The sequence below is a fragment of the Chenopodium quinoa genome, unplaced genomic scaffold, assembly GCF_001683475.1.
Source record: "Chenopodium quinoa cultivar QQ74 unplaced genomic scaffold, ASM168347v1, whole genome shotgun sequence".
Classification (NCBI taxonomy): Eukaryota; Viridiplantae; Streptophyta; class Magnoliopsida; order Caryophyllales; family Amaranthaceae; genus Chenopodium; species Chenopodium quinoa.
The window spans coordinates 5283369-5355457 of NW_018745448.1; the positions used below are offsets into that span (position 1 = coordinate 5283369).

The 72089-nt window shown below is 36.0% G+C and overlaps 2 protein-coding genes across 3 annotated transcripts; one reads left to right on the forward strand and one right to left on the reverse strand.

The window, feature by feature from the left end:
* The first annotated feature begins 16563 nt into the window (after positions 1–16563).
* Positions 16564–25607, forward strand: LOC110713862. The gene is made up of 7 exons (XM_021892301.1): positions 16564–16997; positions 17792–17941; positions 18157–18369; positions 18726–18847; positions 19080–19243; positions 24856–25010; positions 25130–25607. The coding sequence occupies exons 1-7, from the start codon at positions 16737–16739 to the stop codon at positions 25226–25228; spliced, it is 1164 nt and encodes a 387-aa protein (XP_021747993.1). The 5' UTR covers positions 16564–16736; the 3' UTR covers positions 25229–25607.
* A 540-nt stretch (positions 25608–26147) lies between these two features.
* On the reverse strand, positions 26148–37063 carry LOC110713819 (probable serine/threonine-protein kinase PIX7). Of its 2 annotated transcripts, XM_021892260.1 has the most exons (7): positions 36880–37063; positions 36393–36793; positions 33716–34053; positions 33471–33606; positions 28530–28666; positions 28323–28446; positions 26148–27281 (listed from the first exon to the last, which is right to left on the reverse strand). In XM_021892260.1, the coding sequence occupies exons 2-7, from the start codon at positions 36583–36585 to the stop codon at positions 26761–26763; spliced, it is 1449 nt and encodes a 482-aa protein (XP_021747952.1). In that variant the 5' UTR covers positions 36586–36793; positions 36880–37063; the 3' UTR covers positions 26148–26760. The 2 variants fall into 2 exon arrangements, with proteins under 2 accessions (XP_021747952.1, XP_021747951.1); XM_021892259.1 differs by having other exon boundaries at positions 36393–37063.
* Positions 37064–72089: the final 35026 nt, after the last annotated feature.

Here is a 72089-nt window from a genome sequence, read left to right on the forward strand (position 1 = left end):
GAAGCATCGTACTTTTAATCATACTTAATATTAAAGTTACCCTAGACATGATACTAGGAATCAAAATAACAATCTAAGCATGATTTCTACATCATAATATCAATTAATCAATAAAGTACTTACTTGGATGCCTCGTACCTCTTTCTAATAACAAAATACACGCGTTAGTAACTTCAAGGAAAATAATAATCAAAGAAATTAAATTAAATAATTGAAAGAGAGATTTGGGACCAAACCCTCATAAATTAAAACCTTTCACGTCTAGGGCGAAGGCAACTTCGAATATGGCTAGGTGTATCTAGATCTTGCGAATGCGGAATTTTGTATTTGAAAAAAGCAAGAAAGAAAGAATACTAAAGAAAGAATGTTATTGAAAATTGATGAATGAAAACTTGTGAATGAAGAGAGTTGATGAATGAAGAGAATTAATGAATGGTAATTGATGAATGATTTGTGAATGAGGAGAGTTGATGATAGATGATGCTTCTTGATGAATCTTGATGAATGAAAACGGAGTTTTTGATACGATATTTATAGAGAAAATCAGCCAAAAAAGATAATTTAACAAAACAGAGTCTGACGATCGCAAAACAGTATTGGCGCCAACCCTGGCTAACTGGCGCCAGGCACCAGTGGCTAGCGCTAGACGCCAATGGCTAGCGTCTGGCGCCAATCCTGGTTCCAAGCGCCAAGGCCTAGGGTTGGACGCCAAATTGGATTTCAACGCGTTTTCGAAAATCTGATAAATTTACCGTACTGGAAGATAAAATAATATAATTTCTTCGAAAATGCTATTTGATCTTAATTAAAACTCTGAAAAGTCCTAATTGAAATTAAGAATGAAAAGAACCTTCTAGAATGTTCTAGAAGACTAAAACCATTCCTAATTGCATTAGGAATGATAAATTATATTAGGCCCTCCCCTAGATCATTGGGCCGTACTTAAAGCTCAAACCAAGACCAGTTTAGTAAATTGGCCATAATTTTCTCAATATTCATCGGAATTGGGTTTATAATATATCGTTGGAAAGGTCTTTGCAAGCCCCATCCAACTACACCACTATTGGACCCATATCATGGACCAACCAAACTGGATTGGCTGTTTTCTTAAAATAAAGTTTTCAAAATCAGGGAGAAGAGAAAAGAAATAAAACTTTCCGCAACACTAGACCTTTCCACACTTCGTTTCATTCGATTATGATTCGATGTGAAAGGCACTCATCACCGGGTTTGGTTTTGGGGAGACACAAATGGGTGTCTACAGAAGCCCCCACTTTGACTGAGTTTGAAGAAACGCAAGTTTCGAAAACAAAAGTCAAAGTATCGATAGGGACGGAGAATGATTCAGAACGTTCTCCGATCCTAAATCAATCTTGTAACGCCGATACCTGCAAACTACCGTTAGTTAAACAGATAAAAGAGTTAAGAAACGCGTATTTTGCACCGTCGAGCACACGTCTCTGAAAGTAACCGAATGTTTTGATGACCTCCTGCAAGCTAGAGAATGCCATCCCGCTTGAAAACCGCTACGCCTGTAACTGCTTCCAATATAGAAGATTTCTTCGCTTGAAACGATCCTCCTCCGCATTGATAACATTCCACGTCCAAGGAATACTATCGAAGATTGCTTCTCTTGAAACAATCCTCAGTTGTTTGTGACAACTCTCCACAATCTAGGGAACGCCACCTTGCTGTTTCGATGTTCACTCGTCTCTGAACAAAGAGCTTCTTCTTGATATGTTCACGCGCCTCTGAACAAAGAGCGTCTTTTTTATATGATCTTCTGAATGAGGTGTCCACGCGTCTATGAACAAAAGAGCTTGAAAATAGGAAATGTCCACGCGTCTCTGAACAAAAGATCTTGAAAATAGGAAATGTCCACGCGTCTCTGAACAAAAGAGCTTGAAAATAGGAAATGTCCACGCGTCTCTGAACAAAAGAGCTTGAAAATAGGAAATGTCATGCGTCTCTGAACAAAAGAGTTTGAATGAAATGTCCACGCGTCTCTGAACAAAAGAGCTTTGGTTGATATGCCCACGCGTCTCTGGAGCAATAGAGTTTGAATGAAATGTCCACGCGTCTCTGAACGAAGAGCTTTGATGATATGCCCACGCGTCTCTGGAGCAAAAGAGCTTCTGATGGAAATGTTCACGCGTCTCTGAACAATAGAGCTTCGGTACTTGAATGTTTGTTGCGATAATGTTCTGAAGAAAAATTTCCGAAGACCAACGTTTGTCGATCTCTAAAGCTCGCCTGAACTTTGCTTTCGCTAAAACTAGTATGTCGGTGTTTCCGTAATGAGCCATATCTTAGGCGCTTTAAGCTAAGCGAGACGATCTTTCATCAGGTCGACCCCTTATTGTGATTGTAATCAAACTGACTACTTAATCATGTCAAATTGCTTATAGGGGCTAACTGGCGTACCAAGGAACCCGAAATTGCTGTACGAAGTCGAAATCACCTTTCTGAGAGGTTTCAAGCTCTGTCGTTGCTGAGATATCTCTGGCGCCAAGAATTAATTCTGTCGCCGAACGCTGTGATAGGGTCTTCCCTGTTCTGCTGCACCTGTACTTATTTTGACTATAAAACTTTGCCAATCTCTTTAATTATCTTAGGGTTAACCTAAGGTTTAGCATTGCTTGGCTGATTGACTTGTCATGACTCAAAGTATAAACTTGACTCGATATGATTGACTCGAGGTTGACTCGACTCGAAGTGAAAAGACACGTGTGACTCATGACCCGTGTGTGCTTTGTAATGTGATCGTGCGACTCAAAAATGCAAAAAAGCAAAAATTTTCCGTCATTTTTGTGGAGGGTACCGACTTTCTCCCAAAAAAGAAATACGCGAAAAAGAAAATCAAAGGTTTGAAGATGCATGTTGAATGAGCTTAGTCAAATGTCATTTGATACTATCTCTCAAGGTTCAAGGATTAATCCATCCTAGGCTATCTCAACTGTTGACTCAATGATGAAAGCATTTGGGTAACTTAGGCACGGAGGCTAAGTACTTCATGCTTCGTGAGCAATGATGATTATGATTGATGAGTGATGTTGATATGATAAGGCATGCTTCAGCGTTGTGTTAAGATTTCATGACAAAGGGTTCCTAAGGGAAGTATATTTGGTCATGTATCTGTGCAGTGTGTGAAAGTGACACTAAAAGCTAGGCCACAAGAGCTAAGTGTGTGGAAAAATATATTATTGAAAAGAGTCAAATGGTGGTGACTCTTAGGTTAGGTAAGCTAATGATGTAGGGATCAAGCCCCCAAGTCTAACTCTAAATGAAAAGGGATGAGCATAGGGAATTCCTTGATATGATCATGGTGTAAGTGTGTGAATGTGAATATGAATGCATGTTTATTATGGCCGCACCTCGATGTGAGGTTGCCTATGTATCCGTTAGGAATCAGGCCGAACGTAGCTCTAGCCAAACCTCGCACAAGTGTGTGTATACCTCAAAAAGGTCTTTTAAGGGTTGTAACGTGGTTAGGCTAAAGGCTGAAGAAGAAGGGGATAAAGGCTCAAGACCCTAGATAAGCCCCCAAGGTGTGCAACCTCGCTTTTGAATCTTTATAATTCTATGCTTGAGTTTCTACCCTTTTTTAGCTCTTTTTGCTTTAGCATTTATTTTATTTTTGTAAGTGTGGGCAATCCCGATCATGCGATCTATCACTCACTTGGCATTCATGTTTCTCAAGCACGGTACCGAGCACTCGATAAGAGACGCAATCTGAGACGTGTTCTTATCAAAGATATTTTCATATCAAAGACATTGGAACACTTTCCCTTTTGTACACTTTTATTTATTTTTTGCTATTGCTTTCTTTTGAATTTGCTCAAGCTTTCTTTAGAATTGCATAAGTTACACACCATCCCATCCCAAGGTTAGGTAGATGTAGGTTGAAAAAAGAAAGGTCTATCGTTAAACGAGGCTCAAAGTGGTTTATGAAGAAAGGATTTGTATAATTGAAGGGCGAAAGGAGATATTATGTGGCTACAAAGGGTGCCTCAAATCATTGGTATACCTTGTGCTTAGCTCGACATGGATTTTTTTTTTTTTTTTTTTGTAATGTGATGTGATGATCATATGCAAGGAAATAAATGCTCATTTTATTAAAAAGGGAAAAAGGAAAAAATCCTATTAATCTAAAAGAAAATAAAAGGTGCCTATGCTAGACTTATTGGGGAAAGGAAAAAATGAAGAAGAAATAGAAAAAGAGGTCACGAAATCTTGTCGTTGAAGCTCGCCTCCTGTCTTGTGTTGTTTCATCATCACCCTCATTTTTTGTTTGTCAATCATATGACTCAAACTCAATTCAACACACATGGATGGAAGAAGTGAAGAAAGATTGGAATAGAATACGAAAGAAGATTTAGATGGAGGGATATGAAGGATTAGGAGTAGAATGTACCCCAACTCAAATGACGGAAAAGACCGACTCATGCATGAACCTAAGACATGGCCATGGTGATGTGTACTCAAAGTGTGTGCTAAGACTAGTGAGTGTAGGTGACATGTTAAGACTCGTTTCATGACCATGTGGCTAGACTATGTGACCAAGACTCGATTAATGACTCGACAAGATGTTATTGACAGCGGGAATTAACCGAATTAAACAGAAAACTGATTAATTAGACATTAGGTGATGACTCGACAAATAATCCGAATTGTCGGCCAAGCGATAGGACTGGCGTCGCATTATGGTGATTGGCGCCAGGCAATTTAGTAAATGTCTGGCGCTACACACTATAATGTGGCGCTACAGCTCAGACTTTGGCACCAATATTGGGGCTTCGGTCTGGGACTGTTTTCGGTATTAATAGTCAACTGGGGTATGCCTAAAGTCGTACTAGGTCAATTCCGATAAAAAAAAAACTTTATTGACTCAAATTAATTAATTAATTGATTAATTAGGCAAAGTTCTTTAAGTCATTAATTTATTTAATCTCAACACAAGTCAACAAACAGTTAAGAGAAACATAGAATATATATGCACAACAAATAATGCACAATTAGTCAAGTAGGCACAATATGATGCAATGAATTCGCAACCTAACCATGGCTCTAGTTCTCTAAAGTTCGGGATAAGGTTTAGTCAAATAGGGTCCATGGTTAATTGTCCAGATGCACCGCGTAGAAGCCTAACCGTGAAGGGTTAACGCGTGTGGATAGGACACCGCGAGTTTTTAGAAAAAATTCACTTCCATGATTTGGTGAATTCAACATCTCAGATGTACCCTTTGTTTCCAGGAGCGTTCAATCGGGTAGATAGAGCATGAATTCCCAGAGGGTTATGTCCATATGTTGAACACATATGGGTTTCAGAAAAGTGAGAAAAAATTCAATCAGGAAGCAGGATCGAGCAAACAATACGAAAAACCGGTCGAAATTAGAACGCATATTTCTGGCTCGGTATTGTGGGAAATTGGCGCCAGCAAACAGAGACTGGCGCCAACTTTTAACTGTAGCGCCTGGCGCCAATACTAGCGTCTGGCGCTACGGCTAAAAGTTTGGCGCCAAGCTCTGGCCCCTGACGCTACTTCCCACATCCCTCAGCAGCATTCTGTGCTCAATAAAATCATCCAGTTTCGCGGGTGTTATTTCATTCCTAGTTGTGAAAGACATTTCTCAAATTTCCTACGTGTAAAATCCTATGTTTTTGACTCATTACGGATGGTCTTTCCAATGAGAACCTTTTTATGCATATGACAATAATGTTAATCAAAATTACTCACATGAAATACTCAGAACTTTTCGAGTCTCATCCACTCATTCTAAATCATTGCCGAAACAAATTCAGGAATTAAAATAGAAATCCTCTCCAGTGGAGTCGCCAAAAACTATAAGGAATATTTTCAAGCCTTTAAAAATCCCACTAGCTTGAACCCCACTGTGATCATACACTAAAGTACGGTGGCGTCCAAAAGGGAAGAAGATAGAGCAAAAGAGTCGCCAACAAGTTTTTTAGGAACTTGTAAACCGTTCACGAGGTAAAGGTTACACCCCTTAACGATCCAAGAGATCGTCAACTCCATAAGTTCATGAACCAAATAAGGGCTCGGGGATGATGGTACAAATCCAACCTAAAAGAGATTGAACCTGCCCTAATAATAGGCCTCTACTTTATTCTGCTCGTATTCATGTGCGCTTTCTGACTAACATGCAATCAATAGGATTAACCCTAAACCTGTTTAATCTATGTTGGTTGAATATTAATGCACAAATAAACTATTATTGGCGATCACTTGAATTATAATCACAATTAACCTAACAAGATTATTAATTATCTTATTAAGCGTGATTACAAGTACCAATTCCCTTTAAACATGCAATAAAAGGTGATCAAGCAATAACAAATAAAATAATATGCATATCAAGCAACATAATAAATAATCAACATCATTAATAATAATAACATCAATCATAATCATAATCATGTTAAAGCATAGCAAGATCCTAGGCATGATACTAACAAGATTAATAACAAACCCTAGCATGTCACTAAGCAATAAAAATAAAATCTTTAACCCTAACATGATACTAACAATCATAAATAATAGGAAGAACATAGGAATCATCGTACTTTTAATCATACTTAATATTAAAGTTACCCTAGACATGATACTAGGAATCAAAATAACAATCTAAGCATGATTTCTACATCATAATATCAATTAATCAATAAAGTACTTACTTGGATGCCTCGTACCTCTTTCTAATAACAAAATACACGCGTTAGTAACTTCAAGGAAAATAATAATCAAAGCAATTAAATTAAATAATTGAAAGAGAGATTTGGGACCAAACCCTCATAAATTAAAACCTTTCACGTCTAGGGCGAAGGCAACTTCGAATATGGCTAGGTGTATCTAGATCTTGCGAATGCGGAATTTTGTATTTGAAAAAAGCAAGAAAGAAAGAATACTAAAGAAAGAATTTTATTGAAAATTGATGAATGAAAACTTGTGAATGAAGAGAGTTGATGAATGAAGAGAATTAATGAATGGTAATTGATGAATGATTTGTGAATGAGAGAGTTGATGATTGATGATGCTTCTTGATGAATCTTGATGAATGAAAACGGAGTTTTTGATACGATATTTATAGAGAAAATCAGCCAAAAAAGATAATTTAACAAAACAGAGTCCGACGATCGCAAAACAGTATTGGCGCCAACCCTGGCTAACTGGCGCCAGGCACCAGTGGCTAGCGCCAGACGCCAATGGCTAGCGTCTGGCGCCAATCCTGGTTCCAAGCGCCAAGGCCTAGGGTTGGACGCCAAATTGGATTTCAACGCATTTTCGAAAATCTGATAAATTTACCGTACTGGAAGATAAAATAATATAATTTCTTCGAAAATGCTATTTGATCTTAATTAAAACTCTGAAAAGTCCTAATTGAAATTAAGAATGAAAAGAACCTTCTAGAATGTTCTAGAAGACTAAAACCATTCCTAATTGCATTAGGAATGATAAATTATATTAGGCCCTCCCCTAGATCATTGGGCCGTACTTAAAGCTCAAACCGAGCCCAGTTTAGTAAATTGGCCATAATTTTCACAATATTCATCGGAATTGGGCTTATAATATATCGTTGGAAAGGTCTTTGCAAGCCCCATCCAACTACACAACTATTGGACCCATATCATGGACCAACCAAACTGGATTGGCTGTTTTCTTAAAATAAAGTTTTCAAAATCAGGGAGAAGAGAAAAGAAATAAAACTTTCCGCAACACTAGACCTTTCCACACTTCGTTTCATTCGATTATGATTCGACGTGAAAGGCACTCATCACCGGGTTTGGTTTTGGAGAGACACAAATGGGTGTCTACACTTTGATTTTAATTCTGAATGTTTGCATGCATTTAACAAATTAAAGCAAGAGTTAATTTCAGCACCTATTTTGATAGCTCCAGATTGGAATTTTCCTTTTGAATTAATGTGTGATGCAAGTGATTATGCTCTTGGTGCTGTTTTAGGGCAGAGAAAAGATAAAAAGCTGCATGTAATTTATTATGCTAGTAAAATGCTTAATGATGCTCAATTAAATTACACAACTACTGAAAAAGAAATGCTTGCTGTTGTGTTGGCCATGGATAAATTTAGATCTTATCTTATAGGGTCTAAAGTAATTGTCTTCACATATCACTCTGCCTTAAAATACTTGTTAAGTAAAGAGGAACCTAAGCCTAGATTAATTCGTTGGATTCTTTTACTACAAGATTTTAATTTAGAAATTAAAGATAAAAAAGGCATTGAAAATACTGTTGCAGATCACTTATCTAGATTGGAAGTTGATAATAATTCTTATATACCTATAAATGAATCATTTCCTGATGAACAATTGATGGCAATTGCTAGTATTCCTTGGTATGCTGATTTAGTAAACTATCTGGTAAGTGGTATTATTCCTTCAAATCTAAGCTATCATCAGAAAAAGAAATTTTTGTGGGATGTTAAACATTATTTTTGGGAAGAGCCTTTGTTATATAAATTTTGTGCTGATAGTCTCATTAGACGATGTGTGCCTGAAGAAGAATTTCATAACATATTGTATCATTGTCACTCTTTAGAGTGTGGTGGTCATTTTAGTACGAATAAGACAGTAGCTAAAGTTTGGCAATCTGGTTTTTATTGGCCTACTATGTATAAAGATGCTAGAGATTATGTTAGCAAATGTGATAGATGCCAACGAGTAGGTAACATATCTAAAAGAAATGAAATGCCTATGAATATTATGCTTGAAGTTGAGTTGTTTGATGTGTGGGGAATTGATTTTATGGGCCCCTTTCCTTCTTCCCATAACAACAGATACATTTTAGTTGTTGTTGACTATGTTTCTAAATGAGTAGAAGCTATAGCTACTCACACTGATGATTCTAAAGTTGTTATGAAATTTCTTAAAAAGAATATTTTTTCTAGATTTGGTGTTCCTAGAGCGATTTTAAGTGATGGAGGCTCTCATTTTTGTAATAAGCCGCTTGATTCTCTTTTAAGAAAGTATGGGGTTAAACATAAAGTTGCATTAGCTTATCATCCTCAAACCAATGGTCAAGTAGAGCTTGCTAATAGAGAGTTAAAACAAATTCTAAAGAAAACTATGAACATTTCTAGGAAGGATTGGGTTAATAAGATTGATGATTCACTATGGGCGTATAGGACAACCTTCAAAACACCTTTAGGCATGTAACCTTATAAGCTAGTTTATGGAAAATCTTGCCATCTTCCCGTAGAAATAGAGCATAAGGCATTTTGGGCTATAAGGGAGTTAAACATGAACTTTAAGACTGCTGGGGCTAAGAGATTGCTACAATTGAGTGAATTAGAAGAGTTTAGGTTAGATGCTTATGAGAGCGCTAAAACATATAAAGAGAAAACTAAACTTTGGCATGATAAGCACATTAATCACAAGAATTTTGAAGTGGGACAGAAAGTTTTACTCTTTAACTCACGCTTGAAATTGTTTCCAGGAAAGTTGCGATCTAGATGGTCCGGTCCATTTACTGTTGTGAAAGTTTATCCATATGGTGCAATTGAAATACAAGGAAAATCTGAAGTTTTCAAGGTGAATTGTCAGCGACTTAAACCTTACTTGGTTGATGAGATGGTGCCTACAGGAGTGACTTACTCCTTAGAAGAACCCACTGAAGATTAAGCACCAAAATAGTCAAGCTCGTGACTTAAAACACGCGCTTCTTGGGAGGCAACCCAAGTTCTTTTTCTTTTCCTTTTTTCGATTTTTGTTTGTTTTTCTCATTCCTGTTTTATCTTTTCTGTCTATTTGTTCTGTTTTCTTGCAGCTTAGAAAATAAGATGGTGATCTGGACACTTCTAAATGAAGAGAAGGGAATTACTGCTTTGCTAGCTATAGCCAGCACCTGGTAGAATCTGCTGTTTCAGGGATGTGGCTGTTATGTGGTGTACCTGCTGTTGACCAGAGTAGCTGCTACAAACACCAAGCCTCAAATTCCACCAGGTTGTCTCTTTCTATGCTTAGTTTTCTTTGTTTTTGTGTCCTTGGTTGCTATAAATACACCAATTCTCTGCTTTTCAATTCTGTTTATTAACATTGAGGACAATGTTTGTCCTTAAGTGTGGGGGAGAGTTCAGAAATTGCTGCAAATGCCCTCTGTATTTTGAGTTATACTTATTTTTGTTATGTGTTGCCATGTATGAAGCATGGCTGGGATTTTGTGCAGGTTTGAATGACTTAAAAATTTTGATATATGCCTGTTTTAGGGGAAGTGCTGCCAAATTTTCTGCAGAATTTTCATGAAAAAAAAAGAGAGTTTCATTTTGATTGTTTCTAATTGACTTGTTTTGGATCAATAAAATATATATATATATATATATATATATATATATATATATATATGGTATGTAAAGATAGCATAAGTCCTTCATTGACATTGGTTGTGACATTTTTTGTGACTTTGTGGTAAGATGGATTGCTTTTCCCTTATGCGATGAATCCCGAAAGGAGGGCCACGAACCTCGTAAGACTCAATTTTCAACATATATATCCTTCTTCTTGATCGCTCAAATTGGGACTTGCATTTTAGCTTCCTGAGATCAAAGACCAAGGTGTATGAGAAATGATAAAGGCATTATTTTTTTCTTTCATGATTAGAACCTTCAGAATTTAGGCTCACTCATATTTTTTCTTTTTTACATTTTCCTGTTGCTTAGCCCTGTTGTACCGTAATATCCATCTTTTGGTTAACCTACATTACAAGCTTATGGCCTTTACCTATGCCTTGCTAAAAGGAGTGATGTTATTATTGAGTTATGTCTTAAGTTTTGTAATAGAAGGGGGAAGAAAAAAAATTTGAAAGTATGAAAAGAAAAGAAATAAAAAATGAATGAAAATGAGCCTCGAAAAAAAAAAAAGTCTGAAAAGAAGGGTTGGAAAAAAAATGAAAAAAAAAGTTGAAAAAAAGCAAAAATATCATACAATCGAAATAAGTTGAAAATGATGAATATATGATGAAAAAAGGGTTATAGTTTAAAAATTGGAGTACGGTGATGATATATTGGTAAGAGTGAATATGATCTCTACTTTTAAAGATTGGGTACTACTCTTTTAGCTTGGCATTTTTACCACCACATTCCTAAATATTCACACCCTTAACCCTAGCCTCGTTACAACCATATTAAAGTCCTTTTGATCTATATATGCTATTGGTCTACAAATTGGTGGAGGGTTAGATTTTGTGCAAGTCCTGACGAGGGTCATCAAACCGAAGAAAGGCATGAGCTAAATGGTTGAGCATCCCTAGGGTGGATTCAAATTTGGGGAAAAGAAGCGGTAAGAATGATTGGTCAATGAGGGTGCTAATTCTTGTTTCGTATCACATTTGATCCATTCTTGTTGATTGTGACAATAAACTAATGTTGAAATGAAATTGAAATTCTTGATATGATCTATTATTATTTGCTCGAGGACTAGCAAATCTCAAGTGTGGGGGAGTTGATAAGTTCATATTTTATATACTTTATTGTATCATTTTTACTCTATTTTAGAGTATAAATTATGTGTTTATATATAGATATTAATGGCTTATCATGAAATTTACTTTGTTGAGCTTAATTGATAACATTTACTTAATTATACCCCTAATATACGATTTTGACAAAGGAATTACTAAAATTTCAACTTTCATATTGTTTCAGGTTTATTACTTACAAAGACTAAACAAAACAATAGAAACAAAAGCCCACTATATACTCACGTGCAACATATAAGCAAAAGAAGTAGTAGTAGTGGGATTTAATACCCACCAGCCCCTAATGGCCCAAGAAACAGAAGCTGCACACGCACAAAGAATTGGAAGAAAAACCCTCAAAATTGAGATACTGTATTTAAGGGGAAGCGAAGGCAGTATCGAAAGACACACACGGCGAGCACGAACACACAAAGACGGAGACGAAGAGCAGCGTTCGACTTCTATAATTGGAGTTTACTCTTTTCTCTTTAAGATTATGCAATTAACAATGTTATATATTATTGATTGTGTTTTCTTAATCTCCATGTCTAGCTAATTTCCTTTGTTCTAGGTTAGGGATGTAGTCCATTATAATCTATCAATGAATTGGATTACTTTGTTTGGGTTTGATTTATATAATTGCAATTTGATAATCTTGTTTTAATTCGTACTCTTAATCTGGCCAATTGATTGTATGTTTAAGGTATTGGATTATTAGCGGAAGTGAAATTTCAATACTAGTTCGTGGGATTATCAAACGTCAAGTAGTATAATTTTAGGAATAGTTATACACTTGGGGTGGTCTTTTTGAATTCCTATTCTTAATGAGTTTATTTCAATTGTTGTGATCACGGAAGTAGACATAATGTTGATTTAAATATGCGTTTTCTACCTTGGAAGAGGAGATTACATACTATTGGTAATTCAATCATTGTTATATTATATATGTTCAACCCTGCAATTAGTTTAATTTCATTATAGAGAGTAATTGGCGAAACCCGAAACCTAGAACTACTTCTTATTATTGTCTATCGTTTTATTAGTTTGCAAGCCTTAATCGTTTATAGTTTAGTACTACTTTTCTCATATTTTCGTCGTCTAAATAATATTCTAGTTTCTTAATTTGGTACTTGAGTAGACCTCCTTGTGGATACGATACCTTGCTCACCCTATATTTACTGTAATTGACCCGTACACTTGCGGTAGATTTAGACCCGACCAAGAATCGAGTAAAGGCCAATACGGACGAATGTGACTCCATGACTCACTTCGTACCATCATCCCCGATCCTCTTTTCGTGGTTCCGAGCCATATGGAGTTAGTAATCTTATGGATTATGAATGGCGTGTAACCTTCACGGGTCAATCGTTGTTGCCTTTCGTTATCTCTTAGCTTTATCGTGGTTGCCTTCTATGATCCGTGAACGTTTTACAAAGTTCCTTAAAAAAACTTGTTGGAGACTCCCTAATTTCCTTGTCCCTAATCATATATGTCAATTTCCACTTCCTATGAGTGCCAAGCATATTCAGAACATGCTTATGCAGGCGCACTTCAAACAACGCCTACAGTAATTTGCCCGAAATTCAATACTTAATTCAAGGCGTGAAAGATAGAACTGTTTAAGGGTTTGGACCAAATCAATTTTACTTTCATTTAATTTAATTTAAGTTACTAGCGTGTTTTGTTTTATAGTTGCAAACAAAAGCAATCAAAGTGAGAATCATGCTTTTTTTTATTCCTATTATAGTTGTAACAATTTTTATTGTTCTTTATACATCAATTTTTGTGTATAAATAGTTACATTGCTTCCAATATTATTGTTTGTATTTTTTATTACCTTTTTCATGTTCAAAGGGAATATGTAATTGAAAGTCATGCTTAATACAATAATTTAGACGACCAGTTTAAGTTCCTTTTTAATCTTTTGTTTAATCAAGTGATCACTAATATTTAAAATAATGTATGATTAAATATTTAACCGATTTAGCTTAATCTTGTTTGGAGAAAATTGAATCTTTTTTGTTTGCATGTCTTTGAGGTCACATAAAATTTTCGCTATAAGAATCGAGTAGAGGTCAATACGGTTGAAGTTGACTTCTATGACTCACTTCGTACCATCATCCCCGATCCTCCCTCCTTTCACGGTTCCATATAGAATTAGTAATCTTTGGATTATGAAAGAGGTGTAACTTTACGGATCAATCATTGTTGCCTTTAGTTGTCTCTAATCATGACTGCCATAAATGATCCGTGAACGTTTACAAGTCCCTTAAAAACTTGTTGGCGGCTCCCTACTTTGCTAATCCTTTGTCATGTAATGTCAAATCCCGCTTCTTATGATTGTCAAACATATTCACATATGCTACAAAATGACGCCTACGGTAATTAAATAAATTCAAGATTTAATTGAGTAATAAAATAATAGTATTAGATTGGTTAGGTAAGGGTATATGTGGTTAATACCATATATAGTAGGAATTGAATAAAAAAAAATGCAAAGTCACTGAATAAGGGTATTTATGGTTAATTATCATATATAGTAGGAATTGTATTAAAAAATGCAAAGTCCCTAAACTTTGGTCCAATAACCAGCATTACTCCCTAAAATTTGGCCATGTCAACAATAAAATATAATGAGGTCCCCAAACTTTACTGAGTCATTGCACTAGCCACCATAAATAATTACTCATTGGTGGTTACGGGACCAAAATTCAACTTTTGAAAGTTGAGAGACAAAATAATCAAACTTTTGCCACAGTTTAAGGACTGTATTTGATCTTTACTCGTAATTTCATTATAACAAATAGCATTTCAGATTATAGATAGTAATTTGTCAAGTACTGCGTTTATAATGCTAAATTTGCGAGTAAAGACCAAATGCAGTTCCTAATGAAACTATCGTATTTGTGCACTTTTGATTCCTTAATTATTAGGTGTGCGCTTTTAATCCCTCAACCACCCAAATTGGTGTTTCTAACCAAAGGACTAAGCTTAGTCAGCAATAGTTTAGGAACCTTTATTTAATATGTATCACTTTTTTTTCCTAAAAATAGTTTAGTGACTTTGTTAGAATTAATTAATAAGTTAGGGTATAGTATAGGGTGAATTAGAAACTAATAATTGCTTTATTATTTTTACTATTTATAAAGAAAGATATTATAATATCTTTTCTGATACTACTAGAAAACAGAGATTTTCAATGAAAAAAAATCGTCGATAATTCTTCGTTTTTCGTTCCATCGAAAAATGGTTGTTGGAAAAGTATTCAGTGGAAAAACGACATTTTTCACGATAAAAGTTCTTCCAGCGTATAATTATGTATGATTAGTGCTACTAAATTTATTTTATAAATTAAATTTTGATAAATTAATATGGTGATAGATTTTTTTCAATATTTTTTATTTGAGAATAACTTATAAAAATCATCTTTCTAATACGCTATAAGAATGAAACTTGTTTCCAACGGATTTATTATGTTTTAAATACTGAAAAATATGTCGAAAAACTCATTTTCGATGGAATTCTATTGAAAAATGTGTGTCGAAAAGTTAATTGTCGGAAAAATGACATTTTCTGATGGAATTCTGTCAGAAATGAGTTTCCGATGGAATTTCTGTCAGAATAATATCCATGAGATAAAATTTCTTCTGACGAAAATTTCGTTGAAAAATGCTAAAATAATGCGTGCACAAAAGTAAAGGATTGAGGTTTTAAAGTTTTGTAGTGGAAGGTTGGGAAAAAAACTGTTAAATTATTATAAAATTTGCTTGTAATTCGGTTATAGTGTTATATTAGAGGTAAATTTAATTTTCAATCACTTTATTTGCCAATTCACCCTACCCCTTTATTTAATTCCTTCACCCTATAATATCCCCTTTATATAATTAATTCTGAAAAAGTCATAAACTATATTTATGAAAAAAAAAAAAAAAAAAAAAAAATACACATATTAATAAAAGTGTTAAGTTGCAAGTGTGAGTTGTTGTCCTACATGAAAAAATTATATTAAACAACCATTAGTTTATAACCTAAGTGAGCTACTCCTTCTATTGTCATATAATTTTAAAATGGAACCTCACTTGGGCTTATGTGTGGGCTTTTCTCTCCTCCTTGTCTCTCCCCTGATTCCTAACGGTGATATCAAAGCTGATGGTTCGGCTAGGCCTCTCGCACGCGTTTTTTAGACGTTGTGTAGAGTTGTGAGGTCAAGACCTGTTTATTGGCGATCTACTTAGAGGTTCTTGTCTACACCCCAGTTTCCTCCATACAAGCTTCTCATTGGGAGTGCTATAAGGGTTTGGGTGCATGTTTTTGCTCAAGGGGAAGTATTCCGAACACACACATGAGGGGGAGATTGTTAAGTTGCAAGTGTGAGTTGTTGTTCCACATGGAAAAATTGAATAAAAAAAGTAAAGAACCACTAGTTTATAACCTAAGTGAGATACTCCTTTTATTGTCAGAGGTTATATAAACGGATGGTTGAGAGACAATAAAGTCATATCTCACAAGGGTAATATAGGCATTTCAGGCGTCAATTTAAAGTTGTCTTATTGAGTTATCAAATAATATCACTGGAGTCTCAGTGGTACTTCAAAAAGCTCCACTGGAGTTTTAGTGGAACAAAATATAAACTCAGTGGTAGTGGTTTCCAAAAATTTTTGTCCGTTTTTGCACACCACCTTTATCACTCTTCCTATCTCTCTCCTCCTTTCTCTCTCTTGTCCCACTTAATCCCATCCCTCCTACCAAACGCCCCGTCATGTTATTTTAATAGTTGTGAGACATTTTCATTTGTCTCACAACCCTTGATTTACACTTCCTCTTATTGTCATATGTTTTTAGAATGAAATCTCATTTGGGCTTATGTGTGGGCTTTTCTCTCCTCCCTGTCTCTGCCCCGATTTCTTGTATTATTCTCTCGTTCTTTCTCCAAGTGAAAGAAGCTCTACAAACGAAAACATAAAAAGTCATAAAATATGCCAAAAAAATAATTTTTAAAAATTTTGACACATGGATAACGGATACAAATACAATACAACTATACAAGTCATCTATCTAAATCTAGTCTAGAAATTACAACACGTAACGCAACTAGCCAACTATCCAATATCCAAATTCTATGAACTGTCTTGTAAAAAATTAAAAATTAAAAAATCCTTTTTTTTTCGGGAAAAAAAAAAAAAAAAAAAAAAAATCCATCAAGTGTACAACATTAGTATAACAAAATTAATTACTAAATTAATTGAGATGCATAAGTTTTTATTAACATCAAAATTTCCAAACACCATGATTTCTTCTTCTTCTATCACCAGATTCCACACTATCTCCTCCTCTGCTACTGCAGTTCGTACTTCAAAGTTTCTTCCTCAATCAGATTCCAAAAGCTCCATTTTTTTCAAACCAAATCTTCCTTCATATCAACCCATGTTGAATAACAAACGAAATTTCTCTGTAAAAAATGATTCTTCATCAAATTCACAAACTGGGTCTCATGTTTCTCCTTTTCAGGTAATTTTTTTCTAAAATTTGAATATTAACTGGATTTATTTTATTTCATTTTTTTAATTCTCTCTTCTTTTTTTTTTTTTTTTTTTTTTTTTTTTTAAAATTGATTCTAACGATTTGGGAAACATCTGTCATTTTGATGTGGGGTTTTCTTGTATTTATATGATAATATTCGAGGAACTGTTGGACATGATTTTTAAGCTTTTACAGATTGAAGTAACCTAAGAAGATGATTTTTTATTTTTATTTTTTTATAATTTTTTTAAGGAGTTGAATGGAAAAGATTATAGGATATAATTTTAAATGGTATTTGTAAAGATTGATTTCAAGGTTGTCATAGGAGGTCCATCAAATTAATCTCCTTGATTCACATGCAAAAAATCAAGATGATGGTATGTTCTTTAAAAATCTGTAATACTTGTACAAAAATATGTTATTAAAATACTTCTTATGTATAATCAAGTATATAATCATGATGATCGGATATTCAATCATTTCGACTGGATTGATTAAATATACAAATGCCACTTGATTTGTGACTGTTGTGATTTGTGAGTTTTGTAAATCAAAGATACCAACCAGTAATTTCTCGTTAGTGGGGGTTTTAGCTACTACTGTTAGTATTTTATAGTGTTGATGATTTTTATTAATTTTTTTTTCCCTATGATTAATGAAATATACAAACAGGATATAGATTAATAGTCGCTGAATAACACTTAAAATCATCTTAGTAGTCGTGATATTAATTTTTGCTTGGAAATATAACTTTGGTATATTGGGTGTTTGTATATGTAAAGGGATCAGAATCATTTTTCAGAAATGTGCTGCAAAGTATGGAGACTGTCTATTTGAACAGGAATCCAACGGCAAAACGGGTCTTGGAGCTTGTTCATTCAGCTGGAAATGATCGGATTTGTTATGATCATTTTGCTTTTCGTACTTTTGGGGTATGCTATTTTCACCACTTAAATTGTAGCAATAGGGAAAGGCTTGTTAATCTCAGAGATTAACCTGGGCTCCCTCTTATTCTTCATACTTGTAATTTATATGTTATAGAACTACTAAGTAACATGTAACATTGCATATTGGGTTGATAACATATGACTAGCGAAATGAGAATCCAAATTTGTGCAAGGACCTCATTTTGATACCAATATTGCAGGTGGATGGTCATGGTATCGATTCAATGGCTAAGGTCTTTCTTGATTTTGGGTACATCCAAAAGGACGAGCTGAGATTTCCTGGAAAGAAGTTGAAAGCTTATTGGTTCTCCCCTCCCACAGTTTCCTATGAGGGAGGCAGTGGTGTCAATGGACCTTTGCCTAGGGTGTTTATTTCCGAACTTCTTGTAGACCAGATGAGTTCTGAAGCTCAGGTACACTCTCCATTTGGTGTGTGTCTAGCACAATTTCAAGCTAAACTATAGCTTTGCTTGATGTGGGATAACTGTGAATTCTCACCATGGAAATTTAGCTCCGAAGTGTTATAAGCTACTAACAGGATGTGGTCAATACACTAGTTTATCTGTATTTTGGACACAATTGTTTAAGTGTGAGGCTCATATTTAAAATGAAGAACATAATCTGTATGGTACATGAAAGAATTTGTTTCTGTATAGAAGATAGAGTAGAAGTATCACAAGTATACCTCGTCCAGCAGTTATATATTTCCCTTAGCAGAAGATATCCTTGTTGAGACTTTTATTTTAACGTTTGCTATTTGCAATTACAGGAAATAATCAGAAAGTACACTGGGATTTCAGGAAGTGGAAGTAAATATGCAGCTCTTGCCAGTGCACACGGGTCATTGACCTGGGACAAACCCTTGCATTCCGAATTTCAACAATTAGCTAGGTAAAATGTCTTCTGACTTTCTGAGTCTATCTTCTTGATTGAAACTGAATTGATCTACAAGTGGATTTTATCCTAAGACCATCCCTGTGTATCGCTGCTGAGTGTCAAGTTTCCAACTGCTATATAACCCTTTTTGAACATCCATATTGTCTTCAAGTAGTATGTGTCTTGAAGCACATTCTGTGACTTGTATTCTCTCTGAAATTCATGTGCTGTAATTTTAAAATTACAGAGAAAGCGAATATGCTGCATGGACACTAGTTAATGGATATGCCTTGAATCATGTCACTATTTCCACTCACCAACTGAAGTCAAATTTGAACAACATCAATCGCCTGAATCAGTTCATTGAAGAGAATGGATTCAAGCTGAATTCTGAAGGAGGGACTTTGAAAGGTTTTTTTTTTTTTCTTCTTAATTTACCTGAAACTCCGGTACATTCACACGTTATACGATTTTTTATTAATACATCTCAAATCAGGCCCCTGCTTTACAAACCCCCTCCCCAACCCCCCCCCCCCTCTCTCTCTCTCCCCGTGTTTAATAAAGAATGAGAGTAAAAATGCATTGTTTGGTTTGGAGCTTGTGATTGCATAGTATCAGCATTCTATTTGGTTTATCATAATTTATGTTAAGATTGTTGGTCACTTGGTCGAACTCTAACTTAGTAGAGCACCGGAGAAATTTTGAAGGGTCATTTATGTTCCTTTGTGCTTACTAGATATATTATAGCCTCAAACCGCAGCATATGCTGTACTCAAAGAGGCAGTGTAAGATAAAAGGCTATTTCTATCTGAGAGGACATTCTCCGTTTGTTGAATTTTGGAACTTTGTCCTGCAAAAAGTTGATTTCAGGTACTACACACAACCCAGGGAGGTGATATTATTATACACCTATGTTCATGAATAGTGGGCACATTCAAAGGAAGACAATCTAAGTTGTGTTAAGGATAAACACACCTCTTGCGGAATAATCAATCGACCAAACAACAAACCACAAGCACACACAAGCTACTAGTTTGTTCAAAGGTCACACTTAGCCCAAGCTATATGAATTATCTCCAAGATCAACAAACCACTAGCAATATCAACACATATAATGCAGCAACTTAAGCAAAGAACGAGCATAAACAACCAAGCAAGAGACATACGATTTTTACGTGGAAAACCTCTTCGATGTGAAGAGTAAAAACCACGGGACTTTAGGAGTCCACCCAAAATGTTCTTATTATGATCAAAGGAATGTTACAAAAACACAATTCCAAGTCTAAAAGATGGGTACTCAATTGCCCAACAACAACAATCATAAGAACAAAACAATTGAGGAAGAAATTGAGAGATAAACCAGAAAACAGAGCTTCTGTCCTGAGGCCGTATCTCACGAAACAGAGCAGCAAATGACAATCCAACCGTTAAAAATGAAGCCCTAGATGTCCCGGACAAGCTGTCAAAATTTGAGCTAAATCGGACCACGGATGAGCTTCGATCGGGGCTGATTTCTGAGGCTGCGCAGTGAAAACCGTGAGCTAGGCTACTCTTGTGAACTCTCTGTATTTTTCTCACACTCTCAACTAATTTGCTTCCCTCATTTACTCCTTATGCTGGCAGCAAGTGATTAAGTCCCCAAAGACTTTGTTGTCCCAAAGGCTTCTACCGTAAGACACCCACAAAGTCAAGAAAGGAAGCTTCTCTTAGAAGACTTCACATATGGACCTTAACTACACTACTTGCCCTAAAACTAACACAACATCAAATGGGCTTTCTCCACATAGGAAGGGACCCATAGCCCAAAAACTCTCCCCCTCCCGACTATGTGGAGATGGTTGCCATTCCGGCAATCGAACAACAAGTCTCAAACTTGCCCCTTGGCAATGCCTTAGTCATCATGTCGGAGCCATTATCATCGGTGTGGATTTTCTCAAGCTCAAGGAACTTAGCATCAAGAACATCCCGTATCCAATGATACCTCACATCAATGTGTTTCGACTTTGCATGAAATGTAGAATTCTTAGCAAGATGAATAGCACTCTGACTGTCACAATACAACACATATCTCTTTTGTGTAAATCCAAGTTGAAGAACAAACCGCTTCATCCATAGCAACTCCTTACATGCCTCTGTCGCTGCAATGAACTCTGACTCAGTTGTGGACAATGCCACACACTTCTGTAATCTAGATTGCCAAGAAACTGTTCCTCCTGCAAAAGTGATCAAATAACCCGAAGTAGACTTCCTCGAGTCGATATCACCAGCCATATCCGAATCTGAGTAGCCAACAAGAACAGGCTTATCACTCCCAAAACATAGCTTCATATATGCAGTACCTCGTAGATATCTCATAATCCATTTCACAGCATTCCAATGCTCCTTTCCCGGATTAGAGAGAAAACGACTAACCAAACCAACTGCATGAACTAAATCGGGCCTAGTGCAAACCATTGCATACATCAAGCTACCCACTGCTGAAGCATATGGAATATGCATCATACTTTCCTTCTCTTCCGTAGAAGGACACTGTTGAGAACTTAACTTAAAATGCAGAGCAAGAGGAGTACTCACTGGTTTTGCTTTCTCCATGTTGAACCTCTGAAGCACCATATGATTATATGCTTCCTGTGATAACCACAACCTTCGATCCTTGCGATCACGAATGATCCTCATGCCTAAAATATTCTTTGCTGGCCCAGTTCCTTCATAGAGAAAGTCTTACTCAACTGTTGCTTCAAACTGACAATCCTATCCACATTTTGCCCTACAATAAGCATGTCATCAACATAAAGTAGCAAAATGATAAAATCATTGTTAGAAAATTTCTTCAAGAAGACACAATGATCACAAGAAGTCTTCTTGTAGCCTTGCTCCCCCATAAAGGAGTCAAACTTGCAATACCATTGCCTTGGAGCTTGTTTTAGGCCATACAAGCTCTTCTTCAATTTGCACACATACTCTTCCTTCCCCTTGACTTTGAAACCCTCAAGTTGTTCCATGTATATGTCTTCCTCAAGGTCACCATGAAGAAACGCGGTCTTCACATCCAACTGCTCAATCTCCAAATTCAAGCTAGCAGCAAGACCCGAAACAACTCTAATGGAGGACATCTTGACAACCGGTGCAAAAATCTCTTCAAAGTCTATTCCCTTCTTCTGGTTGCAACCTTTGACAACAAGTCTTGCTTTGTATCGTGGTTTCTTAGCATTCTCATCTTGTTTCTGCTTATAAACCCAACGATTCCTCAAAGCTCTCTTACCCTTCGGTAACTTCACAAGATCAAAAGTATGGTTATCATGCAATGATTTCATTTCATCTTTCATTGCATCTAACCAATGTTGCTTGTCATCACTATCCATGGCTTCCTCGTAGAACAGAGAACATAATCAGAAGAAGGATACCTCGTGGAAGGGCGTCGGTCTCGAGTAGACCATCTCACAAGATCTGGTTGGTTGCTCTTCCCCCTGGTCATCAAGCTCAATTGCATCACCATCATCATTATCAACATCATCATCTACCTCAGGAACATCATCCCCATTATCATTTTCTTGCACCTCTTCAGCTGGAGTTGGTGCAGGAGTCAAAGGAGGTAGATCCAAATCAACCAAATCATCGATACTGTGAGATGTAGATTCTTCAGCCTTTTGGATGTTTTCAATTGTCTGATCCTCGACAAACACTACATCCCTGCTTCGAATCAATTTCTTCTCTACAGGATCATAAAACCTGTACCCAAACCGGTCCAACCCATAGCCCACAAAGATGCACTGGCGAGTCTTTGAATCCAGTTTCGATCTTTCATCATTCGGAACATGCACAAATGCCTTACACCCGAAGACACGCAAATGATTATAAGAAACCTCCTTGCCTAGCCAAATCTTATCCAGAACATCACCATCTAAAGGAACACAAGGAGACAGATTAATCACATGTGTAGCTGTAAACAAAGCTTTACCCCAAAAACGTCTCGGTAACTTTGCCTCTGAAAGCATGCACCGTATCCTCTCTAACAAAGTTTTGTTCATTCTCTCTGCTACGCCATTCAGTTGTGGAGTCTTCTTTGGTGTGAACTGATGTCGTATCCCCTATGACTTGCAAGTGGTCCAATGTATTCACCACCATTGTCATTACGGAGGCACTTCAATTTTCTACCTGTTTGCCTTTCAACCAAAGCTTGAAATTGCTTAAAAGTATCAAGCACCTGATCTTTGGTTTTCAAAGCATAAACTCACGGCTTACTTGAACAATCATCAATAAAGATAACAAAGTAAAGTGCACCACTAAAACTTTTCACCTTGAAAGGACCACAAACATCAGAATGAACAAGGTCAAGCAAACCTGACTTTTTGGAAGAAGGGTGTCTCTTGAAAGAGTACCAAGCAATATAAGTCCATGAATCTCATCATCAAACTTGATTCCCATGGTTGACAACTGTTAGAGAATGCCATGAAAATCATTCAAGTGATCTGAAAGTGTCTTGCTTTCTCTGTACTTCAAGCCCATCAATTGCTTAATCAAGTGCAGTTTATTGTTACCAGATTTACTAGCATACAAGGATTCAAGCTTCTCCCAAAGGGACTTTGCATGCACATCATCATTTATGTGATTAAACACATTATCATCAACCCATTGGCTAATGAACCCACAAACTTGCTCATGTTCAAATTGCCATTGCTCATCACTTTTACCTTCTAGTTTTTCAGTACTAAACACAGGTAAATGCCAACTCTTGACATACAACAAATCTCTCATCTTTCTCTTCCAAAGATGATAGTTAGTTCCATTCAAACTAACCATTCTACTAGTGTTAATATTACCGGATTCCATCCCGAGAACTCAATAATAAAACCGTGGCTCTGATACCATATTGTTAAGGATAAACACACCTCTTGCGGAATAATCAATCGACCAAACAACAAACCACAAGCACACACAAGCTACTAGTTTGTTCAAAGGTCACACTTAGCCCAAGCTATATGAATTATCTCCAAGATCAACAAACCACTAGCAATATCAACACATATAATGCAGCAACTTAAGCAAAGAACGAGCATAAACAACCAAGCAAGAGACATACGATTTTTACGTGGAAAACCTCTTCGATGTGAAGAGTAAAAACCACGGGACTTTAGGAGTCCACCCAAAATGTTCTTATTATGATCAAAGGAATGTTACAAAAACACAATTCCAAGTCTAAAAGATGGGTACTCAATTGCCCAACAACAACAATCATAAGAACAAAACAATTGAGGAAGAAATTGAGAGATAAACCAGAAAACGGAGCTTCTGTCCTGAGGCCGTATCTCACGAACCAGAGCAGAAAATGACAATCCAACCGTTAAAAATGAATCCCTAGATGTCCCGGACAAGCTGTCAAAATTTGAGCTAAATCGGACCACGGATGAGCTTCGATCGGGGCTGATTTATGAGGCTGCGCAGTGAAAACCGTGAGCTAGGCTACTCTTGTGAACTCTCTGTATTTTTCTCACACTCTCATCTAATTTGCTTCCCTCATTTACTCCTTATGCTGGCAGCAAGTGATTAAGTCCCCAAAGACTTTGTTGTCCCAAAGGCTTCTACCGTAAGACACCCACAAAGTCAAGAAAGGAAGCTTCTCTTAGAAGACTTCACATATGGACCTTAACTACACTACTTGCCCTAAAACTAACACAACATCAAATGGGCTTTCTCCACATAGGAAGGGACCCATAGCCCAACAAGTTGAAGATGTAAACTTTTATGTAGCGAATCTACAGTATTTAAGCTAATGTTCCCTAAATATAACCCCAACTCAAATGTAACTTATGTTTTATTAAGGGGTTGATGTAACAACAGTTACAAGGTGATGAACTTTGTCACTTAAGTGATGGGAGGGGAAGGTGTCACTCTGAGTGTTAGCAGTGTCCATTTTTCGTGTTTTAGTTAAGGCTAATTGCAAAAATTCTTCTATGAATTTTTTATATTTGATCACCACTTTTTCAACAATGCAAATCTGAGAAATATCGTTGTTCCTGCACCAGTTAGTCCTGATGGTTTCCTGCTGCAAAGTTCAACAGTAGCTGATTCAGTACCTTTCGAATTCTCTGATGGTACGAAAGAATCAGTTCCATGTTCATACATAGAGTTTGCTGAAAGGCTTGTGCTTCCTCAGTACAAAAATTTACCTGATGAAGAGGTATCGATAGCCCCTCTTTTAAGTTTCAAAACATATGGAGTTTATTTACTAATATAGTGTATGTTCATAGTGATGCAGGATTGAATAGCTTTGCTTAACTTTTGAATGAATTATTGTAGGTCAAGGAGTTCCATCGACGTGATGGGTTTGAAGTTGGTAATGCTGATAAGATATTTGAGAGCACATCCATGGAGCAACTGACTCGAAAGGCTGTTTAGAAATGTGACTTTGATTACTTTGTATGTACATAGGGCCGATAGGGAGTGATATTTGAATAATGTCATGGTATAAGACATTTCTAATCCAATTACTAAAACCAAATAGGAGCTCCTCTGAACATTTTAAAACTTTCAATACTATCACGGGCGTTGAAAGCTCCAAACTCAGAATGGCAGTTGTTACAAGACAACAAATATATCAAGGGGGAGCTTTACCTTGAGTACTTTAGTGACTAATAATTATGATAAAGTATAGTTATGTACTCATGTTGAGACTTGTTAGAAATTTAGAATTGTCTTGATGTATATTTTCACATTATCAACTTTTCATAATATTTACCTATTGGTAAATAAAATAAATGTATCAATTTAAAAAGAATTCAATGGAGAGTATTAAAAATCTACATTTTAAACTATAACCAATTGAAGTAAACCATAAGTATTATCAATATGCCAAGTATTAAATACTAATCAATCAAAGTCAATGCTAATTACTGATTTTATTGATATTTAATCATTAAATAATGATTAATAGTTACTCCCTTCTTCCCTCTATGTTTGTATTTTTATGCGATATATTAAGAAAATGAAGATAGTGACAACTGTAAAGCAATTCAAATCTGCTATGTAGAGCATCAGTAGAAATGAAAAAGATGGTGTTACCAAGGATGGAGAACGAAGAGAAGAAAAAGAATATGACTGATAAGAAGTTGCTTTTTATTTATTTTATTTTTTTTGAGGCAAAGAAGTTGCTTGTCATATAAAGCCAAAGCGTTTCATTTAAATTAAAACTACACAACCTCAAAAAGTTATTTTTGCTTCTGTTGTAGTTTCAAAAAAACGGAAGAAGTTTATTTCACCGCAGTAGCTTGGAAACCATCAAAACCACAATACTCCCGAGCAGACCCTAAATTAAACGTTTAAAACTCAAAGCACATCTATATTTCAGCAATGACAATAGTAAGCAAACTGGTTTAAAACTCCGGATCAACCCACAGAACAGGATTCTGAGGCTCTGAGCCCACAACACAAGTTTGACCTAATTCATTGATTCATTGTTTCTACATCCAAGCATGATCTATACAGCAATTTTGGGGATCTTTGAAGATGGAAAAGCATATAACAAAATGGGGATAATCTGAGGCAACAATTGCAGAAACTTCATTTTTCATATTTTCAAGCTTGACTAACGTAACATTGCGAGGTTTGACATGAAATTTCTGGCCCACAAAGCTTCACCTCTTCTTACATTTAACTCCTTTACAGAGAGCCTGACTGAAAGATAATAGTTTGCACAATTCATACATTGTCTTCTGTTGCCTCTTTTTCTGTTCTTTTCTTTTTTTTTTTTTTTTGGGGGGGGGGGGGGGGTTTCCTCCCTGTTGTGTTTCATTTTTGATCAAGGAGCAGAGAACCTTGATATCAGGATCACATACTTAATTAGCTGATGACTTCATGAAAACGATCAGAAGCTGGGGAGAAAAGAATGATGGACTGCTTGCAGAGCAAGAAGAGGACCGACTGAACTGAGGTTAGGATTTCCCACTTGGTTTAGGTGATGGATGGTATTGATGATGATGATATGGTGAAGCGTGTGAGCCATGTGGGATTGAGAGGCTCCTTAGACCTGGTTGCTGCCCGTTCCTTTGGTGGGGACCTATAGGTTGACCATTACGAGCATTTGGGCTGGCCCTAACTCGGTCTGCTTGCATGGTTTGGAAATAGTAGGACGAGCTAGCCATATCTTTCAGGTTAGGTAAAGGCTTCAGGGCATCTACAACTTCACTCATTAAAGGGCGGACTTTTGGATCCCGGCTAAGGCAATGAGCAGCCAACTGCACAGCCTTTTGAGCACCTTTAATGGAAAAGTGACCTTCAAGCCGAGGATCTATCAGACGATAAAATCTTCTTCGGTCTCCAAGATGTGGCCTTGCCCATTCAACAAGGTTATGCTCCCCATTGGGTCGGTTTTTGTCCATAGATCTCCTGCCAGTAATCATTTCCAGCAGCACTACTCCAAAGCTGTAAACATCGCTTCTTGAAGTCAGATGGCCTGGGACAGGAATAATAAAAATTAGATTAGGACACAGCAGAACATGCTCAATATTGAATCCAATGCCATCAACTACTTCAAGAATAATCTTCTGTTGACTAATAAAATTCCAATTGCTGTACAATCATCCGCACATTCATGTCAAACAGCATACAGCAACTTGAATAAGAAAAAACCTCTTGATGAAAAAATGCAGCTAATAGTAGTAGAAATAACTAAGGGAAAAGGAGAGGGAGCATTAGCCATATATCTGAAAAGAAACTGGTGCATACAGTTTTCCCTCTTAGCAGACTAGGAAGGTGAGGAAACCCACCAGGGAAATAAACAATTCCTCCCCTCTCCCCAGGCAAGAGAATAAAGTAACAAATGGGAGGCCAAAAAAGAAGAGTATAAATAATACAAACCAATATCCCAAATTCTAATAAAAGCACAAGCTGATGTAAACTGAATATCCTACTACATGAGACTATTAACTTTTATCAATTATGAAAAATGATGATGTTCCACTCACAGCAGCAGAAGTGCCATGGAAAATTCATATGAAACCAGACGCACCATATTAAAAATAAAAATAAAAAAATAAAATAAAATAAAATAAAATAAAAAAAAAAACAGAAACCCTAAAAGAATTGGAAAGAAGATGGTTGACTGATGACCTAAAATTACCGGGGGGGGGGAGGATATTCAAGCTTTCGAGAGGCTTGGTTCTCTCTTAACTACCAATTTAAAAGCCAACGAAACAGATATCGATATTCAACATCCTGTCTCTCTCCCTAATCCTCTTCTTGAATTCTTTTCACCAACTAGCTATCTTTTCATTAAAGCCACTATTAACTGACTTCATGCTACTTCCTAATGTGCCCCTCCTTAGATAATGCTTAGCATTTACAGCAGATGAGAGCAAGAAGGTTTGAAAGAGATGCAAATCCAACATGAACCAGTGCAACAATAAATATTTCATAATTAGACAATACAAAAATAGCATAATGCCATAAGAATCTTCATGGATGACAAAGAAACACCCAGCATTCGAATATTTACCTGTCATCACATACTCAGGGGCTGCATAACCATATGTCCCCATCACGCGGGTAGATACATGAGTTTTACCTTCCTCAGGACCATCTTTTGCAAGTCCAAAATCCGACAGCTTTGCATTGTATTCCTGATGCAGTAAGTTGGTAGTAGTTAGAGAAACATAGAAGCTTCCATGTAATTATTGCAAAACTGTTGAGTGTGATAACGTACCGCATCTAATAAAATATTTGAGGTCTTGAAATCACGATATATCACAGGCTTTTCAGCTTCTTCATGGAGAAAGGCAAGACCCTTAGCTGCACCAAGAGCAATTTTCATCCTAATGGACCATGGGAGAGGTAAAGATCCTGAAAAAACATCACAAAGTCAGCAACAATGAAAAGGAGTGACACTGTGGAGAGAAGACAGGCTCCACAAAGAGAGGTGAGAACAAACAACATGAATTTAAAGAAACGGTTTATTATGTTACGAAGGTCAACTATAGTTACAGGAATCAGAATAATATTTTACTCTGCAAATCAAACTTGTATTCTAGGTTAATACAATTATCAGTAAAATATTTCAAAACTCGATCTAAAACATAGTTTAAACTTCTAAAGATAAGACTCAAACTGCAATGGCATCATACAAACCAAGATTAAAAATGAGGAAAACGATGCAATCTATGATAACTCCTTTTTATTACACTCCTCAAGTGTATTGAACGTATAAATAGTAACTGAAGAAGACATAAAAGGCCAATACTGTAAATGGCATTTCAACATGAGAATTATCCTCGTAATCTTGCATAAGTACCATGAGAATTATCCTTTGCATAATTAATAACATGGTCGTATCATTAATCTTTGGCATTACATCATCCATATCAACACATGATCCCATTGACTGTAAAAATATTTGCAATTTCCTTTTGTCTCTAATAATGTCTTACTCCATTCCAGCGCAAGCCATTCTTCAAATTTAAAATTGGCACCACGTTCACCAACATCACTAATTTTTTAATTTTTTTTCTTTTATTCTCTTGGTTCTAGGCATCATAACTTTGACAAAGCATATAGGAACTTCTAAATAAGTTACTTTTAACAAATCTCAGCTAAGGAACTTCAGTTTCAAATTTCAACAACATACATGATTACATGAACCACGTGTAAATTGAATCACACCAATAACTACATTTCTCAAGGAGATGAGAGGAAGCACATCCATTATCATTGTGATAGATGATCATCAATATCCTAAAACTTTTTAGAGGTAAATGACACCTAATTAGAAACCTTTATAGCCTAAGGAAATCATAGAAAAAAAAATTAAAAAAAAAAACTTATTTATTGTACTCAGATAATTTCTTGACACCGCTGAAAGACAGTGCTGTACTGCCTGTACATGCTTCAATGTATCAAGTATAGTTACAAGTATAGGAAATTTCAAAATACAATGAAGAAAACTGGAAGCCTGGAAAAAGAGAAGAACAAAGGGGGGTTCAGCCACAATATTAGCAAAAAACTGAATGAATTGCAACTGTAAGGTGCACTTGCAGCTATCAGATAGCTTTGGAATAAATTTAGCCAACTAGCAACACAAAGACCAACTCTTACTGAGGAATTGTTTATTTCCCTGGTGGGTTTCCTCACTCTGCACATTGCCGATTAGAAAGATATGTTCGAGTCAAGATTTCTCAAAGAATTGTGAGCATTTCATGTGCTTCTTCCATATTCAGGTCAATGGTATAGGTGCCTTGCGTTCATGACTACTATCAAGGAAATTATTTTTGTCAAATTGAATTCCAGATGAGTTTCTTTCCCAATATATTTTATGCTGATTAGTAAGATTAACAATAGAGGAACCTGACATCAAATAACAATAACATCAACATGAAGGGCAAGGCTTTGTGAGATCATCAAAGCAGGTAACTTGAAATCAAAACTACACGGGATGAATTGAGTTTTGGCAACAGCAGATTACACCAGTACCGCCTAGAAGTGCTAAACAGAAGCTATTACTAGTATGCCTTCATAAATAAACAGAAGCTGAACTAGGTCAACTAACCTAACATAATCTTCCCAATATAGATAGAACACCACACTGCTATCTTCACTTGCTATCTTCAATATTGGAAAACAGAAATTACTTCGTATTAAATAAGGCGATGATAACCCAAAATTCCAACTAAAACTAATACCATTCCTACGAACTTAATTAATGATATAGTTAGATCATTGTAGTTCAAGGAAAACCAGAATACATCAGCAGGTAGACTGTTCTAGTGGATGTTCCCCACTGAATGATTTCCTATATTCCAAACATATCCTTCTGTCTTATTTACATCCCATAATCATGCCCAATGATCCATAGAAGAAACCCAAAATGACCTTAAGACTTCCTGAAAGTCCCATAATGACTTTATTAATGTACAATATTGAAAATTATGACAACGAAGCTGAAAGAATCCCTGTTCCTAGATTTGAATATGATCGAGAAAATCAAAATGACTAATTAAACTATCCACAACTCTTCCTTGTGATTTTTGAAGAAGAAAGCACTCGTCTGGTTTCCCATAAGGAATAATAAGTATATTATTACAGGAATAAGACGGCATAACCAGCCTAGGACAGGTATAATCCATATCTACTATAGACCCATGATCATAATTAGTGATTCCTTCCATGGAAATTCAAGATTTCCCATAAAAAAATTAATGTATTGAGACTGAGACTGAGACTGCAAGGTTAATAATGACCCTGGCCAATGGAAAGAAAAGTGAGTTTAATTGCTTCTCATCTTGATCCCTTGTAACCATTTCAATCGTAGACAAACTGAGGACATGACAGGATAATTGGACCCCCCCCCCCTCTCCATACCCTAAAAAGAAAGATTTTAGATATCTAAAGCTTGAACCACACGAATAACAATCAATAACAGTTATTACATGCCACAGCTTAGAATGATTAAAAAAATGTTAAAAATAGAAAATAATGATGATCTCAATTGGAGTCAAAAGTGTAAGCCTGTAATGTCAACTGGAAGCCTTTTACTTGCTTTGTAAAGTCACATCCAGCATAGATCATATGATAATTCGAGCACTCAAAATACAACATCCAAACAAATCAATAGGGAAGCCTTTAACCTGTCACAAAAAAAAAACTATTACTACTTGAGTTCCTGGAAATCAATTGACCTTTCCCGACACCATAACACACTGCATGATCTATTGCATATTACCTAGTCAACCAAATAATCAACGGCTCAATTCATGTAAAGGGTCCAAGGAAGACGAGAAGTAACATGAAAAAAAGATGCATGACTTATGCACCTTGTATTACAGTTAGTCTATGAAAAACAGTAACATACTGAGAAGAGTATGCAAACTGACAACTCAAGTCTGATTGTGAGCCATCAGGTCTTTAACTAGCCAGACAAATCAAGTATGACCCTTGAAGCCTTGAGAGGCCACCCAGAGAAACAGTGATTAAGGCCTAAACTTAAGAAACAACAGCAATCCAAAATCCATCTATTATTGCAGAAACTAGTCACATTCCAGATGACTCTTCCATTGTCAACATCAACTAGAAAGAGAGAACAGAATGACAAGAATGCAGGAAATTTTATAATAGGTTGGCTCTCATTGTCAGTCCAATATAAGCAAAATTCCTTAGTTTCTTTTGTATGGAAAAAGAGATGTTGTAGAGAGCACCATAGTTAGACTTGAATGAGTTAGTGTCATCTACACGGGGCACCCATTATTGACATAATTCTTATTCCAAGCAAGCTAATTATGGTTGGGCACTCATTATTTACATAGACTATAATGTCTGTAGGCAATGGAGCAAGGAGACAGACAATTCCTCCAGCCCAAGAAGTGGTGAGCCTAACTATACTATAAGATCAACAACAAACAGAAAAATCCATAACAAGAGTATATATTAAGTTCCCCAGATCCCCACTACTATAAGGGGCTGTTTGGTCTGGGGTCTTCAAGAAAGGGTAAGGGAATGAACTAGCTTGATTCCCTTACTTGTTGTTTATTAGGTCATTTTTTTCATTCCCTCTCTCCTCTTGTTTCCCCCATTTTCCTCTACCATAATTCCCCACCCCCTTATGGTATCTTCATTCCCTTTCCTAAGCCACCCATACAACACCACACAATAGTACCCACCAGCAACAACCACCACTGCTAAAGTCACCATCATCACCATCACCATCACCATCACCACCACCCCTACCTTCATAACCACCTCTTGCACCACCACCCATAGCAAATCACCAAAACCATTTATTGAATACCACCTCATGACCACCCCTATCAAACACCCAAAACCAACCACCACTTCTTCAAAACCACGCTCCACCCGCACGACACCACCCCCACCCTCCCGTAAAAATCCACCACCATGAAAATCCAACCCCCTTCCACAGAAAAACAACCATTAAAAAGCCTATAATGCTAGAAAATTTGGAAAAAAAAAAAGGCTAAAATAAGAAATTATCTTTTATTATCTTCAATTATAAAGGTTAAATTTGACTATGAAAACACTAGATCTAGGGTTTTCATATTCAAATTTGACCATTAAAACCTTGAATTTGAGTTTCAATGGTGGTGATGAAACAATAAGAAGAGGAGAGAGAAGGGGCTGCCATGGTGGCAAGGAGAAGGGGGCTGCGACAGCGTTGGGGAGGGGCAAGAAATGGCGGCAATGGTGGGGCAATGGCTGGGAAGGGCGACATCGATATATGAACGTGTGGTATAGTGGTGATGCAATGGTGATAGAGAGAAACGTGATCACCAAATATTACCCAAACAACAATTTACATCAAAGGATTTTTCTTTCCATTCTCTGTCTTACCCCTTCTTGATTCCATTCCGTTTACCCCATGTGAACCATATGGCCCCTAAGTAATATACTCATCATCAAATACAGGATACTTAATACCAGAAAAGTACTGAAACATGTGCACTCAGAAACTTAAAAAAAATTTATTGGCAGCCAACAAGTAAAAATAAAAATGAGACAGTTCATGCCTCTAAAAATTTTAAAATTTCACTCATCCTATGTCTATGCATCTTTCAGAGTAATAATTGTCTAATTTTCATATCAATTCAAAAATATATAGATCAAGAAGAATGTGAGGAATTGCATAAAAGTAGTTACATACTTCGAAAAAGATGATTCTCCAAGCTTCCTCGGGGCATGAATTCATAGACTAGAAGCCTTTGATCATCTTCAATACAATAGCCAATTAGTTTGACCAAATTTTGATGAATAAGATCACCCAAATAATTCACTTCAGCCTGCCAAATATAAAGGCACATACAAATATAAGGGATAATACAGCTCAAGATACATGTGAAGATATAAGGCAGAAATAATATTTTACAAATATTAGTCAGCAAAACAAACCAGCCATTCTTTGTGACCCTGAAGTCCATCATGATTGAGTGTCTTTACTGCAACAGTAAGACCTGTACCAGGTTTCACTGGAGCAGTACCATTTTCTTCAATCCATCCCTTAAACACGCACCCAAAGCCACCTTCACCAAGTAGACTTTCAGGTCTGAAGTTTCTAGTTGCTAATTTTAAATCGTTAAATGCGAATTTACGAAGTCGGGAGGAAACTTTGAGTTCTTCTTCTAGCTTGGATGTTGATGTGCTGCTTTCAGCATTACTTGTTGTTGTTGATGAGACAACTGCAGTAACCGGTTGATCTCTGCTTGCATCAATTGTTGATTTGCTTTCAGCTGACACACATTCAGTACAAAATCTTTAATTTTTATTCTCATTTTCTCATGGGAAGATGAAAACTTTATTAATTAGATATTTAGATGAGGAGGGTATACAAACTGTCAGAAGACCTCAGAGGCTCAGACATCGAATACTTAGTGGTAAAATCAGTACACTGATCATGTTGTATGTCTACTAAGACTAAACCAAGGCAGAGTCCTGAAGCATAAGCCCACCATTGACATCATAATCATGAAGTATTCTATCAGAAGTTCAGAACTATGCCAAGAAAGAGGTTCAGAACTATGCCAAGAAAGAGGTCCGGAACCATGAGCCCATAATGACGCTAAAAAATACGTAAAAGAACATCCTCCTAGAAATGAGCTGCCAATCTTATATCTCAGAAAATTAGAATCACTCCATCCCAAAAACAAGATATCTAGTCACAAAATGTGCCAACTGATTAAGTGAGGAAGTTTGACATCTCTTGGTCAGTTGGTCATGCCTACTAGGAAAATCCACATAATCATAGCAGGCTCAAAGATCGAGAACAGTACTCTAGAGTCACCAAAAGTTTAGTCCAGACAATTTCAAGAAAGGATTAAAAAAAAAGTAAAAAAAAAAAAAAGGAATATACAATTAATCATTTATTATGAGGTCTCTTACTTTTTCTTTCAGTTCACTAAAATATATGGCACTCTCTATGTTCAATAAAATTATGGGAAACTTGTGTCAAGTCAGTGGACAGAGACTAAAAGTCTAATTCAACAGCCAGGAGACTACAAATTTGCTTTCTAATGTAATTAAAATTAATTCTCTTGCATTTAAAGACCATTCGCCTATAATGCTAAGATATTAAAATCTGTATTCATGCGTTTACAAAAAAATGACAGGGCACATGGAGTGGCCTTCTACAAAAAAAATAAGTGGATGTGAATAATTAGAACCCTTAAGTTATAGGATAAAAATCCTAACAAGGTTAGAAGCAATAAGGACAAAATAACAACCAGCCATGTACAAGAAAGAGATTGCCAAACAAGTTCAAAGTGCTCAGTGGCTATTAATTGCAGCATTACATCATATAACTTGCAATTCTGCTAATGATGGAGAGGGTAAAAAACTTCTTGCCAACATAACACGAACAAGAATCACATTTTTCTCTATCATGTAGAAGATGGAGGCAAGTAAAGTCCAGCAGCTGGAAGAGAGAATTTGAACGATGACCAACAATAGTACTTGCTATGTTTAAGGATCTCAGTCAACAATTTGAAATCAGCTGACTTTACAATTCAACGTACAGGGGTCAAGACAGGATGCATATGCACAGCGCCACAGCCTCACCACGAATTTTGCAGTTCAATGTTTCTTGGGTATTGGATAGCAAATTCTCTGACCATATGAACTAACAAGCCATAGAAATACTACACCAAGTTTCTTGGAAGACAAGACACTTCAGAAAATAAACCTCCAACCACTATTCTTCAACAAATTTTTTAATATAATAAAAGACATTGAAATAATAAATTTCCTTTTTCATGAAAAAATCAACTTCATAAGAGGCATACTCACAGAGTCACAGCCTTCACAAATTCACCATATAGATAAATCCTTTACTACTTAATGAATGGGTCAAGTCCCCTACTCATTGGATCTTGAAACAAATCAGAGATTTTGATCAGTTTCTTCCTACTAATCATCAATACTACGACGACCTTCGCAGAACATGCTACTTGCATTGATGGAAGTGCACTTTATAAACAAGGTACAAATGTACAATCACTTTTGAACAGATGCTACACAAGCTTTAGACACACGCCTATGATGTCAATGTGAGTTCCACAAGTTGATAGCACATAACAATTTCTAAAAAAATATTGCTCATGGGTATAATCCACTAATTTCATAGGCGGAATTCAACTTTCAAGACTCTTAAGACACTATACACAATATACATGAGATAAATAAAGAAATAAAACTAATCGATAGCTTACACCCATAACTACATTTTAAAGCTTTCATAAGCAAGGTATCAGCCCAAGCTCAACCTAGAAGCAAGCAACAATTGACTGAAAATAAACTCGAAAAAGCCCAAGGAATTAATTAATTGACTAAATTTCTAGACAAGATAGCCTTTCAAGCTAATTTCAAAATTAAACAAAGCTTAATGCTTGCCCTACCACTAAAAACACATATGAACCTTCAACAATTTAATGAACAACCTAGAAACATGATAAAAACAAAGGTATAGTGACAACTTAAATTACAAAATACTTCAAAAATAGGAACAAACAAACAACATAAAGTATCATATAAATAAAAAATATATTTACAAATTTGGCAAAAATTGGGAAGTTACCGTAGTTAGTACTTGTTCCACTGACAGAAGAATCAACTTTGGATCTTGAAGTAATGCAGCTTCCTATGAATCTGAGCTTAATCCAACAACCAGTATCTTCACCAGAATCATCTTCATCTTTCTTCTTTTTTCCTCCTTTTGATTTTTCGACATCCCAAGTTTCCACTTTAGCTACATCACTACCAAATCCCATGTCACCCTATGAATTACAAACCCTTAAATTTTCAAATTCATCAAAATCCCTAAAACCCCTTTCCACCCAAAAGACTCAAATTACAAAATACCCAATAATTTTAGCCCCAAATAATTCTTACCCTACTGATTTATAACACAAACACCGAAAATCTGATGAAATAACACAACCCGACATGAAATTTTACCAGAAAAATTGGATTGAAGAGCTGAAAAAGAAATAGAAATGATTCAGATCAGAAGATAAGCCCTTAAAATTGAAAAAAAAAAAATTGTGGGGTTTTTAGAGCTATACTCTTTCTCTCACTTGAAAGGACAACACCCAGAAAAATGGCTGTACAGCAAATCTCAGAAATTGTGAGAGTTCATAGGAAAAAGGGGTGACTAATTCAAACAAAACCCCAGAAATAAATAATTAAAAATAAAAAAAATGCGCAAAGAAAGAAAAAAACATACTCTGAATTATCAGTTGTTTCTCTCTCTAATTTCTCTCTCTACCAATCCTTTTCTCTCTCTTCTTTTTTTAATGGTATCGAAGACTACAAAAGCAAAATCAAGTTGCCCGAAGAATACGGGCAGCCAGGAGGTTAGGCTGCCCGTTAGACATCTACCCGACTACCCGTACTACTGTGTCACTGTGTTCACAACAATCACACTGAGAGGGCTTGCATTTTCGTGATTTTATACGCAATTTCACTTTTTTTTTTAATTAATGAAGTAACTAAAATATTTACTACTTAAAGATTGTGAATAATGATGGCCATAATAATATTCTTAACATATGGTGAATGTTTTGGATTTTTTATAGCCAAATCATTTGTATAATTATGATAATCATATAATATTTTACCTTTTTAAACGTCATAATTACGACTTATTTTACTAATTACGACTTATTTTACTAATCCTTTCGTACCTTATGTTTGTATCATTTGATTCAAAAAAGCTCTCACAAATAGCGGGTCGATGGTGCAAATCAAAGGAGACTAAGGGAGTATAATACTAGTATTAGTTAGGGCCTATTTTGATTGATTAAACTAAACTGAACTGAACTGAATTTATTGGAGTTGAACTAAATTAAACTAAACTAAACTGAATATTGTATGAGAGAAGAAAATTAAGATAAGAAATGAATTGAGCTTATTGGAGCTGAACTGAACTAAAAATAAGGTGAAGAGAACAGACCCTTAGTAGTATAACATATACGTAGTATATAAGTCGATGAGGGAGGCTGTGGTGTCCCCCCAAAAGTCCTTAGGGCATGTTCGTATTTACTGAACTGAGTTGAACTGAACTGATTGAAGCTGAACTAAACTGAACTGATTGGAGCTGAATTGAACTGAACTGATTCGAACTGAACTGAACTGAGTTGAAATGAATATTTTATGAGAGAGGGAAATTACGAGCTAAACTGAACTAAACTGAACTAATTGGAGCTGAACTGACTGAAATGAACTGATTGGAGCTGAACTGAACTAAACTGAACTGAAATTAAGTAAATGTGACATGCCCTTAATCCCTTCTCTTTCAAATATATAATGTAAGTCTATAACTAGGTTAGATCATGTGTCATGCACGGAACTTTTTTAATAATTATTTTTTAATTATGCCCCGTTCACTTCACTTTATTTTGCTAACCTAAAATTAATTTTATTGAATTGAAATTATATATATTTGCTGAATTATTTATACTGATTTTTAATTAAATTTCTTCTTTAAGATTACTGATTTATACTGAACTGACTATATAAGTAAATTTACTTAAATATTGTGATGAATTTATCATAAAAAAACTTATTTGTCAAATGAATATTTTTAAAATTGATTTTACTATATATAATATTATGCATGGATACATTAAATCTTTTATTTATGTTAATAAGAAATTTGTTTTATACAAAGTTTCATATACAAAGTTTCATATATATATATAATTCTTCTTTCTCCTATTTTCTTCTTCCATCTTCTATAACATTTTTCCCCCATTTTATTTCTCTCTCCTCTTTTTTCTTCAAACTTCATTAATGGTTTACTATTGGAAATTTATGTTCTATGAATTTTATGTTGAATTCAAGCTTATTTGTTGAAGATTTTGATTATATAACTTGTAAGTTGTTAAATTTTATTACTTAATTTTTTGTTTAATTGAAGAACGAAGAACAAATTGTTTTCGTGTATAATGGTGGTTTCGTGGGTGGGTAGTGGTGGTTTCGTGGATGGGTAGTGGTGGTTTCGTGGTTCTGGGTTCTAGATCTTGTTTCGTTGGTGGTTTAGGTTGGTAGTGGTTCGTTGGTGGTAGTTTTTTGTTGGTGGTGGGTAAGGGGCTACTAGATCTGGTCAGGGGTTACTAGGTGGTCCAGTCAAGGGTTACTAGGTCCGGTCAGGGGTTACTATATCGGCGGTCAGGGGTTACTAGGTCAATTAGGGGTTACTAGGTCGGTTAGGGGTTACTTGGTGTTACTAGGTCGGGGGTTACTAGGTCAGTTAGGGATTACTTGGGGTTACTAGATTAGTTAGGGATTACTTGGTTAGTCAGGGGATACTTGGTCAAGGGTTACTAAGTCAGTCAGGGGTTACTTTTGTCTTGGGGTTACTTTGTCATTTGCTGATTTGGCACCCTGCCGCACCAGAAACGCACTGTTTATTTTATACTTTGATTTTTAGTTGGCAGGTTATGCATAAAAGGCATATCAAATATTTTATTTATGTATACAATTAATTTTATATATGGAATTTTTAAGAATAAAAAAATTTAAAAATAAAGGACACATCAGGAAATGACACATGTCATTGCTGGTGTGTCTTTTAGTATATAACCAGTGTGCGGCCCGGGCGTCGCACCGGGTTACCACTTTGATTAAATTGTTTTTTTATAAAATATATTATCATCTTTTTTGACAAAATGAAATATATTATGATCGATTATGTATGTTATGCATAAATGTTAAAAATAATGTTATTAATTGATAAGGAGTATAGAATGATAATTTTTAACACTCTATTGTTTGTGAAATGTTGATTTTATTCCTCTTATTTATTATTTTTCAAACTTCTTATCTCATATTTCCTTTTTAATTAATGCATGTCATTTATATAGTTATATTTATATGTATAGATGACATCAATTATTATTGGCTAAGATGGTAAGGAAGTAGATCTTGTTTTCTTGAGGACTAGTGTTCGAAACCCATCAAAAGTTTTTTAATAATAGTTCGAATGATTTGTTAATTGGTAATGACGTGTCATTATGTGATGATGTGGCACAATGCTATAAGAAGGGAATGATGTGGCACATAAACGATTTTAGGAACGCTTTTTAATATCGAAAGTATAGACAATAAATTATTTATTGATTGATTATGGATAGTTTTTGGCTCGAGCGATTCCTCGGGTCATTATAAAACCAAGGAAAGTTTATAAGAAACAACCTTTTATATAAAACTTTTTGTTATAAACTGTTTAGGACAAATTTTAGAGGGATGGTTTCTAGGAATTTGCTTTAAGTTTTAGGGGTATTAATAATCAATCCTGCAATCACAATAAAAAAAATAATAAAAAAAACCAAGAACAATAGAAATATAAATAACTTGAGATAAATAATAAAATAAGGGTTAAGATGGCAATGTTGAGTAAGGGCTGCTTCCTTGATCAATAAAGACGAGAATATTATTTAGTAATTTGCAAAATAGTTTCGAGTATTAGGGTGAGAATGTTGCTATATATGTATTTCTAGTTATTTATACCTAATTATTGCTAGGGTTTACATAGGTTTCCAGAATATATTCAAATGAAGAAGATATTCATAGCTTATTTTTCTTTCCTTTGTGTCTTCATGTATTTTTGGCATTGCTTCCTTACTAGTTGCCGATCAATTCTCTTTCTATACTTGTGTTAATCAAAGCGCTTAGCTTGATTTCTCCTCCTTTGGCTTTGTATTTGGGTCTCTTAATGATAGTGCTATTTTTGTGGGCTAATTAGAAATATGGGTCAAACAATTTCCCCTAATTTTTATGTTCAGTCCTGAAAATGAAAATTACCAAAATGCTTTGTATTTCAAATTGGAAAATTTATCAATGGTTAACAAAAATAAAAGTGGGGGAATGGTTTTAAGGCAAGTGCCTTGATAATCTCAACTGGCGGTTTACTTTTTGGAGTATTTATTGCTTGTGCAGGCTTCCATGAAATCACTTTACTCTCTTCGTTGCAATTTTGAATTTCTCTCTCATGTAATTCTCTCTCTTCCTCTGTAGTCTCTGTTTTTTTTTTGCTTGTTGTTTTGCGATGGATGATATGGTGAAGGTGGCGTTTGATGGTGCTGAGGAGGGTGTGAAGAAGCCTATCTTCACTGGCTAAAACGTGTGTCCCTATCAAGGATGTTTATCCTTCGCACTTGTTGATGAAGGATGATGTGAAGAGGATTGGTACTGCTTCGTGCTTTCCTGATGGGGTTGTAGTCAAGATTCCATCTTTTAAGGAAAGGGCATACTGGACTGCCTATAGTTGGGTGTGCTTCTTTGAGTATCCCTTTGTAATTGGGAACACTTTTCCTTTTTTTTCCCCCTTATTCGTCAATTTCTATCTAGGGTTTGGGTTTCACCTTGCCAACTGTTGCCCCAAACAGGAGAATTTTGCGAATTCTCGATTTCCTAAGTGATTAGTTTGGTGTTTCATTGGATGTGAGAGACCTTTGCTATCCTTACACTATCAAGACGAGTTGTAAGAGTCAGGGTAACTCTTCGATTAAAAGAGGGTTGACTCTTTGGGCGAAGACACTTCTTTTTTTTTATTGAAACTATTGAGGCTGAAGGTATTTTATTTTTTCAAATTAAGTGCAGGTTTATTTTTGTTGATTTGGTCTTATTTGTGTTGTAATTGCAGTGAGAAAATTAAAGCAGCGCCTAGAGTCTCAATCCTTGATTGATCGTTTGTACGAGTTAACTATTAAGGAGAGATCATTCACTAAGAAGTTGACGTAGCCTGAAGCAGTTGTCCATATTGAATATCTTGAGGAAGAGGATTCTGACAAGGAAATTTCCCCTACCATGTCTCAAGGTATGTTTTATGTTTATCAATTCTTTGTTATGGTTGGCATGTATGTTTTTGTGTAGTGTTGCTGCTATTAATCTTTATGGGGTCGATTTGTGTATATCCTCCCTATTGTGTGTTGAATACCTTGTTATTTTATGAATGCCCTATTGTGTTTGTTGAATGCTTTGATGTTTGCTTTGGTAGTAGGGCTGGCAATGGATCGGAGGTGGATCGGGTGGAGCTTAATCTACCTCCATCCGCCAACGATCCATCCGTCATCCAACCCATCCATCACCATTTAATTCTTCATCCACAACCAATCCATCCATCATCCGCGGATGAATCAGGTGGATCGAGTGAATAGCGGGTGAAATAAAATACACCATCCTTTAGTCATAATACTAATATACATAAACTAATAATTTGATATATAGTTGACAAAAATTTTAAATTTTCCAACATTAACACTATTATACAAAGTTTAACTTATATTACTAGCATATATGAAATATATACTTATGTAGTATTACAAATAGGTAAAAAAAAAATTTAAAATTTTGTAAAAATATAAGCGGATGGATTGATGGGTCGGGTAATGGATGGATGAAGCTCCACCCGAATCTGACCCGATCCATCCATCATCCATATAAAATCTGTATTTTGTCGAAATTTCATCCATTTTATCAGATCGGGTGATTCGGTTATTGTAGACACCTAAAAATGTCTCCCCAAAACCAAACCCGATGATGAACAACCTTTCACCGCCATTATTGGTCGAGTTAAGTATTTAATCTTAGAGTGCTTAAATCCATATTCAATCCCAATACATTTCATAAACCAACCCAATCCCTAGCCCATTTCCCCAAACCATAACTTTTTTCCTCTTTTCGTGCCTTTAAACCCAAAATAATTCATTTCGTGTCCTTTTTATAAAAACGTTTAGTCTAATCTATTTTGGTCCATAGTCTGGGTCCAATGATTGAATAATTAGATGGGGCTTGAAATTATCTTTCCAACGATATATAATAAGCCCAAATCCGAGTTATAACGAATAAGTTATGGCCAAAATACTAAACTGAGCCTAAACCGAACCGAAGCCCATCTTACCTACGACCCAATGATCATGTGGAGGGTCCAAAAGCTTTAATACCATCCTTAAACCAATTAGTTTTAATTGGAAGCTTATATAAGTTTCTAAAAGATCTTAATTATCCCTTTTGAAAAGATAAGAGTAAAGAGTTTGAAATTGAATAAAACTTTTCTTTTTGAAAGTCATATTTCTATTCGAATTGAAAGACGTTCAAAGATAGACAGATATTATTTTTTTGACTCATATTTTTTATCCAAATTTTAAATGGTTGGATAGCCCTTGAAATTATATTTCCAATGATATATTATAATATCAATTCCGAGCTATAACGGAAAAGATATGAATGAAATACCAAACTCTATCCAAAACTGAGACCGTTCCACTATTTCGGCCATATCCTTTTTTCTACAATTATTTTAACCTTATTTCAATTGGGTTAGAAATTAGAGTTCAACAAATTTCCAACAACACATTATTTATCGTATTCCGATTTTTGGATCAAAAGATATGATAAAAACAAAAACCGCAAAAACTGCTGTCTATCGCAAGAGTATTATTCCAATTCGAATTCTTATCTTTTCTTAATTCTTCGACCCTTTTTTCCCTTATAAATAGAGTTCATATCACCCCTTTTTCAGTCATCAACAATCTTGATCACAAAATAATTCTCTTCTCCCTCTTTAGCCTAAACACTAGCCTCCCTATTCTCTCAAAATACTTCCCCTAAGCACTCCAAGGAGTCCATACGTGACCCGAGGTTCTGTCCTTAAACCAAGGCGTAAAAAGGAAGAATTAACTGAGGGTTTAGACCAAATCAACTCTACTTTTTATTTAATTTAATAATTTCCATTTGATTTATATATTTATTGAAGTTACTAACAATTTATTCATGATATAGCAAATAAAGGAAAAGCGAAAAAGTGAGTAATTAATCACTTAATTACTATTATTTTTATTCTTGTTGCTAGTATCATGATTAGGTTTATTATATTTGATTTGAATAACAATTTATTGTTGAATTGCTTCCAATATTAACGTTTGTTCTATTGTTATTATTGATCACCATATTGCATGTTAAAGGGAATATGTAATTGAAAATCACTCCTAATAAGATAATTTGGACAACCGGTTTACGTTTCTTTTTAATATTGTTATTAATTCAAGTGATCACAAATTTTAGAATTATATGTTGCATTAATATTCAACCAATTTAGCATAATAATAGTTTAAAGCAAATTGAATCTTTGTTTGCATGCCTTTGAGATCGCAGGAATCACTTTTCACTATAAGAATCGAGTAGAGCCAATACGGGCGAATGTGACTCCATGACTCACTTCGTACCATCATCCCCGATCCTCCTTTCGTGGTTCCAAACCATATGGAGTTAGTAATCTCATGGATTATGAATGGGGTGTAACCTTCACGGGTCAATCGTTGTTGCCTATCGTTTTCCCTTAATCGTGGTTGCCTTTTATGATCCGTGAATGGTTTACAAGTTCCTTAAAGACTTGTTGGCGGCTCCCTACTTTCCTTTTCCCTATTTGTATATGTTAATTCTCACTTCCTATGAGTGCCAAGCATATTCACCACATGCTAACATAGGCGCACTTCAAACAACGCTTACAGTTATCCATGGGTTCGGGTGAAATTTCCAGCCCTTTTTGGTAGACACTACTAGGTTGTTAAGGTCACATGCTGCTCTTATTTCTTCCTCTATTCTGGAGCCCAGTAAGCAGAAGGCTTCAAAGGCTAGGGAGGACAATTCTTAGAAAAGTCCTTATGTGAAGAAAGCTCTGCTTCCTCCTCATCCTCACGCGTCAGGGATCTAAAGAAAATTGGAGGTCCCTGTCAATCTTGAGGCTAAGATTTTCTCTTATGACGCTCTTGCTCCTTATGTTGACACATTGTTGTTTCCCTCTTTCAAAGAACATCAATCCTCGCAGACCTTTGCTGACATTTCTCTGGAGGCTACTGTGACTTTCTTCCCGGAATAGTTATACTCAAATTTTTTTTCCTTAAAAGGGTTTTGTGTGATGCTTATTAACTTGGCTTTTCTGTGTTCATAGTGCTTTCAATCTTGCTTAGGGGTGCTGGGAAAGGTTTCGGAGTTCAACAAGGCCTTTGAGTCCATGAAGAAAGAAAGTGCGTGATTCCTTATTTGACAGGCTCAAAGCTACTTCTGGCGCTTTGAAGGGGGAACGTGCTAAACACAAGGAGTGTTGTTTTAAGTTAGAGCAGATGCAAGGAGCTTTGAAAGTTGTTGCGAATGAGTCTCTTGATATGGCTGGTTATTACCTTAGCAAGGCTCGGTAAAAGATCATGGAGGAGTATCAGCAGGGCAAGCATGAGGCTTGGGACTACAATGTTGAGAAGGCTTATTTTGCGAAGTCCTTTCTTGAGAACACTCTTGTTCCTTGTTTGTTTTTGCTGAGTTATGCTGATGAGGAAGTGAACTCTCCTGTGACTATTGTAGAAGTTGATGCTACCCAATGATGAAGAGAAAGTCCCCGTTGACAAGAATGGGGAGAATTAGTTTGTAGTGCTGTTTCTTTAATCATTTATGAACAATTTCTATTTTATTTGTAAGTATCCGTAATATTTTTGCCTTTGTGCAACTAGATGTTTTGTTTTTGTTGCCTTTTGTGCAACTAGATGCTTTGTGTTTTTGTTGCTTTGTGCAACTAAGTAATTTATGCTTTATGTTTACTGCTCTGTCTGTCCCTGTTGCTTGCAATGTATCCCAGTTGGGGTGTAGTTCTTCTTACATGTCTTTTGTCGTAAGGATTTAGTTGCTTTGTACTTTTCTGTACTGCTACTATATTTTTGTGCCTATACTATTTATGTGTCCTTGCAAAATAGGAAAAGGTTAGGGGTGGCCGTGAGCTTCCCCAACGACCCTCTGATGCTTAAGTCAGTACTCGTAATTCAAATAAGCAAAAGTGACTATGTTTTAGAGAAGAGAAAGTGCTCTTCTTATGTTAAGTTGACCTTGTGTATATTGTAGATAAAATTGCTTCTAAGAAAGCTTTCTTTCTTAATGTGTTTGCTTTAAAGGATAAACATAGTTGGATAGAGGTCATACCTTTTATCGCATTTTGGCTGTCTTTGTTAGGCCTTTTATGTACCTTAGAAATGATAAAGCTTTAGGTGTGTTGCATTATATTCCAGTTTCGTTGGACTTCCTTTCCTTCCATGTTCCTTAGTTTTTATGCCTCGTTGCCTACTACCTTTGTGATCTTATATGGCCTTTCCTAGTTTGGTGTTAGATTTCCCGCATTTACTCCCCTGGTGTTTTCGTATACCTTTCTAAGCACCCAATCTCCTATTTTGTAGACTTTGACCTTCACATTTTTGTTGAAACCTCTTGTAACTTCTTTTTGATAGGCTGCCATTCTCATCTTGGCATTATCTATGATTTCTTCAATAGTGTCTATGCTAGTTCTGATTGGTTTTTATCTTCAGTCATCAGGCCATATCTTGCAGTTGGGACTTTGACTTTAGTAGGGATCACTGCTTCACAGCCATATACTAGTGAGAAGAGGGTATGCCTTGTTGTGCCTTTTGGTGTTGTCCTATCTTCACACAATATAGATGGTAGCTCATCGGCCCACTTCCCTTTGGCACATTCTAACTTCTTCTTCATGTTGTTGATGAGGACTTTATTGCTCGACTCTGCTTGTCAATTTGTTTGAGGGTACCTTGGTGTGAATGTGATAGGAGATGTGTTCCATTCTTTGTAAAATTTTATTGTCTTCATGCTGAACTGGGATCCATTATCAGTAATGATTTATGAGGGTACATTAAACCTACAGAGTATGTTTCTCTTGATAAATACGATGATGCGTTTGTCTTTGATGTCTTTGTATGCATTGACCTCTATCCATTTTGAGAAATAATTCGTCATTGCTAAGAAGTATGATTTTATACTATTTTATATCTTTAAAAACAAAATTATATACCTTTATACTATTTTATACTCTCTCCATCCCCGAAAGAATGACCCTTTTGGGTTGATTTTGCGGGTATTAAGAAAGTTAAATAAAATGAGGTAAAAGTATACTGGAAAGATAAACTTACATGGGGTTTGTAAAAAGTAGAGAGAGAAAGTATTAAAAGCTAATTTTACACAAATATTGTTGTAAATTGGTGGGTATTTTAATGCAAATGGGTCCATCATTATGGGACTAAAACTAGGCGAAAAGGGTTGAACTTTTAGGGACAGAGAGAGTAAAATAATTACATAAAATAAAATATTAATTATACTACTTTGTAGTACACTTAAATTATAAACAAAAACGTGTGTAATATTGAGAATATTTTTTATTTTATTATAATCCGTATTAATTATGAAGAACTGTGTATTTGAGAGACGAATATTAGGTGGGTCTTGGGTGGGGATTAGGCTGGTCTTTGGCGGGGATTAGGTAAAGGTGGATATCCAAGTGGGGGTGAGGCGGGGATGGTTTTGAAGTTGTACCCGCCAAGGCGGGGGATGGGGATGAGGATGAAAATGTTAGGTGGAGATGGGGATGGGAAGGCCAACATCCGCCTTCCCCGACCCTAGATGCAATTCTTAGGATGGTTGGTGAGTCAGTGGTTCATGTTTCCGACATGCTAGACACATCCTAGTAAATTTTGTTGCGTCTTTTCTCATGTTGGGCTAGAAATATCCCATTCTGAGTGCTCTGTTAGCTAAGTTCCTTCCTCCTAAATGGTTTTCACACTCCACGTTGTGTAAGGACGGTAGGTCTTGTTGCACCTTTTGTTTTTCTAAATACCTTAGGTATAGGCCAACTGCTGATTTTTTGAAGAGTACGTTGCTGATGAGTGTAGACACCCATTTGTGTCTCCCCAAACCCAAACCCGGTGATGAGTACCTTTCACGTCGAATCATAATTGAATGAAGTAAAAGTGTGGAAAGTTTAGTGTTGCGAAAAGTTTTAATTTCTTTTCTCTTCTCTTTGTTTTTGAAAACCTATTTTAAAGAAAACAACCAATCCATTTTGGTTGGTCCATGATATGGGTCCAATAGTAGTGTAGTTGGATAGGACTTGAAAAGAGCTTTCCAACGATATATTATAAGCCCAATTCCGATAAATATTGAGGAAGTTATGGCCAAATTACTGAACTGGGCCTGGTTTGACCCTTATATGCGGCCCAATGATCTAGAGGAGGGCCTAATATAGATTTATCATTCCTAATGCAATTAGGAATGGTTTTAGTCTTCTAGATTCTTTTAGAAGGTTCTTTTCATTCCTAATTCAATTAGCATTGATAAATTGACTTTTGTTGACTTTTTAGAGTTTTAATTAAAATCAAAGAACGTTTTTGAGGAAAATAAGATTTTATCCTTCTGTACGGCAATTTCTATCTGATTTTAAGAAAACGCGTGAATTTCTGAGTCAGCGCCAAACGCCAGCTGTAGCGCCTGACGCTAGCCTAAGCGTCTGGCGCTAAGGTCAGCGTTTGGCGCCAACCTGGCTTTTTGCGTCAGAACTTTGTTTTTGATGTTTTATCTTTTTGGCTGATTTTTTCTATAAATAGTTTCCTAAAAACCCCGTTTTCATCAATTCACCAATTCTCTCTCTCACCAACTCTTATCAAGAATTTCTTGATTCTCTCTCTCTTTCTAAGCCTAGCCTTTTACAAACACAATTACTCATACATTAGCACTAGACACACCTAGAATTATTCGAAGTTGCCTTCGCTCTAGACGTGAAAGGTTTTAATTTCTGAGGGTTTGGTCCCTAATCTCTCTTTCAATTATTTAATTTAATTGTTTTAATTATTATTTTCCTTGAAGTTACTAACGTGTGTATTTTGTTATTAGAAAGAGATACGAGGCATCCAAGTAAGTGCTTTAATTGATTTATTGATGTTATTATGTAGAAATCATGCTTAGGTTGTTATTATGATTCCTAGTATCATGTTAGGATGTTTTCCTTAATTTGACGTTTAGTGTGACAACAATAAATTCTTAGTATCATGTTTAAGGTAAATTTAATATCAAGTATGATTGAAAGTATGATGCTTCCTATGTTCTTCCTAATATTTATGATTGTTAGTATCATGTTAGAGTTAAATATTTGATCTTTATTGTCTTGTGACATGCTAGGGCTTGTTATTAATCTTATTAGTATCATGCCTAGGATCTTGCTATTATTATGCTTTAACATGATCATGATTATTTTTATAATTATTATGATTATTGATATTGTTATTATTATTATGATGATTTGTTATTATTATGTTGTTTGATGCTTATTTATTGTTATTGCTTGATCACACCTTTTATGTATGTTTAAAGGGAATTTGTACTTGTAATCACGCTTAATAAGATAATTAATAATCTTTTTTAGGGTTAATGTGATTATAATTCAAGTGATCGCCAATAATAGATTTATTTGTGCATTAGTATTTGTAGACACCCATTTGTGTCTCCCCAAAACCAAATCCGGTGATGAGTATCTTTCACATCGAATCATAATAGAATAAAGCGAAAGTGTGGAAAGTCTAGTGTTGCGGATAGTTTTAATTTCTTTTCTTTTCTCTTTGTTTTTGAAAACTTATTTTAAGAAAACAGTCATCCCAGTTTGGTTGGTCCAAATATGGGTCCAATAGTAGTGTAGTTGAATGGGGCTTGACAAGAGGTTTCCAACGATATATTATAAGCCCAATTCCGATGAATATTGAGGAAGTTATGGCCAATTTACTAAACTGGGCCCGGTTTGAGCCTTATGTACGGCCCAATGATCTAGGGGAGGGCCTAATATGATTTATCATTCCTAATGCAATTAGGAATGGTTTTAGTCTACTAGATTCTTCTAGAAGGTTCTTTTCATTCCTAATTCAATTAGCATTGATAAATTGACTTTTGTTGACTTTTCAGAGTTTTTTTTATTAAAATTAAAAAACATTTTCGAGGAAAAGATACGATTTTATCCTCCAGTACGGCAAATTTATCTGATTTTTGAAAACGCGTTAAAAACAGGAGTAGCGCCTGACGCCAGGCATTGGCGCCTGGCACTAGGCCCTGGCGCTGGCATTGACCCCTGGCGCTAGTGTTGGCGCCTGGCGCCAATTAGCTGGTGCTGGCGCCAGCTCTGTTTTAGGTGCGCCAATACTCTATTTTGTTAATTTTATCTTTTTGGCTGATTTTCTCTATAAATAACATATTAAAAACTCCGTTTTCATTCACCAATTCTCATCAACAATCAGTTTTCAATTATATTCATTAACAACCAGTTTTCGATTATATTCACCTACAATTAGTTTTCAATTCTCTCTCATTCTCTTTTAATCATTCACCATCTCTTTCTCTAATCTAACCTTGCTTTTTAAATACAAAATTCCGCATTCACAAGATCTAGAAACACCTAGCCATATTCGAAGTTGCCTTCGCCCTAGACGTGAAAGGTTTAATTTCTGAGGGTTTGGTCCCAAATCTCTCTTTCAATTATTTAATTTAATTATTGTTTATTATTTTCCTTGAAGTTACTAACGTGTGTATTTTGTTATTAGAAAGAGGCACGAGGCATCAAAGTAAGTATTTTAATGGTTTTTAATTGATGTTATGATGTAGAAGTCATGTTTATATTGTTATTGTGATATTCCTAGTATCATGTTTAGGGTAACTTTAATATTAAGTATGATTAAAAGTATGATGCTTCCTATTTTCTTTCTAATATTTATGATTGTTAGTATCATGTTAGGATTAAAGATTTGATTTTTATTGTTTAGTGACATGCTAGGGTTTGTTATTAATCTTGTTAGTATCATTTCTAGGATCTTGCAATTATTATACTTTAATATTAACATGAACATGATTATGATTATAATTGTTATTATTATTATTATGATTATGATTATTTTAATTATTATTAATATGATGATTATTATTATGATTATACTTTATGATTTATGATGATTGTTATTATCACTACGTGAAAAAATTAAATTGGCACCGGTTCAAACCCGGCCTAAGGCACCGGTTTGAACCGGTGTCAATGTGGGGGGTGCCAATAAGTGGTTTTAAAAGGCACCGATTCAAACCGGTGCCAAAAATCGAAATTAACCGGTGCCAAAAAACCCAAAAAAAATTTAATTCACTTTTTTTGGCACCGGTTAACCGGTGCCAAAAATGCCAAATAATTAATTTTTTTTAAAAAAATTAAATAAACTAGAATTAAATGAGAATACCAAATATGAATCGAACATCACAATCAATATAATTCAATCTGTTCAATATATATATATATGATAAAAAAAAATTACAGTATAGATCAATAAAAAAATTACAATATATAAATCAAAATAAAAAAATTACAACATATAAATAAATAAAAAAAAATTACAATATAAATCACAAAAAAAAAAAAACTTACAACTTCACAATAAAAAAAACCCATACAACATCTAAATCAATATACTTGCATCTTGATCCTTCAATTTAAGATCTAAATCCATATACCTGCACCAATTAAAACAACCAAAATGAATCGATTAACATGATTTAGCTGCGAAAAAATTAAAAAAAAAACCCCAGAAAATTGGAAAAAAAAAAAGAAAATCAGTTTAAAACCTAGAAAAAAAACCCAGAACATCAAAATCAAAAAATAAAAATATATAAAAAAAACTCAGAAAAAAAACCGATTAAAATAAAAACCAAAATCGAAAATCAAAAGAAAAAAACCCCAGAGAATAAAAAAATTTCGAGAGAAAAAACCCAGAAATTAAAAAAAATCAAATTAAAATAAGTTTAAAAATTGATTAACCAAACCAGAAAATTGAAAATCACTTAAAAAAACAAATTAAAATTGATAAAAATAAAAAATAAATCGATTAAAATAAAACTAAATTCGAAAATCAATTAAAAACCCAGAAAATATAAAATAAATCGAATTAAAATCAAGAAATTATACCCTAACCTTGCTCATGCATGTGTTCGTGGTGGATTAAACCAAAAAAATTTCGAAGAAACCCATAAAAAAATTTCGAAGACACTCATAAAATCAATTAAACCCAAAATCAACTTCGAACAAACCCAAATCAACTTGTATTAACCCAAAATAATCAACTTCGAACAAACCCATAAAAAAAACACCCAAAAATGCATGCATTAACCCAAAATCGATTATTGTAGCCGAAAATTAACCTAGAAATCGAAAAACAAAATCAAAATCGAAAAAAAAAAACAATCGAAATCGAAAAAAAAAACCCAGAAATAGAAAAAAAAAATCAAGATCGAAATCAAAAAAATTAACCCAGAATAATCCACAAATCGAAAACACCCAGAAATCAAAATAGTTGAAATCGAAAGAAAAATTGAAATTGAAAGAAAAATCAAAAACCCAGAAAAAAATTGAAATCTTAAAAAAAAAAAAACCGAGAAATCGATAAAAAAAATGCAATCAAAATTGATTGAAAGAAGGGTTTGAAAGAGAACGAGAAAGGGATTGAAAGAAGGGATTGAAAGAGGAGATGAGAATGAGAGCAGATGAAAGAGAAAGGGATGAGAGAGAAAGGGATGAGCGGCGAAAAGTAGAGTGTGTTTTGTGAGTGAATTAGCTTAGGGTTTGAGACGTTGAGTGGTATATAAACTTATATATAAATGGAATAAAAAAAAGCCGGTTTTTTTAAAAAGGATTGGCACCGGTTCAAACCGGTGCCCTTTGTATTTTTGGCACCGGTTTGATCTGAACCGGTGCCATTTCTCTTTGTCTAAAAACCCGGACATTTTTAGGCCAATTTTTGGCACCGGTTTGGCCTGAACCGGTGCCATTTGGGGGTTGCCTTTTTGTATTTTTCTACTAGTGTATGATGATTATTTATTATGTTGCTTGATATTTATTGTTATTGCTTGATCACGCCTTTTATGCATGTTTAAAGGGAATTGGTACTTGTAATCACGCTTAATAAGATATTAGGGTTAATATGATTATAATTCAAGTGATCGCCAATAATAGTTTATTTGTGCATTAATATTCAACCAACAAAGATAAACAGGTTTAGGGGTAATCCTAATGATTGCATGTTAATTAAAAAGCGCACATGAATACGATCAGAATAAAGTAGAGGCCTATTATTAGGGCAGGTTCAATCTCTTTTAGGTTGGATTTGTACCTTCATCCCCGAACCCTTATTTGGTTCTAGACCTTATGGAGTTGACGATCTCTTGGATCGTTAAGGGGTGTAACCTTCACCCTATGAATGGTTTACAAGTTCCTAAAACTTGTTGGCGACTCTTTTGTTCAATCTTCTTTCCCTTTGGACGCCACCGTACTTTAGTGTATGATAACAGTGGGTTCAAGCTAGGGGTTTACGCTTGAAATTATTCCCTAAAATATTCAACCGACATAGATAAACAGGTTTAGGGTTAAACCTATTGATTGCATGTTAGTCAGAAAGCGCACATGAATACGATCAGAATAAAGTAGAGGCCTATTATTAGGGCAGGTTCAATCTCTTTTAGGTTGGATTTGTACCTTCATCCCCGAACCCTATTTGGTTCAAGACCTTATAGAGTTGACAATATCTTGGATCGTTAAGGGGTGTAACCTTCACCTCGTGAATGGTTTACAAGTTCCTGAAACATGTTGGCGACTCTTTTGCTCAATCTTCTTTCCCTTTGGACGCCACCGTACTTTAGTGTATGATCACAGTGGGGTTCAAGCTAGGGATTAACACTTGAAATATTCCCTACAGTTTTTGGCGACTCCACTGGGGAGGATTTCTATTTTAATTCCTGAATTTGTTTCGGCAATGATTTAGAATGAGTGGATGAGACTCGAAACGTTCTAAGTATTTCATGTGCGTAATTTTGATTAACATTATTTTTATATTCATAAAAAAGATCTCATTGGAAAGACCATCCGTAATGAGTTAAAACATAGGATTTTACACGTAGGAAATTTGAGGAATGTCTTTCACAACTAGGACCGAAATAACACTGCTCGAAAACTGGAAATTTTTATCGAGCACAGAAAGCTGCTGAGGCATGTAGGAATTAGCGTCAGCGAACAGAATATTAGCGCCAGACTTTTAACTGTAGCACCAGACGACAATTCTGTCGCCAGGCGCTACAGCTAAAACCTGGCGCCAATCTCTGTTTGCTGGCGCCAAATTCTTCTAATACCGAGCCAGAAATATGCGTTCTAATTTCGACCAGTTTTTCGTATTGTTTGCTCGATCCTACTTCCTGATGAGTTTTTCTCACTTTTCTGAAACCCATATGTGTTCTACATATGGACATAACCCTCTGGGAATTCATGCTCCATCTACCTGATTGAACGCTCTGAGCAACAAAGGGTACATTCGAGAATGTTGAATTCACCAAACCATGGAAGCGAGTTTTTTCTAAAACTCGCGGTGTCCCATCCACTCGCGCCAACCCTTCATGGTTAGGCTTCCGCGCGGTGCATCCGGACAATTAACCATGGACCCTCTATTGACTAAACCATATCCCGAACTTTAGAGAACTAGAGCCATGGTTAGGTTGCAAACTCATTGCATCATATCGTACCTACTTGACTAATTATGCATTATTTGTTGTGCATATACTATGTTTTATTAACCGTTTGTTGACTTGTGTTGAGATTAAATAAACTAATGACTAAAAGAAATTTGCCTAATTAATTAATCAATTAATTTGAGTAAATAATGTCTAATATCTTAACCATAATTGACCTAGTTCGACTTTAGACATACACCTGTTAATCAATAACACCGTAAACAGTTTCAGATTAAAGCTCCAGCAATGGCGCCAAAATTTAAACTGTAGCGCCACTCTGTGGAGTGTGGCGCCTGGCGACAGCTCTGTCGTCTGGTATTGCAAAGAGAGGCGCCAGTCCTGTCGTTTTGACGACAGTTCAGATTATTGATCGAGTCATCACCTAGTGTCTAATTAACCAGTTTGCTAATTAATTCGGTTAATTTTACTTTGTCAAGTCATTAATTGAGTCTAGTCACATAGTATAGCCACATGGTCATGACACGAGTCTTAACATGTCACCTACACTCACTAGTCTTAGCACACACTTTAAGTACATATCACCATGACCATGTCTTGGGTTCATGCATGAGTCGGTTTTTTTTTTTCCGTAATTCGAGTGGGGGGGGGGCACATTCTACTCCTAATTCTTCATATCCCTCCATCTATATCATTTTTCTTCACATTCTATTCCATCTTTCTTCATTTCCTCCACCCATTTCATGTTGAATAAAGTTTGAGTCAAACAATTAACAATAAATATCCCCAAATTCCTTTTCCACATTACTTGGTCGAGGAGAGAAGGACGATTAATCAAGGATAACCTCTTTATTCAAGTCTTACTTTTTGATAAACCAATTCGTCAAAAGAGGAAGGCTAAAAAGATAATGGCAACTCAAGAAGAAGTTAATGAGCTTAGGAGTCAATTGACTGACGTGACCGAGGTGTTAAAGGCTTTAACCCTCAAAATTGATGACCCTGTGAAGCAACAACAAATGAACCTCATGCAAGAAAGCTTGAGCGAACTATCTAGTGACTATAAATTTCAGGGCATTAGTTCACAAGGGGTCTTGGTGGATAAAGAACTTCTTCCGCATAAGTTCAATGCCAACGACATCCCGAAATTCAAGGCAACTGACAACCCTTATTTTCATCTAAGAGCTTTTGAAACCATAATGAACATTAAAGGAATTGATAAGAAAGTCTTTCATTCTTTATCCCTTGAGACCGTTTGTCAACAGTGGCTCTTTTCCCTTGACAAAGAGAAAACCTCTTCTTGGGAGTCAATAACAAACGCTTTCATAGATAGATATAAATGCAATATCCAAGTCGAAACTGATTATAGACAACTTGAAATGCTAAGACAAAAAGAGAATGAAGGCTTTACTTCTTTCTTCAATAAGTGGAGGGAAACTTCCGCTAAGATGATTGAGGTCCCCACCAAAAAGGAGTCTGTGAGGCTGTTTATCAAGAATCTCCAAGAAAAGTATTCAAAGCACTTAAAATATCAACACAACTTGAATACTTTCAAATCCGTCTATGACATAGGTATCGAGATCGAAGATGACCTTGCAAAGAAAAAAGCTACTAACAATAGTAACCACAGTGGCTGGAAAGGAAAGAAGAATGACAATCCTTCTTCTTCCGAAAACGCCCACTCTAGTAATAATGTTAGTACCTTTGACCATAATGGTGTCTTAGCCATGGACAATCAAGGATCTAAAAGGAAACCCAGGAGAGAGTTCACACCCATTAAAATGACCTACGATGCTGCTTTCGATCGTCTCTATGATCGAGGATTAATCAAACCTATTGGCCCTACCGAGGATCCAACGCCAGAAAATCGATCTTCGAGATGGAATCCCAACTCTTATTGCAAGTACCATCGAGGACGCGGTCTTGCTACTGACGAATGCTACAGGTTTCAAAACCTCATTCAATATCTCATAGAGGCAAATATGATCCCATCGCCTCTAGCTAGCGAGAAGACCGGATGATGTCGGAGCAAACAAACAAGACAAAGGCGAGCTTCAATGACGAGATTTCATGACCTCTTTTTCTATTTCATTTTTTCCTTTACCCAATAAGTCTAACATAGGCACATTTCTTTTCCCTTATATTAATTTTGTAGATTCTTTCTTTTCCCTTAGATTTAATTTTGTAGGATCATTATTTATTTTCCTTTAAATAAAATGAGAATTTATTTCCTTACATATGATCATTGCATTGCACAAAAAAAAAAAAAAAAAAAAAATCCATGTCAAACTAAGCACAAGGTATACCAATGATTTGAGGCACCCCATGTAGCCACATTATATTGCCTTTTACCCTTCAAATATACAATCCTTTTTTTTGATAAACCACTTTGAGCCTCGTCTAACGATAGACCTTTCTTCTTCAACCCATATCTACCTAACCTTGGGATGGGATGGTGTGTAACTTATGCAATTTTAAAAGCTTGAGTGATTTCAAAAGATCAAAATAAATAAAATAAGCAATAAAAAAATAATAAAAGTGTACAAAAGGGCAAGTGTTCCAATGTCTTTGATATGAAAATGTCTTTGATATGAACACTTCTCAGATTGCGTCTCTTATCGAGTGCTTGGTACAGTGCCTGAGAAACATGAATGCCAAGTGAGTGATAGACCATATGATCGGGATTTCCCACACTCATAAAAATAAAAATAAATGCTAAAGCAAAAAAAAAAGAGAAAAGAGAAGCAAGCCTCAAGCATAAAAATATAAAGATTCAAAAGCAAGGTTGCACACCTTGGGGGCTTATCGAGGGTCTTGAGCCTTTATCCCCTTCTTCTATAACCTTTAGCCTAACCACGTTACAACCCCTTAAAAAGACCTTTTTGAGGTATACACACACTTGTGCGAGGTTCGGCTAGAGCTACGTTCGGCCTGATTCCTAACGGATACGTAGGCAACCTCACATCGAGGTGCGGCCGTAATAAACATGCATTCATATTCACATTCACACACTCACACCATGATCATATCAAGGGATCCCCTATGCTCATCCTTAATTATCTACTTAGAGCTAGACTTGGGGGCTTGATCCCTACATCATTAGCCTATCTAGCCTAAGAGTCACCATCATTTGACTTTTCTAAAAAATAATATCTTCCCATACACTTAGCCTTTGCGGCCTAACTTTAGTGTCACTTTCACACACATCACAGATACATGACCAAATATACTTTCCCTTAGGAACCCTTTGTCATGAAATCTTAACACAAAGTTGAAGCATGCCTTGTCATATCAACATCACTCATCAATCATAATCATCATTGCATCGAAGTATGAAGTGCTTAGCCTCCGCACCTAAGTTACCTAAATACTTTCATTATCAAGTCAACTAGGATAGTTTAAGATGTTACAATCCTTGTACTGTGAGAAACAACATTTGACTAAGCTCATTCAACATGCACCTTCAAAACTTCGATTCTTTTTCGCGTCTTTCTTTTTCGGGAGAAAGTCGGTACCCTCCACAAAAATGACGGAAATTTTTTGCTTTTTTGCATTTTGAGTCACATTGAATCAACACTATGCACACACGGGTCATGAGTCACACATGTCATTTCACTTTGAGTCGAGTCAACCTCGAGTCAATCACAGCGAGTCAAGTTTATGCCTTGAGTCACGACAAGTCAATGAGTCAAGCAACACTAAGTCTTAGGTCAACCCTAAAGAAAGATAAGTAAAGTCCTATAGTCAAAGATATAAATGCAGGTGCATCCCAGCAAGGGAGGACATTCCCGGATTTTTTTTCGAAAAAACCGCAAATATGCCACATGAGATTCCTCCAAGATAAGAGGAGTTACATTGATCGGTAAATTAGAGATGATAAGCTTTAATTTACAAAAGATTTGAGCAGATTTGGTTGAAAGGAAACGACCAAGCTCAAAGTTCGGAGCAAAACCAAGCAACAGCGACAGCAAGAGCAGAATAGGGAAGACCCGACTCCAGCACCAGACGACAAGGCTGTCGTTTGGCAACAACATCTAGTGTCTGGCAACAGAGTTCAGCGCCTGACTCTAGATCCCAGCGTCTGGAGACAGAGCCAAATTTGTGGCGCCAGCAGAATTTCAGCGGCGACAGAGCTCGAAGCCTCTCAGAATGGTTATTTCGACCTCATACAGCAAATTCGGGTTCCTTGGTACGCCAGTTAGCCCCTATAAGCAAATTGACATGATTAGTAGTCGGCTCGATTACAATCGTAGTAAGTGAGTGATCTGACAAAAAATCGTCTCACTTAGCTTAAGCGCCTAAGCACTGGCTCATTACAAGCACCAACATATCGGTTTAAAAGTAAGCACTTAAACGACAATATTTCAAATACGGATTGTCGCGCATTCTTCTTAAAACGACAATATTTCCAAATATGGATTGTCGCGCATTCCCCAACTGACAATATTTCCAAAATATGGATTGTCGTGCATCTTCTTCAACGACAATTTTTTCCAAGATTGGATTGTCATCTCTGGCAAAGTTTCCAAGCGTGGATTGTCGTGCTCCTTCTCTGTTTGGCAATTTTTTCCAAGTTCGGATTGTCATCGCTGGCAAGTTTTCCGAGAATGGATTGTCATACACCCAGTTCCCTATGGCAAAATTTCCCAAAGGATTGTTGTAGGACTCTATTCATCATAAATTTCGGCAAAGGTTCCTCAACGTGGATTGTCATTCATTTCAGCAAGTGGCAAATTTTCCCGAAGTGGATTGTCGGTCGACTCTTTTTTGCAAATGTTCCAAGACGCGGATTGTCAATGGTGGCAATATTTTCCTAAAAGGATTGTCGCATAGCATTGACAAATTTCCAAGGTGGATTTCTTTCAAGAGTTATATTCCAAGATGTGGATTGTCGATCGTAGCAAAATATCTTATGACAGATTGTTACGAAGCATTGGCAACTTTTCCTAAAAATTGGATTTTGGCAAATTTTCCGAGATACGGATTGTCGCTTCATCGTGGCAACATTTCCAAGGATGGATTGTTACGAAGCATTGACAACTTTCCCTTAATCGGATTGTCATACATCATACAAGAGTTGTGTTGACAACTATTTCCAAAGAAAAGAGGATTGTCATCACAGCAAAAGCACCAACATACTGGTTCACAAGCAGCAAAGCGCCGACGTACTGGCATAGCAGCATTAAGGATCAACAAGCAGTGATCTTTTCGAAGACTATCACAGCGGAAATTGGAGGCAGTTACAGGAGTAGCAGTCTTCAGGCGGTGTTCTCTAGCTTGCGGAAGATCGTCACAACAAATCGGTTAACTCTAGAGACGTGTGCTCGACGGTGCAAGATACGCATTTCTTAACTCTTTTATTTGTTTAACTAACGCTAGTTTGCAGGTATCGGCGTTACAAGAGGGATTTAGGATCGCAGAACGTTCTGAATCATTCTCCGTCCCTATTGATACTTTGACTTTTGTTTTCGAAACTTGCGTTTCTCCAAACTCAGTCAAAGTGGGGGCTTCTGTAGACACCCATTTGTGTCTCCCCAAAACCAAACCCGGTGATGAGTACCTTTCACGTCGAATCATAATAAAATGAAGTGAAAGTGTGGAAAGTTTAGTGTTGCGGAAAGTTTTAATTTCTTTTCTCTTCTCTCTGTTTTTGAAAAACTATTTTAAAGAAAACAGTCAATCTAGTTTGGTTGGTCCATGATATGGGTCCAATAGTAGTGTAGTTGGATAGGGCTTGAAAAGAGCTTTCCAACGATATATTATAAGCCCAATTCCGATGAATATTGAGGAAGTTATGGCCAAATTACTGAACTGGGCCTGGTTTGACCCTTATATGCGGCCCAATGATATAGAGGAGGGCCTAATATAGATTTATCATTCCTAATGCAATTAGGAATGGTTTTAGTCTTCTATATTCTTTTAGAAGGTTCTTTTCATTCCTAATTCAATTAGCATTGATAAATTGACTTTTGTTGACTTTTTAGAGTTTTAATTAAAATCAAAGAACGTTTTTGAGGAAAATGCGATTTTATCCTCCTGTACGGCAATTTCTATCTGATTTTAAGAAAACGCGTGAATTTCTGAGTCAGCGCCAAATGCCAACTGTAGCGCCTAACGCTACGCTTGGCGCTAGCCTTAGCGTCTGGCGCTAAGGTCAGCGTTTGGCGCCAACCTGGCTTTTTGCGTCAGAACTCTGTTTTTGATGTTTTATCTTTTTGGCTAACTTTTTCTATAAATAGTTTCCTAAAAACCCCGTTTTCATCAATTCACCAATTCTCTCTCTCACCAACTCTCATCAAGAATTTCTTGATTCTCTCTCTCTTTCTAAGCCTAGCCTTTTACAAACACAATTCCTCATACATTAGTACTAGACACAATTAGCATTATTCGAAGTTGCCTTCTCTCTAGACGTGAAAGGTTTTAATTTCTGAGGGTTTGGTCCCTAATCTCTCTTTCAATTATTTAATTTAATTGTTTTAATTATTATTTTCCTTGAAGTTACTAACGTGTGTATTTTGTTATTAGAAAGAGATACGAGGCATCTAAGTAAGTGCTTTAATTGATTTATTGATGTTATTATGTAGAAATCATGCTTAGGTTGTTATTATGATTCCTAGTATCATGTTAGGATGTTTTCCTTAATTTGATGTTTAGGGTGACAACAATAAATTCCTAGTATATATGATGTTTAGGGTAAATTTAATATCAAGTATGATTGAAAGTATGATGCTTCCTGTGTTCTTCCTAATATTTATGATTGTTAGTATCATGTAAGGGTTAAATATTTGATCTTTATTGTTTTGTGACATGCCAGGGTTTGTTATTAATCTTATTAGTATCATGCCTAGGATCTTGCTATTATTATGCTTTAACATGATCATGATTATTTTTATAATTATTATGATTATTGATATTGTTATTATTATTATGATGATTTGTTATTATTATGTTGCTTGATGCTTATTTATTGTTATTGCTTGATCACACCTTTTATACATGTTTAAAGGGAATTTGTTCTTGTAATCACGCTTAATAAGATAATTAATAATCTTGTTTAGGGTTAATGTGATAATAATTCAAGTGATTGCCAATAATAGATTTATTTGTGCATTAATATTCAACCGACATAGATAAACAGGTTTAGGGTTAAACCTATTGATTGCATGTTAGTCAGAAAGCGCACATGAATACGATCAGAATAAAGTAGAGGCCTATTATTAGGGCAGGTTCAATCTCTTTTAGGTTGGATTTGTACCTTCATCCCCGAACCCTATTTGGTTCAAGACCTTATGGAGTTGACGATCTCTTGGATCGTTAAGGGGTGTAACCTTCACTTCGTGAACGGTTTACAAGTTCCTAAAACTTGTTGGCGACTCTTTTGCTCAATCTTCTTTCCCTTTGGACGCCACCGTACTTTAGTGTATGATCACAGTGGGGTTCAAGCTAGGGATTAACGCTTGAAATATTCCCTACAGTTTTTGGCGACTCCACTGGGGAGGATTTCTATTTTAATTCCCGAATTTGTTTCGGCAATTATTTAGAATGAGTGGATGAGACTCGAAACGTTCTAAGTATTTCATGTGCGTAATTTTGATTAACATTATTTTCATATGCATAAAAAAGATCTCATTGGAAAGACCATCCGTAATGAGTTAAAACATAGGATTTTACACGTAGGAAATTTGAGGAATATCTTTCACAACTAGGACCGAAATAACACAACGCGAAAACTGAAAATTTTTATCGAGCACAGAAAGCTACTGAGGCATGTAGGAATTAGCGTCAGCGAATAGAATATTAGCGCCAGACTTTTAACTGTAGGGCCATACGACAGTTCTCTCGCCAGGCGCTACAGCTAAAACCTGGCGCCAATCTCTGTTTGCTGACGCCAAATTCTTCCAATACCGAGCCAGAAATATGCGTTCTAATTTCCACCAGTTTTTTGTATTGTTCGCTCGATCCTACTTCCTGATTGAGTTTTTCTCACTTTTCTGAAACCCATATGTGTTCTACATATGGACATAACCCTCTGGGAATTCATGCTCCATCTACCTGATTGAACGCTCTGAGTAACAAAGGGTACATCCGAGAATGTTGAATTCACCAAACCATGGAAGCGAGTTTTTTCAAAACTCGCGGTGTCCCATCCACTCGCGCCAACCCTTCACGGTTAGGCTTCCGCGCGGTGCATCTAGACAATTAACCATGGACCCTCTATTGACTAAACCATATCCTGAACTTTAGAGAAGTAGAGCCATGGTTAGGTTGCAAACTCATTGCATCATATCGTGCCTACTTGACTAATTGTACATTATTTGTTGTGCATATACTATGTTTTCTTAACTGTTTGTTGACTTCTGTTGAGATTAAATAAACTAATGACTAAAAGAACTTTTCCTAATTAATTAATTTGAGTAAATAATGTCTAATATCTTAACCAAAATTGACCTAGTTCGACTTTAGGCATACACCTGTTAATCAACAACACCGTAAACAATTTCATATTGAAGCTCCAGCAATGGGGCCAAAATTTAAACTGTAGCGCCACTCTGTGGAGTGTGGCGCCTGGCGACAGCTCTGTTGTCTGGTGCTACATTGCAAAGAGAGGCGCCAGTCCTGTCGTTTTGACGACATTTCGAATTATTGATCGAGTCATCACCTAGTGTCTAATTAACCAGTTTGCTAATTAATTCGGTTAATTTTACTTTGTTAAGTCATTAATTGAGTCTAGTCACATAGTCTAGCAACATGGTCATAACACGAGTCTTAACATGTCACCTACACTCACTAGTCTTAGCACACACTTTGAGTACATATCACCATGACCATGTCTTGGGTTCATGCATGAGTCGGTATTTTTTTTCCGTAATTCGAGTGGGGGGGCACATTCTATTCCTAACTCTTCATATCCCTCCATCTATATCATTTTTCTTCACATTCTATTCCATCTTTCTTCACTTCATCCACCCATTGCATGTTTAATAAAGTTTGAGTCAAACAATTAACAATAAATATCCCCAAATTCCTTTTCCACAGTACTTGGTCGAGGAGTAAAGGGCGATTAATCAAGGATAACCTCTTTATTCAAGTCTTACTTTTTGATAAACCAATTCGTCAAAAGAGGAAGGGAGTCAATAACAAACGCTTTCATAGATAGATATAAATGCAATATCCAACTCGAAACTGATTATAGACAACTTGAAATGCTAAGACAAAAAGAGAATGAAGGCTTTACTTCTTTCTTCAATAAGTGGAGGGAAACTTCCGCTAAGATGATTGAGGTCCCCACCAAAAAGGAGTCTGTGAGGATGTTTATCAAGAATCTCCAAGAAAATTATTCAAAGCACTTAAAATATCAACACAACTTGAATACTTTCAAATCCGTCTATGACATAGGTATCGAGATCGAAGATGACCTTGCAAAGCAAAAAGCTACTAACAATAGTAACCACAGTAGCTGGAAAGGAAAGAAGAATGACAATCCTTATTCTTCCGAAAACGCCCACTCTAGTAATAATGTTAGTACCTTTGACCATAATGGTGTCTTAGCCATGGACAATCAAGGATCTAAAAGGAAACCCAGGAGAGAGTTCACACCCATTGGTCGGGTTGAGTATTTAATTTTTGGAGTGCTTAAATCCATATTTCAATTTCATAAAACAACCCAAATACTAGCCCATTTCCCCAAACCATAACTTATTTTCCTCTTTTCGTGCCTTTAAACCCAAAATAATTCATTTTGTGTCCTTTAAAATCATTCATTTCGTGTCCTTTTTTAAAAACCTTTGATCCAGTTTATTTTGGTCCATTATCTGGGTTCAATGATTGAATTGTTGGATGGGGCTTTAAAAGAGCTTTCCAACGATATATTATAAGCCCAAATCCGAGTTATAACGAATAAGTTATGGCCTAAATATTAAACTAGCCCAAACCGAACCTAAGCCTACCTTACCTATGACCCAATGATCATGTGGAGGGTCCAAATTATTTAATCCCATTCCTAAACCAATTAGGATTAATTGGAAGCTTCTATAAGTTTCTAAAATATCTTAATTATCCTTTTTGAAAAGATAAGATTAAATAGTTTGAAATTGAATAAAACTCCTTTTTTTGAAAATCCTATTTATATCCGAATTGAAAGACGTTCAAAGATAGACAATTATTATTTTCGTGCATCATATTTTTTATCCAAATTTTATATGGTTAGATATCCCTTGAAATTATCTTTCCATTGATATATTATAATATCAATTCCGAGCTATAACTGAAAAGATATGAATAAAATGTCAAACTCTATCCAAAACTGACACCGTCTCACTATTTCGGCTATATCTTTTGTTCTACAACATATTTTAATCTTATTCTAATTGGTTTAGAAAGTAGACTTCAAGAGCTTTCCAAATATATCTTATTTATCTTATTCCAATTTCTGGATCAAAAGATATCATAAAAACAAAAACCGCAAAATTTGTCGTCTATCGCAAGAGTTTTATCCGATTCGAATTCTTATCTTTTCTTGATTCTTAGACCCTATTTTTTCTCTATAAATAGAGGTCATATCACCCCTTTTTCAATCATCAAAAAGCTTGATCACAAAGTAATTCTCTTCTCCCTCTTTAGGCTAAACACTAGCCTCCCCATTCTCTCACCATTCTTCTCTTAAGCACTCCAAGGAGTGTATACTAAACCCGAGGTTCCGTCCTTTAACCAAGGAGTGAAAGTTATAATTAACTGAGGGTTTGGACCAAATAAAATCTACATTTATTTAATTTAATTTCATTTGCTTTATATTTTTATTGAAGTTACTAACAGTTTATTCATGATGTAGCTATTTAAAGGAACGTGCGGAATGTGAGTAATTAATTAATTTAATTACTCTTATTTTATTTTTATATTGCTAGTATCATGATTAGGTTTATTATTATTTGATATGACTCACATTATTATTGTTAAATTGCTTCCAATATTAATGTTTATTCTATTATATTTATTGATCATCATTTTGCATGTTTAAAGGGAATATGTAATTGAAAATCACGCCTAATAAGATAATTTGGACAACCGGTTTAGGTTCCTTCTTTAATCTTGTTGTTTAATCAAGTGATCACCAATATTTTAGAATTATGTGTGCATTAATCTTAAACCAATTTAGTTAAATAATAGTTTGGAGCGAATTGAATTATTGTTTGTATGCCTTTGAGATCACAGGAATGCTTTTCACTATAAGAATCGAGTAGAGGCCAATACGGGCGAATGTGACTCCATGACTCACTTCGTACCATCATCCCCGATCCTCCTTTTGTGGTTCCAAACCATATGGAGTTAGTAATCTCATGGATTATGAATGGGGTGTAACCTTCACGGGTCAATCGTTGTTGCCTTCGTTGTCCCTTATTCGTGGTTGCCTTTTATGATCCGTGAACGGTTTACAAGTTCCTTAAAAACTTGTTGGCGGCTCCCTACTTTATTTGTCCCTAATCATGTCCCTAATCGTAATGTCAATTCCCACTTCCTATGAGTGCCAAGCATATTCACAACATGCTTTTTACGTAGGCGCACTTCGAACGACGCCTACAATGCTGCTTTCGACCGTCTCTATGATCGAGGATTAATCAAACCTATTGGCCCTACCAAGGATCCAATGCCAGAAAATCGATCTTCGAGATGGAATCCCAACTCTTATTGCAAGTACCATCAAGGACGCGGTCATGCTACTGACGAATGCTACAGGTTTCAAAACCTCATTCAAGATCTCATAGAGGCAAATAAGATCCCACTGCCTCTAGCTAGCGAGAAGACCGGATGATGTCGGAGCAAACAACACAAGACAGAGGCGAGCTTCAATGACGAGATTTCATGACCTCTTTTTCTATTTCATTTTTTCCTTTCCCCAATAAGTCTAGCATAGGCACATTTCTTTTCCCTTAGGTTAATTTTGTAGATTCTTTCTTTTCCCTTAGATTTAATTTTGTAGGATCATTATTTATTTTCCTTTAAATAAAATGAGCATTTATTTCCTTACTTGGTTGCTTTCATGGTAAATGCGTGCGCAACTACTTTCCGTTTTTGTGTTACTTAGTTAGTTAAGAACTCCTTGAAAGGCTTGGTCCAACCATCTTCTTCGCCAGCAGAGTTTGCTTCGATTTTGTAGATGTTCATGGTTGATTCCTTCTCCATAGTTGGGGACATGATATGTACCACTAGCATTGCTCCAAACTCATCAGGATTGATGTTGGATTCGAGGTTGGCTAGTGTGTCTACCTTGGTATTTAAATTCCTAGGCACTTGTGCGATCTTGAATTCTTCGAACTCCTTTATTAGGTTTCTTACTACCTCCAGGTATGCAATCATCTTGGCGTCTTTTGTTGCATATTCACCATTAATTTGATTGACAATGAGCAATGATTCAGAGATTTCCTGGCCTCAAGGTTCTTTATATTCATGTCCGTAGCAACGATCAATCATGTGATCAATGCTTCATATTCTGCCTCATTGTGGTAGCTTTAAAATTGCACCTTACAACTTGAGCAATCTTGTCTCCTTAGGGGGGAAGTTAGCACTATTCCCATACTTACTCCTCGTATGTTAGCTACGCCATTTGTGTGAATCCTCCACTTTTTGGGCTCTTGAGGATAGTACTGAAAGTTAATAAAGATCTCTTTGCATTAACTCAGTCTCTCCAAAACTGTTTGTTACCGGATTGATTTTATGGAGTTCAAATAATAGTTTTGATGATACCGGTTAAAATATTTCATTAATCAAATAACCACTTAATAATTTTTTTTTTATAATAGTATGATTTTGATGATCCATTTTAATTACAGAGTTACATGTAATGTTATAAATAATTTGAAAACTTTATGAAACCCCAATTTTGTTCATCTGGCTTATCTAAGTTTGATATACAACTAAAATAATAAATATTTAGTACTTAATTCAATGCATTATTGTTAACTCTTTTATCTGTTTAACTAAAATAATTAATATTTAGTACTTAATTTTTCTTACCCCAGAGACATGTACTCGTTGGTGCAAGATACGCGTTTTTTTAACTCTTTTATCCGTTGAACTAACGCTAGTTTGCAGGTATCGGCATTACAAGAATGGTTTAGGATCGCAGAACGTTCTTAATCATTCTCCGTCCCTATAGATACTTTGACTTTTTGTTTTCGAAACATGAATTTCACTAAACTCAGTCAAAGTGGAGGCTTCTGTAGACACCTAATTGTGTCTCCCCAAAAACCAAACCCAGTGATGAGTACCTTTCACATCATTTGATTATCGAACGAAGTAAAAGTGTGAAAAGTCTTGTGATGCGGTTGTTTTTAATAAAAATAACTCTTCTTTTTGTTTTTGAAAATGTACTCTATTTATGGAAAATGTCCAGTCTAATTTAGTTTGTTCCATGATAAGGGTCCAATAATAGTGTAGTTGGATTGGGCTCAAAAAGATCTTTCCAACGATACATTATAAGCCTAATTCCGATGAATATTGAGGAAGTTATGACCAAAATGCTAAATTGACCCTGAAATGGTTTTATGGCCTAATGATCTAGTGGAGGGCCCATTAATTAAAAATCCTAAAGTTATTAAGATTGATTTTAATCTTCTAGAATAATCTAGAAGGTTATTTTGAATTTTAATGAGATTAGGATTAATAATTATATCTTTTATGAAAATAAAGAATTCTATTTGAATTAAAACAAGTGTTTTAAAGAGATTAAATCTGATTTTCAAAGATAAGTACGGACGTTGTTAATCGAATTTAATTATATTAAGGATTCCGTACGGGTTTTTAGAAAATGCGTGAATTAACGCGGAACGACAAAGCTGGCGCTGAACAACAAGCCTGTCGCACAGCGACAGAGCTGTCGCGTCGTGCTGAACCTTGTCGTTTTGCGACAAGAGTAGTTTTATTCCTTATCGGATTCGGCCTTTTTCTGATCGTTTCCGAGCTATTTTTTCTATAAATATGGTCGTATTTCCCCCTTTTTAATCATCAATAATTCACAATCATTCACAATCATCAATATTCTATTCTCTTCTCTCTCAAGCTAATAGCTTTTCTTTCTCCCTTTTTCTAAGCTTTCCCTTTACAAATACAATACCGCGTTCACGAGACTTAGACACACCTAACCAAGCTCGAAGTTGCCTTCACTCTAGACGTGAAAGGTTGATACGACTTTTTGAGGGTTTGGTCTCAAATCCCTATTTCAATTATTTTATTTAATTGTTTGATTTAATATTTTCCTTGAAGTTACTAACGTGTGTATTGTTTTGGATAGAAAGAGAGACGGGCATAAAATAAAGTAAGTAATTAGATTGCTTCTTAGTTATTCTTTTGATATAGAAATCATGTTTCTTATATTATATTATTTCTAGTATCATGTTAGGATGCTTTTATTGTTTTCTAGTATCATGTTTAGGTTACTTCCTATTTCTTCTTTCATGTTAGTATCATGTTAGGGCTAAAGTTTTAATCTTTATTGTTTAGTGACATGCTAGGATTTGTTATTAATCATGTTAGTATCATGCCTAGGATCTTGCTAACAATATTTTTATGCTTTCATGAGATTGAGAATATTTATTATGATGATGATGATTGTTGTTATTATGTTACTTGATATTATTATTGTTATTGCTTGATCACGCCTGTTTAGGGTTAAAAATGCCCCATATACGTGGTCCAATCCCGTAGCGACACGTGGCCCAGTCAAAGGGCGATACGTGTCACTATGGGAAGATGACGCATGTCTAATGCTCAAAAGAGCACATGAAATCAGCATAAAAAGGCCTTGTTACATTGTGACCCAAATCCCGAGAGATATTCTTGAAAGCCGCAAACCGGCGCCCCGGTATTGCACGTGGCATCTCCGGCCACAGAATTTTAGGGTGCAAACCCTAAAGGGGCACAAACTCCCACCCCTATAAATACCCCAATCATTTATGATGGGAGGGATGGATTGTGACATTACACTAAAAGAGCATTAAATAGCTCCAACTTCTCTCTACTTTCTCTCTCTAGCCTTTCCGTTCCAGATCTCTAACTTGATTGTACCAGAATATTCGTTCATTTTGCAGGTGTCCCAGTCTCATTTCCTGAAGAACGTGACCAGTATTCGAGGAAATCCAAAAATTACCCGAAACATTTGGCGCCGTCTGTGGGAATGCTAGTCCGTTATGGCAATAGATGGTCAGAAACCTAATTCCAGCCCTGTTCCAGGCGAGGACGGTCATGTAGAGGACATAGTCACTACAATTCACTCCAGTGATCCTTTGACCGCCTCATTTCAAGAGGCCGATGATCCTCCAGTTATTGCTGCTTCCTTGCAGGCCGCACTCAACAAATTTCGGAAGGAGTTTGAGAGCAACCGAGCTTCAACCTCTAGGCAGCTTCCTAGGAAAAAGGGAGAAGGGGCTCCAAAGAAAACTCAAAACAAAGCAACCAATGCAACAGATGATGGGAACACCCCATTTCGCCGGCCGAATGGAAGGTCTCCGAGGGTGCCACGGACGAATTTGTCTAATCTATTGGCAAAAACCCAGTCGGATGGGGGGAGGAGCAGACAGCCTCGAAGAGAGGAGACATAGTCGTCTCGACGTTGGAAGGATTCAAGAGACTACCTTCGGCATAAACAACGGGAACGTGCTGCTTACTCGGATACGACCTCCCCACCCACAATGCCGGATGAATTTTCTAACCACTCTCTTTCCCAACATACCAACTCGGCCATCTCTAGTATGAGTCAAGTTGTTCGTACTCCAACCCCCATTCTAGTAAAACCACTTTAGTATCAGTCCCCCCCAGGGTTTCAACGGGATTATAATGTAGTCGAGTCCTAGGTCTTCAGACAATATGGGCCATACGACAAGACGTTCAGTCAGGCTCCCTATTTTGCTAGATCTTCCGCGCAACCCCAGCCAATTGATTGGCAGATGCGCTTTCTGACTCTTGGAGATAAGCCGCCTCCGTTTTCGCAAGAAATTTTAAGCTCTCCTCATCCGCCGAAGGTGAAGAGTGTACTTGTGGGCGCCTATGATGGTACAGGCAACCCCGAGGAACACACCACTTCATACAGAAACCTAATGTATTTACAAAGCGTAGATGACGCTACTTGGTGAAAATGCTTCCCGTCCACTTTGAAGGGTGTGGCGCAGGATTGGTTCAATAGCCTTCCGGCCGGGTGTATCAATTGCTTTACCACACTCAGTTTGCTATTTTTGGGGAATTTCTCTTACAACATACCACCTCGAAAGACAAGTCTCAACTTGGAAACAATTATGCAAGGAAAAAATGAGGGCCTATGATCGTACGTCCAAAGATTTAACCAAGAAAAAGCCTAGATTCATAATATGTCGGATGAAATGGCTTACTCGAATTTCTTCGGGGATTAAGGCATAATGGTTTTAAGTTTGATTTGGTAAGAAAAAAGGTTCGGACATATGCAGGCGTTCTGCGGTAAGCCAAGGCCTACATTGAAGTGACCGACTTTTGTTCACTTATAAAAGCAGAGGCGCCGGCCAAGGGGGCTGAGAAGAAACAATCTACTCAGCAAGACTTGGTCGATAAAAAGAAAGAAGGAAACAAAAGGAAAGAAGTTTGGGTGGCCGACGGCAAGCAACTAAAATAAAAGAAAGTCAAGACGTACGAGCCTCAGTACGAGTTTAACAAGGATTGCTACTCTATCCTGATGGAAATCAAGGATAAGTTCGAGTTTGAAAAGCCCCAGCCGTTAAGAGGCTCGGCCCAGTACAGGAACAAAAACAAGTACTGCCACTACCGCAAGGATGTGGGGCATGACACGAACGATTGTATCAATCTGAAGAGACTGTTGGACAAGCTAGCCGAGAAGGGCATGCTGAATTCTTATGTGATGAAGTCCAAGTTAACATATACACGAGCGGACAATACATCCAAAAAGAAAAAGAAGAATGATAAGGAAGATGATGGGAATAGTACCGATTCAGGCTTTGTGGCCGTAATATCGGGGGGATTTTCATCAGGCGGCCCCACCATGAAGGGAATCAAGCAGGATGCCTGGAACTTGGGAAAGGTGATACAGGCAGACGTGGTGAAGGCCGAACCGTTCCCTGAAGTAACCGTTAGCGAGGCCGACCGGGGGGAGGTCAAAGCCTTGCATAACGATCTTATGGTGTTCATCATGAAGACAACCAACTTGAAAGTGGGCCGAATATTGATAGATATGGACAACTCTTCCGATATCATTAGCCTGGCCGCCTGAAGAATTTAAAGTTCCTAGAAGATGCTCTTAAAGACATCACCCACCTGTAGGGAATATTTCAAGCATTACCCCAAACTTGAACCCCACTATGATCATACATTTAAGTATGGTGGCGTCCAAAGAGAAGGAAGCTTGAGCAAAAGAGTCGCCAACAAGTTTTAGGAACTTTTAACCGTTCACAGGGTGAAGTTACACCCCTTAACGATCCAGGAGATCGTTAACTCTAATAGGTCTAGAACCAAGGCTGGAAGTTCGGGGATGAAGGTACAAATCCAATCTAAAAGAGACTGAACCTGCCCTAATAATAGGCATCTACTTTATTCCGATTGTATTCATGTGCGCTTTCTGAATAACATGCAATCCATAGGTTAACCCTAAACCTATTTATCTATGTTGGTTGAATATTAATGCACAAATAAAACTATTATTGGCGATCACTTAAATTATAATCATATTAACCCTAAACAAGATTATTAATTATCTTATTAAGCGTGATTACAAGTACAAATTCCCTTTAATAATGAATAAAAGGTGTGATCAAGCAATAACAATAAATATCAAGCAACATAATAATAATAATCAAATTATATATAATCATAATCATAATTATAACCAAAATAATCATGTTAAAAATAAAGCATAATAATAGCAAGATCCTAGGTATGATACTAACAGGATTAA

Coding starts and splice junctions, on each gene's coding strand:
- LOC110713862 (XM_021892301.1), top strand. CDS start 16,737: ATGCATAAGTTTTTATTAACATCAAAATTTCCAAACACCATGATTTCT. Junction 18,370..18,725: donor AGATGAGTTCTGAAGCTCAG/GTACACTCTCCA, acceptor TTGCAATTACAG/GAAATAATCAGAAAGTACAC. Junction 19,244..24,855: donor TGAAGGAGGGACTTTGAAAG/GTTTTTTTTTTT, acceptor TTCCTGCACCAG/TTAGTCCTGATGGTTTCCTG.
- LOC110713819 (XM_021892260.1), bottom strand. CDS start 36,585: ATGGGATTTGGTAGTGATGTAGCTAAAGTGGAAACTTGGGATGTCGAA. Junction 28,447..28,529: donor CAAATATTTTATTAGATGCG/GTACGTTATCAC, acceptor TTACTGCATCAG/GAATACAATGCAAAGCTGTC. Junction 27,282..28,322: donor CCCTGAGTATGTGATGACAG/GTAAATATTCGA, acceptor TTCCTGTCCCAG/GCCATCTGACTTCAAGAAGC.